At 47.1% G+C, this 72,089-nt stretch overlaps 1 protein-coding gene across 1 annotated transcript; it reads right to left on the reverse strand.

The window, feature by feature from the left end:
• Positions 1-4,178: 4,178 nt before the first annotated feature.
• LOC146206805 (uncharacterized) lies at positions 4,179-35,665 on the reverse strand. The gene is made up of 5 exons (XM_084575669.1): positions 34,378-35,665; positions 33,607-34,008; positions 32,570-32,710; positions 10,014-10,126; positions 4,179-4,229 (listed from the first exon to the last, which is right to left on the reverse strand). The coding sequence occupies exons 1-5, from the start codon at positions 35,570-35,572 to the stop codon at positions 4,179-4,181; spliced, it is 1,902 nt and encodes a 633-aa protein (XP_084431795.1). The 5' UTR covers positions 35,573-35,665.
• Between the last annotated feature and the right edge of the window lie 36,424 nt (positions 35,666-72,089).

Here is a 72,089-nt window from a genome sequence, read left to right on the forward strand (position 1 = left end):
CGTACTGACTTCCTCTCCTGGCTCCAATTGAACAGTTGCACATAATTCGGGACAGTCAGTGCAGCCAGCACTGCTATCGGTGCTTTCTAGATCAGCGCTATTAGTGAGTAAATCCTGTTGCTGCTCGCCACCGTGATCCTGCACTTGGCTTACAGTTTCATGCTTACCCTTTTCCTCTAGCTTCGTCTGCGCTGCGATTTCTCGCGCCTACGCACGTGTGAGAGCCTGGACAGCATTGTCTCCGAACCTCAGCCCCTTTTCCCTGAACAGCATGTTCGCTTGATTGGAAAATATGTAGAGATACTGCTTGGGTAGGTTTTGGGAGACGGCTGCCTCAGTGTGAAGCACCCCGAACGGTCCCTCGATCTCGACACGGGCAATCGGCAGACATACGCTATTCTCTATTTATTCTCTATTCTCCTCAACCACCTGTCGTATCCAGGCGCATTCACGCGTGAATTCTCCAGCCCTAACATATTCAGGATGGATGACGTCCATTGTAGCAGCGGAGTCGCGGAGAACATTGCATGGTTTGCTATTTACGGTCAGATCCCTAAGATAAGGCTGCAACAATCGCAAGTTGTCGTCCTCGCTATCCAGAAACGAAAACACCACTTTGGATTACGGCAGTCGGCCGCTACGTGCCCAGGCTGCTGGCAGCGGAAGCAGACGACCGGCTTCTTATATTCGAAAACCTTTTCTTTCCTCGCGTCTTCCTTCGAGCTGCTTACTGCACCTTTTTGTTGTGCAACAGGGATATTAGACGACGCAATTCCCACTTTTCCCTGTGTGTGAGAGTACGCCCGATTATTCCTACCGACTTTCGCACTGGATCTGATGCGTGCTTTCTCCGATTCTCGACGGGTCGCGAACTCATCAGCTAATTCTGCCGCGCGTTCCAAGGTCTTTTTGCAGGGCCTGTCCTGCACCCATTGGCGCATTTCATCTCCCAGGCTACCGTAAAATTGTTCAAGGCAGATTAGCTCAATGACTCTATCGCGACTCTCATAAGCCTCTTCACCTTTCAGCCATTCGATCAGATCTGCTTTCAATTTGTACGAAAAGTCCTGAAACGTCTCGCCTTGCTTCCGTGCTGCCTCTCGAAAGCGGCGCCGGAATACATCAGCTGATAGCCGGTACTTTTTAAGGAGAGCTGCCTTAACTTTATCGTACCTTTCGGCATTCTTTCGACAATCTGGCAATTGCTTCAGCCGCTTCACAAGGAATTACGTTTAATATTTTCAGGGGTCAGATGTCCCGCTGAATTCCCTCCTTTTCACAGATCCTTTCACAATTTACGAGGAACAGCCCATTGTCCTCGTTTGTCTTGTAGGGCTGCAGGAGATCTTTCATTTTTATTGTTGCGCCCGTCGGAATAGCCTGATTGTTAGAATTATTTCCGGCGCGCGTTGCGTCAGCAATTTGAAGATCTAACTGCATGAGTACAATTTTCCTCTCCTCTGCTTTCTCAAGTCTGATGGCCTCTTCTTTAGCCTCAAGTCTGATGGCCTCTTCTTTAGCCTCCCTGGACTTCTCCTGAATGGAATCCCAAGTCTCCGAAATTTCATTGCCATCTACCCCACACTCCTGAATAGCCTCAATAAGCTGTGGCCTTCTGTGGCTTTTCCCCACCTCAATACCAAGCTCGTCGCAAAGCAAAATCAACTCCTGTTTCTTTAACTTGCTGATGCCCATGGCCACTTTTGAACGATGACTTTCGTAAAACACTGCTGCTTCAAAAGCCCAAAATCAAATCTACTAGTTTTGATAAAGTCCCTGAGTTATCAAACCTGGCAAATTCTCAAAGAAAGTCAAGCGCTCACCATTTCCGATGCCAGGACCAAGCGTGGACGATTCCACCGCAGCCAACCAGTTGAAGTGTGTCGGGTTCAGGGGGCGAGCTTCACCGCAGCGGGCTCAGGAGGCGACGATGCATCGAGGAGGAAGACAGCCCAGGAGGAGAGGCAAAAAGTAACGTTTATATACACTTTCTACATACTGAAGAAAGTACAAGTCATGAGAGGAAAACGGAGCTATCTGTCCAAACAAAATCCGTCACTTAAATATGGTTTGTTATCCCCGGTTCCCTAGCTGGGGACACAAAGTTCATCGATACTATCCAATCAGTGGGGGCAAGGGATCACTCGAGGTGCCGCACTCTGCTGAGGGTGAACTTCTTTGCACATCTTCCGATGGCGAGGGCAAATCCTCTGATGTCGATGACAATTTTGTGCGGACAATGGATTTTGGGTACCTGGGCAAGATGATCCGAGAAGTCGCCTTTTCACGGTGGTCATTCACCCCGCGAAATTCCAAGGGGGTCACCTGCTTGCCTCGAGAATTCGGCGATCGGGGTCAATGATGCTCGGCGACTCGTCTCATGCCCATTAAGCACAAGAATAGGTGCCCTGTTGTTGCCGTCGTGGTGCCACGGGGATTAAGGCTCGAAGGGCAGCTGGTCTCTATCCTGAAGGAGGGGGGGGGGGGGGGGAAGGGTTGGTCGTCGCAGCCGAAAACACCTGCCGTCGCCGCCGCTTCGCTGCTTTTGTTCGCGGTCGCTCGCCAGCGTCCGCTAAGTACGCCTCCATTGTCAGCTGCTGGAGACTGCACATACCTCGGCCGGAACTCCGGTCACAATAGTATGCCTCTATTGTCAGCTGCTAGAGTCTGCGCATACCTCGGCCGAAACTCCGGTCACAACAGAACTAATAGAGCTAAGACCAGCCTGTCTGAGAAGTTCGGAGGGAGAAGAGTCAAGTCAACGATATCTGTTGTAGACAAAACTTATGGCCTTGCTTTGGATCTTTTCGAGTTTGGTAATTAAATAATTTGTGTGGGGGAACCAACATATTATGTTATACTCTGGATTGAGATTTAGCCAAAATTGCTGGATATACAACATTGCTTGCGACAGAAAGAGCGAACAAAGGTTGTTGGAGCCGTCTAAACTCAAGACAGGCTGAGCAAGAAAAGAACGACAAACTAAAGACAAACAAGAACAAATCTTCTCATGTATGGCTTTATGCATTGTAGCGTATACAGCCAGGAAAGAATTTAACGAAGCTGTCAATACCTTTTTAATCTTTGGGCTTGACTGTCCTTCCTGATGTGGGATGCAGTTCAAGGCTTTCATTGAGGTTCAGTTGTTGGGAAGGAGAGGGCTACTTCCTGTGTTGGATCGCATTGAGAGGAGCCACCTCGAATGCGCTTCAACGGAGCATGGCATTAGAGATCAGCGTCGATCCAGTTCTTGGGTGCTATCAGACTGGCAGCCCTGTGTGCCTTCTTTCACTATGCCAAACAGACGACACTGCTATCGCTGTAAATGAAGACTGTGGGGCTCTCACCATCTGCCTTTTTATCATGTTAACTACATCCAACTTATATACCTGCACCTTCTGTGATCACCTCAAACCTTCCAGTTACAACGTTCCACTTTACCTTTTAAACGTGGTACCGATATCTGCTAGGAAAGCCTTCCAAGTAGAATCCGCTGCCCTAAGGGTTACTCGGTTATGGTATCCTCGAGTCGTATGCCCAGCCAATGCAGATTTATCCTGGATATTGTCTAGACTATCAATGCAACTTATTTATATATTTTTTAAAGAACAAAAATTACAAATCCGGGTGACAAAAGCATTCGATCCCTTAGAAAGCTGCTAGTTTGGGCCCATGTAAAATATGCTCAAAATAACGTACCCAGGCGAACATAAGAAAAATAATGCACCATTACACCTATAAAGCTTTTTACCGCAAAAATAGCAAGCAGTCATTAACTCGTGTTTGTTCCCAGACACACGGTGCTTGTTTGCAGCCTCCCAACTTTTCACTTATCGTTTTTAATCTCGTAGCTCGCTTCGCCGTCCTCAACATGATTCCAAGCCATATCGTTAAATTCAATTTCTGCTCCTTCGCTTACTATATACTTTCTTCTTCAGGAATACTGATCAGGTGCTCGTCACGATCACAGAACCTAGCAAGTGCATCACACTGCATTCTCAGTCGTCTGGCTATTTCACTCTAGTGGTCCTGGTCAACAGGTAATTCCTGCCCTAAATATGTGTAATCCTGAGAATTTTGAATGTGTCGTTAGAGGGCCACGAAACCTTATTTTGGATTTCTTCATGTAAACGCTTGAAGCATCTCTTGGGCTTTGCCCGTCTAGGCCCTGCGATTCCTCACTGCAGTGTCGCAGATGGTTGCGTCTGCTCGATAGCGTCCGAACTCCTCTGCATGGGGAGGAACCGGGGAAGGAAAAAGCGCCTTATGTCTCCCACCTGCTTTCTGGGCATCTCTTTCCGGGCCCTCATCAAGGCCCAGTGGTGACCCGTTTAGGCGTTCTTGAGGTTAAGCCCTTCAAACCGCGTAACAATACTGGCAACAAAGATGGGATTAGGATGCGCCTACGATATTCTCGCTCAAAGGATCAGCGTATATGTCACTGGTGAATGCGATGCAGTTGTCAGAGACAATAATGTCTACAATTCCTTGTCTGAAAAATTTGTTTCGCAAGCATGGAATGCTGTGCTGGATGCGCGAATCCATTTGGAGTAGTAAGACGAAGAAATATGTCCTTGAAACGGACCACTAAAATCAACATGAAGTCTCTACCATGCATATATACCTCCGATTGTATGTTGTTCACTATAAGTGTAGGTATGCGCCGAGGAGTGAGACCGACACTGCACCTTCCCCAAAAGCGAAAACAACTAAATACATCACCATATTCTGTGTTAGCCTGTCAATGGCAAAGCTCTGCGAATGAACACGCGATGTTAAAGGTATACTGAATAAAAAAACTGCCGCCGAGATTTCCAGCGCAGATGGTAGCTATCGCATTGGGAGTGGCCAAAACAATCCACTTTATGAACAGAAATGAGCGGAAAGTAAGTACTCCCATCGCGGCCGGTCGCATCTTTTCATTTTTCCTTTCCCCCATGGCACTCACAAAGCGCAGGGACGGACATGCCTTTCATTTTTTTTTTTTTTTGCTGCTTGTGTTCCTGCGCACAATACATCATTCCCTCCCAACGCGCAATGGACCCCTTGCAAAAATCGTTAAGTAGGCTTTCCCACGCTGCTTCTTTCCCCAAACATGGCGTCACTGGCTGCCAGAAAAACGGCGATATAGACCTGAAATCGCATATTGCTTCTACAATGTTTCAATACATTGCAGTTCTGCCATTAGTGGGGAATGCAGCATAGAGGTGAAGCCGACTTAACATTTATGAAAGGGGTCTATTGTCTGCAATACGCGCCCTCCGTATGCGTCCCCCTCGACCTCCCTCGTGTGCAGCATTCCATCTTTCGCAGCATTGTGCACGGCGCGACGCGGTGGAACCGACACTGCGTGTAGCTGGTTAACCAAATTCAGGTGCGGGGGCAGGGGCGGCGGCGGCTGGATCGTGGGGCCATGACGTTGCTGAGAGTAGTTGTGGTGCCCCACCCGCCGGCTCACAGTGGGGAGCGTGCTGCTGCCTCTGACCCGGTGGCCGCTCAGAAAACGTCAAGAATACAGCCATCCGCTCAAAACTAACCCGAATTCTGTGTCTGTACTAGTGTAATTGTGTCTTAAGAATGCAATTGTGGTGCTTTCTCAATATCCTTGGACATTTGTTCAGTATACCTTTAAAGTCATGTGTACACGGGGAAAAGGAAAGACGCGTCTCACTTCTCGGTGGTTACCGGAAAAGAAACTAGCTGTGTCATCGGTTCGAATCCCTATCCCAAACTAGCCTCCCCCAACTTGACTAGAATATGGATGCTAAATGAGAAGTGAAATTGTACGACACCAACCTGAACGCTGCACAAAAGTACGGTTGCCTCACGGCTTTGACACGAAATCACGTGATAATTTTGGTATCGCTTGTAATGTAAATTCGTTTATAAAAAAAAGGCGTAATATCTGTCACAGATCTCGGTGGACACCTGAACCGAGCTGTCAAGAAGGGAAGACGGGGAGAAAGAAAGAGTGAGGAAGACTACGGAACAATTTCGAACGCCTGCAACGTGCACTCAGCGTCTTTCTTTTCTTATAAATCAATTTATATCCCACACAACACGGATGCATTTGCGTATCGCTTCTTGTCTGCACTTCCGGCTCACACCACTCGTGAGGCATAGAAGAGAGATCTAAAAACGGATCAGACCGCAAATTTAGCAGGTGTCTATCGTGAAGCGAAACACTCTGCGTTTCATTATCTTAAATCCAATTTTCAGTCCTCGTAATTTCCACTCCGACGTGCCTCCCTTCCATCTCGGTGCGCTTGAGGTGTCCACCGTGCAGTTAGGCAGACTTAATTGCTTATTCTAAAAAAAATAAAAATTCTACTTTTTTTTTTCGACTATGCTGACTGCAACTTGATATGGACCTTCGAAGCGTGCACTACTGCTTCTGGGTAAAATTCGAGGATAAACGTAAATGGAAATACTCAGTGCTCCAAACCGAGACTGAAATCGAACCAGTTAAGCCAAAAATGCATGGAACTAATGCTTGAACCTAAGAGCGCATTATCTTGGGGCAAAGCTCTGGGGCGATGCGCGTGGACAGTTTAAATGTAACCCTGTTATGAATAAACCATAGATGTCAGTGCGCGCTTGTTCTATGTACGTGTTTCCTGCTTTCTTGTGTGTCTGTGTATATATCCTAGCTCGCAAAACTCTTGAAATGTGCAACCAACTAGCCCTCATTGCTACTTTGCTTGAGAGCATTTGTTTGGATGCCGAAGCAGCAGCAGACTATTATTCTGCCGCAGCGATTAACACGCCCACAGCCTGTACTGTACGTGTCTTTGATGCCCGCCCAGCAGTATAGTGCACAAAGATTTCGCGCACCGCAAAAGTAGCAGATGGGGCATTCTCGGTCACGTGACCAAAAACGCACGAGAGACAGAGGTCGCTGCTGTTCCTGGCTGATGGTTTAAACAGCCTAAGGGTTCTCCGACGTTCTTACGCGCTCTTCTTCATACAAGGTCGTAATAATGTGTGTGCCATGACATTTTAATATCGGTAATTTTCCTCTATTTTTGCGCACCACACCTCGGAAGAGGAAAGCTGTTTCTCACAGTATCTCACGAATCACGAGGAAAAAGCATGCGCAACTGCCGCCCTCTCAGCCGCCTAGGGGATTTTTTAAGGAGCTCGTAGCGCCCAGCATCCAGCGGCTTCCGATGACCGGCGTCCACAATTCGAGAATGATTCGATGTTCTTAAACTGAAGTTAACAAATCAAATGGTTCTTACAATGAAGGTAGATGTTAACTCTTTCCCTATCGCGCCCATTCAGCATCGTCAGCCCGCTAACGATGACTTCGCGCACCGATTTTGAACCCTTCCGCGTCGCTCACGGACACGCTATAAAATCTAGTGCGTAGTCGGATAACTGAAGTTGCGATGTTGATGCCATTTACATTTTTCCCAAGAAGCGGTTATTTTTGAGCGCGCTCCGAACACGCGGCAGCGTCTCAGTCGCATGCGAAAATGGCGGCATCCGCGTCGACAACGCGCGCTTCGAAATGTCGCAAATCTGACGACTACGCACTATCTACGATCGATTTTATCGATGACCCAAGCAGAAGCCACTCTGAAGATGCTGCCAATTATCGTCAGAAGTCAGTTCTGACCCTGCTGACGACGGAAACCAGCCCGGAATACCGGCGGCCGCGCTCCGGCCCGCTAACGACGACTTCGCGAGCAAATATAGCACCTTTCCGCGTCGCTCACGAACACGCTTTGCCATCTATCGTGTAACCGAGTAACTGAAGCTTAGATTTTATTGCTGTTTACATTTGTTGCCGCGAGGTGGCTATTTTTGAACATGCTCCGCAAACGAGGCAGCATCGGAGTCGCATAGTCGCATGCGAGTATGGCGGCATCTACATCGACGACGCGCGTTTCGAAACGTCGCAAATCTCACAAACTGCACTGTGTACTTGCCTCCCACAAAACAGTGATTGGCGTCCTGCTCAAGAAAGGAACCGGGCAGCCGTTTCGGCATGGCGCTTTGCCGCGACCCTCGTTTATTGCTCATTATGCGTCAAAAGCACTATTAAATACTGCACTTAAATTTTTTTCACATTTTCACAGGGAGTGGCCAATATAATGCTCTGCATTTTGTATATCTTGAAAAAATTTTTTAATTCTTGTTTCATTTACAAATGCATTTCTTCAAGTTTTGTTCAATTTTGCTTTCTAAAATTTGGTTTTGGAGAAATTATATATATTGTGTTACAACCTACAACTTCGTATTCAAAGTTTTATGCCTAATAAAGCGAATCTAGTTAGCGTTCCTTTCGTGTATTGCATAACATTGTAGACAAGGTAGTTTTTAAAGAAAAAAAATCTACTAAAACCTACAGAAAACGGCCATTTTGCTGGGGATCGAGCCTAGCCAACCTGCGAGCCAAAATCGCGTTACATACTTGGGTGTGCTGCCAATTCGCGCGAAGACGCCACTCATTAGCACTTTTACTCACTCGTGTTCTATCCACAATATAGGCTAATGCGCCGCTTTGTGGTTTTTATCGGCAGTATGGCTGGCCAACCCAAAGGCTCTACCCGAGGGTTGCTGCCGCGCACGAATGCGAACGACGCTGTACGATGGGGTTAAGAAACCCCACGGAGGTTGGTAGCTCTCCTTCTCTTGTCGCTGGGTGTGCGCACCAGGTGAACCCCTTGACACGTGTCATGAACTGCACGTGGTTGACGGAAGTACACCAGTTAAACGTGATGATGTCGTATACTGCGCGTTCCATCGAAAAGCCGCCGTTGGCATAGCCGGTGGTCGGGAAAAATAGGGTGGACATTTAAGCCCTATTTTGTGTATCATAGAACAGTTATGATGGCTCGTGTTTTCCGGCTACACTAAATAGTTGCTGTCTTAGTGAAATCGTTAATAGCATATGATATGCGCATGTTTGCAGTGCACTTTGTGCGCTTTCTCATGGGTAAATCTTTACTGCTTTGTAGAAGGGGCGTGATTGCACTTAATGTAAAATAGCGTGCTTTGTTTACTTATGTCCACACCTTGACGTGACGCGCCAGCACACAAGGCAAAATTCTTCACGACATTCGTCCAGATGGTGCGGGCATTTCCTGTCGAGAGCCATAGCCGGACAGTTGGGCGTGCCGTGGTTCTTTTCCTCTTACAGAGAGAAATTCAAGGATATCTCAATGGCCACCGTAGTCAATCACCACTGCGATGTGCGTAGCTATGGAGTTGCCTTCTTTCACAAGAAAAAAGACACAAACGTCGCCGATTGATGAGCGATGGGCGTACAGTTACTGCTGTGATATTGAATGAAATAAATACATTAGAGTGCGGCCAGCGCTTTTTTTTAACTTCTGTGCACACTTTACTACAGGACACACGTTTCCTTCTTTGCCACCGATGTATTTGTGCGTGAGGGTGATCAGAGTTTGCTCCGCAGTCTTTGGCCTCCCTCGACAACTTCAAGTCTAGTTTCTTCAGCGCCTCCGAAGCTGCCGTTCTGTAGTGCATTGGAATCAGATTAAGATACACGCAATGCATCAGATAGCAGCTGCATTTCGGCCCGTCTAACGAGGCGGCAGAGGCAGCCTGCACTTCCAAGGCCTATAGCTATGCGATAGTTTCGCCTCGACGGCCAACTCGGTCGGTCACGGGACTCAGGTATTGCACTTCAACTGGGGAGGATCAGATCACAACAATGGTGAAATAGAACCTACTACAGTCGAGCCCACTTATAACAATACTCAAGTGCCAAGAAAATGTCATTGTTATAACCAATAATTGTTATAACCAGGTTTGCCAAAAATGCAGTCAACATAAGGTTCAAAAATTTTAATCAAGCAGAAAAAAAGTTGTCCACTACTTTATAAAAAAAGCATAGTCCGTGAGCTTCGCTTGCTTCACAGAAAGCTTATTAACATTGGTCTCGAGAGCAATTGTTCGACGTGCTCAAGTGGAAGGCCCCTTGAAAAAACGAAGTCCCGGAGGGAATAAATCATATGCAGGGCCTCCTGTGAGGACACTACTTGCAGAGGCTGATCTGCAGTGTCGTCGTCGTCGTCGCTGTCGTTGTCCGCCGCTCGCACATTTTCCACGATTGCCTCGTCAGTGAGGATTTCGGACGTTTCCACATCATCATCTGCATGCAGAAACTCATCCAGTCCCGATGCATCATTGCTGAGCGCAGACCACAGTTCTGGCACGGCCGCTCGATGGAAGCGCACTGGGTGCGGCCTGCTGCGTCGCTCCGCCGTCAATGGGCAAGCGCGTCCTTGGGGAGTTTACAGTTGCGCCCGCTATTTCTGCTGAGGGCGGCACTGTTCGGGGACACGTCGCCGCCGGGGTTGCCGGCTCTGAGCGCGCGGTTGGCTTCCTTTCTGGGCGCGTTCGCCTCGCGTCTGCGTGGTAAACGCAAATTTTTTTGTGTGCGCGTGTGCAAGCACGCTAACGTTGAGACAGGATGCGTTTTTTTAAGGCGAAACCCGTTCTAGGCTCATGGAGCGAAACTGTTCGCAAAAGCTGTGCCTGTAATCTGTGCGTCGCATCTGTGCATTGGTGTGTCAGTCGCAAAAGCGGACGTGCAAGGAGGGAGATTAAGAATGAAAATGATTTATGGTGATAGGTAATCAATAAAAGTTATAAATAGACATTGATAGAGGTAATGACTAATGCTAATGACTAATAATGGTTAATAATGACTAAAACGATTTCTAATGGCCAGTATATCAAACTACGACATGTAATGACCACAATTGATTAGAAATGAGTAAAAGTGCTTAGCGATGTGTGGTAATGACTATAATAGCTAGACATGGCTCATCATTACCGTTAATGACTACGAAGTGACCAATATGTGAAACGACGACATGTAATGACCACTGCTGATTCTAAATGAGTAACCTGCTTAGTTATGAGTGGTAAGGGCTACAATGACTACGCAGGCAGACTCATCATGACTGGGAAACGACCAATATATCAAACGACGACTTGAAATGACAAACAGTGGGAAACGATGAGAGGCAAATGATAGGAGAAAGGTAGGCTTTCGCCATCATCCGCTTAAGAGACATCTAAGAGACCCTCTAATTTTATCTGCTGAGCTCGCTTCAGGCAAAGGCAGCAGCGAGGAGTGGAAATGCACTCGCTTCCTGTGAAATGAAAGCGGCGCTGAGGTTAAAAAGTCCAGATGCTGAAACATAATACCTTATCAGCTGCCATTAAATTTGCTACAAGGGACAGCAGATTTGGACTTGTTGGTGATTAATTATAGGTTAACCGTGCAAACAACATGACGGGAACACAGAAGAAGACGGCACAACCGCGTTAGTTGTGTCGGCCTCTTTTCCTGTGTTCCCGTCACGTTTTTTAACCTTAATAGAGTCGAACGATGAGTTAATATAGTCAGTGCAGCGTTGTCCTTGTGTGCGTGTGGGTGCCTCTTGTGCTTTGCGTTGGTGTTACCTGCTCAGCTGCCTTCTTCCAAGAGTTGTTTAACCTGTTTAGTTACAAGGGAGCTGGCCAGTGAACTAGGATTTTTAACGATGTGTTGTGAAGCAGATGAACACGATGAGGTTGCACCAGAAGCTTTTCTCGCAGGTTATTTTGCGAGGACATATCAGAAAAAGCTACGAAGGGTATTTTTTATATAAGCATGCAATTTGTTCTAAATTTTGCCGCGCTAGTCTGAGTGGCCTTGCAAGTAAAGGAGCCTGTGCATACAACATTTGCTTATACTTTTGAGACTGCTTGAGCCGATGCGATAAAATGAAAAGCCATGTTCCACAAAAAAATTCGGCGCCCGCTATGTCGGCGGAAAATCGGAAAAAAAACCTCTCTGGTAAGAGGCACTTTAGTTGGTGATATGGCCAGACACCTTTGGCGCAATGAGAACACATGACATGTTCAATGTGGCAGGAGCTGCCAAACCAGAGAGAGTCAATAAGATGTAAGGATGAAATGGGAATTATTGAAAGCGGGACCCTTAGATCCCAAGTCAGGCACAGTATACTCCTATAGGGCACGTTCGTACGGCTTCGGTAAAGAGGGGCTTTATATAGCTATGTGTAGGGTGCTATTTCATATAATGCGGTGGCTTAAGGCTGCATCCTAATGATACGCGACAGAGGAAGCAATTACGGGATACGGTGAATAAGCAGGTAGCAAAGTGCGGGCACTCTAACGAGGCTCCTCAAGGAGACTTAAGAACCTTAAGTTTTGTTTATCACAACCAAATTGATGCTTAATTTATGCGATATTTGGTAATGGTTTTGAGGTGACATGTCAGTTGTGCAAGAGCCTGTTGCAGAAAATATGAGTCAACTGGACCAGTTACAGGTTAATGAAAACCAAGGACAATGGAGGCTTGATGTACCCCGCAAAGGAAGTAATCAAGCTTTGTCAGCTTAAGAGCACCTTCATTAACACGATGATGAAGTCTCAAGAGTTCCGGCGAAGTAGCAAGCTGTGTAAACTTTTGATTTCATCATTGTTTTCTCGTACACAGTACCTGCAGCTAATCTATAAAAACAATGATCGTGCCCATGTTAAGTCGCTATGCAAGATATCGTTAAGTTGCTGCCCCCACTGACAGCGAGCTAAGCTGGAAATGTCAACAGTGGAGCGACGTTTATGGCTATGGCATAAACCTCTCTCAAGAAAGACTTTCCTTCTGCGATTGGTTATCTTCTTCCTTTTTTTGCGTGGCCAATAAATAAGCGTACTCGGCTGCTCGCTGAATCTCGGCTGCAGTTGCGCTCTGAAGCGTGAACATTCTTGTGATCGCAGCTAAGAGTTTCACAACAGGAACACTCGATGCGCGTTCTTCCATTGAAAATTAGGAACCAGCAAAATTGTATGGGTTTGCGAGCAGCCAATAAAAATAGTAATAAAAACTTTCCACGCATATACGTAGCACCTTGAGGCAAACCGGCTCTATCAAGCGCGCTTACTTTGTCCGGCCATGCAAAATGCGGGAAGCCATGACGGATAGCGTTCTGGCGTACAAAGTTTAAGGTCTCCAACTGAGTCGAAGATCCTAGGTTATCATCTAGATTTAACCTAATAAACATCTTCATATTTCCACCGTAACATTTGTCAGAATGCGATTGAAAGGTTGGTTACATGTCGCATTTTCACAGAGGTTGCTCATAGTAGGACATTTTTTTATTTGATAGCGCTAGCAGCTTAGAACAGGTTGACATCAATTTTTGTATAAAAGCTGTATGCAGGAATGAGTAAATATGCATTAGGCTACCATAGCAGCTGAAAAGCTTCGAATTATTCACAGCCGCGTAACATATTCATGTGACAAACAACTGGATCCGAATGCAACATGACGATAATGCGAGCTCTCCAATCGAGTGGCCTTGAACCACCGTCACTAAGTTTTTCGGGGTACACTCCAGTGTACATCCTTGCCGAGCAAGCGCTAAGTGCTGACATGGTCACACTATACATGGCAGTATATACTAATTCGTGTTGCCAAATTGCGTGAATCGGAGCTCTTATATTCTTAAAATAAAAGGCTTCTACCACGCCGACGCCTCCCTCAAAGCGCCGCCAGGCGCAGCTCTCCGCGCGCGGCTGTCCCCGAACGGTGGCGCCGCGGCGGTGGCGACTGGAAGTAGACGCCTCCCGCCGGTTTCGGGCGACGTAGCAGGCCGCGCCTAGTGCGCTTCCATCGAGCGGCCGTGGTTCTGGCACCCCTTCGTTGGTCGGAGCTACGCAAGCATCAGCCGCGGCAGTCGTGCGATCCCGAACGAAGCCTGCTTCCCTGAAACAATTCTGCACCGTCGAAGTATTGAGTTCTGACCATGCACCGAAGATGAACTGAACTGCCATCAGTAGGCTAATCTTAAAATCAGGCTGCTAATCACTTCTCCGCGCAGCCATGTTCATGGCAAGCACTAACCTGTTCATTACGAGGCGGCGGTACAGGGCCTTAAAATTAGCGATAATGCCGGCATCCATAGGCTGCAAACCTGAAGTGGTGTTCGGCGGACGGAAGAAGATTTCCACGCTGGAAAGCTCTGGCATGGAATGATGCGCACTGCAATTATCCAATACCAATGCAACCTTCCTCTTTTGGCGTTCGATGCGGTCATTGAATTCCACGAGCCACTCAAGAAAAAGCGCTCGTGTCATCCACGCCTTACCATTGTGGCGGTAGCGTACGGGGATTCTGGCGGCACCTCGAAAGCTGCGGGATTCCTGGATTTTCCGATGACAAATGCTGGACATTTATCGTTTCCGTCCATACTTGCGCACAGAAATACGGTCACACGCACCTTACTGTTCTTTCCACCCTTGCATGGATCTCCTCGAAGCGCATGGGTTTTCGCGGGAAGCATTTGAAAAAAAAAAAGTCCAGTTTCATCACCGTTGTAGATATCGCTGTCGGCGTACTTCTCGAAGATACGTGGCAAGGTTTCTTCTTCCCAGCGGTGTCTCGCTTCCACGTCGAGTGAAGCTCCCTCGGCGGTGACTGCTTTATATACAATCCCGTGCCTATCCTTAAAGCGTTGCAGCCAACCATTTCCCGGACGAAAGTCCTTCTCGTGAAGAAGAAAGGCAAAATGACTCGCCTTCGCCGTTAGGATCGGCCCACTAATGGGCAGGTTCTGTGCACGGGCGCTAAGAAACCATTGGAACAAGGCTTCCTCCACTTCCTTGTAGGCGCCCTGCCGGACTCTTTTCCATTCGTTGTTCTTCGAACCAGAGCATTCTTCTTGAAGCAGCTTATCTGCGGAGCGGATGATTGTAGAAACTGTCGGTTGAGGCAGTCCGCACTTCAGCACCAGGGCCGACACCTTCTGTCCATTCTTGTGGTCCTCAACTATGCTGCGCTTCGTCTCCAATGAAATCGCTGTACGTTTTCTTTTTGCTGGCAATAGCGCCGTGCAGTCCGGTGAAGGGCGTACGGCAGACGGATCTGCCATTGTACGACGAGAAAGCAAAACGCCACAGGCGTTGCACACACACCACGTGCACCCCACACGTATAAGCACTACGACGCCCGCCCGCACACAACCGCCGCTATCGCCACACAGAGTAGGTCGGGACGGCGGCGGGGCGCGACCATGTGACGGAGCGAGGAGGTGGGGGGGGGAGGGGGCAAGGGTAGAGAAACAGAGTGCTCTCCTCTCTTCGTATCGTGGGCGCAGTCCACTCGTCTCGAGGGGTGGAAGGGTGACATGCGGAGCGAAATGCGCTCGCTTTGCGCGATTGCGGACGCTCGCGTTTTCGTCGGAATCACGCGTATTTTATTTTGAAGCTGGGTCACAGTGGCCGGTTTTAATCGTTATAACCGTTAGTGCGGCAACCCATCATTGTAGTAAATGGATTTTTTTACTATTGGATACATAGTAAATTTGACGGTGACATGGCTGTTCATTGTTATAGCCGATATATTGTAATAACTGGTATCGTTATAAGTGGGCTCGACTGTACACCCCTAAAATCCTGGTTCTCCTTGCCCTCTCAGAAGGTTTTTTTTTTAACTTAACCCCCTGCCTAACGACCTCGTGGTGTGAATGGAGAATTACGTGTACGCTTCCTTTCCCTCTCTGCACGCTTTTTGGTTCGAACTTTTTTTCCTTGTCTTCCTGCGGCCGCGTGAGGTGAATGGGGAAGTGGTCGCCTGGCGTACAGGAGGAAGCGCATGTTCGCTCATTGTTAACTTGTATTTTATACGGTCCCCTCGCCCCGATTTCGTTTTGTGCGCGTGCTTACCAGAAAAGAGGTTTCGGGGGCCCTGTGCGCTCGCCGCTGAAAAACTCACTCCCCGTTGTTTGTTGATTTCACATCCATACTTCGTTAGAAGCTGTGCTACTGTTCGAGGTCTCATATGCATATAGGGGGCCGCAGCTTCGCAGGGGGGCGCTGCAAGCGCCAGTGAAAAGCGCCCTCTTCGGCGGCGTCCCGATAATTGGCCGGGCAGGCCAGTTTCCCCTCCCATTGAACAGCTGCGCGAGTGGCTCTTGAAAAGGGCCAGTTCTGCACGTTCTGGGCTGATGCAGATCTGTTTGTGCCGTCCCATGCTTTCTCCTTAATGCTTGAACGTTTACTCATGCGCATTCTTCAGACAATTAGGAAAATTTTTTAGCGCAAACGCGAAAAAAAAAAAACTTGTGGATCATGTCCTCTCTTTGAGGCAAATTGACGAAAACGCCATTATGTTAACGGCGCTTTTAGTGCCGCAAGAAATAAGTGGCAAAACAGCTTACAACCTGGAAAGTAAATCTCTTTTTTACATAGTCATCTTCACAATGCAAAATTTTATTCAATGGCTCAGTGTGGTGCACGAAACTTCGCTGACTTAATAGATTGGATTTTGATACTTTCTGTGCTTATAATAATGAAAATTATCTTTATTTTAACGCAAATTAAGAGTCCTGAAGGCAATATGCGAGGCTGAAGAGAAAGACGAGACTATCCAACGAATATACTACCAACTGCTCACTTATGGTTAAAAGAAAAATGTCGTAAGCTTGGTTAATAAGTGCCATAAAGAAAATCGGTTGCTTATTTATTTCATGCTATCACAGCGCACGCGTACCCTCATGACAACCTATCTGCAGAGCCATCGATCATAAGCGAATGCTGACTGATGTGGATGACAAAAATTTTGACTTTTCAAAATTCTCTTTTTCGAAACTGCATTCGGTCGCATGAACACTCATCAGTAAATAACGATAATGGAGAAATGGTTAACTAAATGCTACGATTCCGTGCAAAAGTTTTGTAAATAAATGTTCCTTCAATAAAAAATGTCATACTTTTTGAATTGGATAGAAGTCTGGTCTAGTTAGAGGCCGTTCATGGCAGAAAATTATGGCCGCGTCTCCTCTTTTTCTTTACTCGTAAATTGTGCGACAAAGAAGTTTTATCGCGAACATCTTTTTTAGCATTCATGGCTATGCTCTCCAAAGCAGCAGCTTACAAGCAGTGGCAAATGCACTTTCACAGGTGGCATTGGAAGCTTTTTGTTGAAAAGGAGTCAACATGTGCTTGATATTTTGTGTAGACCATATTCATTGAATACATGGCTCACACCAACTGTGGCACTGCAAGCATGGTGCTGTTGTGTGCTTTTAATAAAAAGAAAGAAGAGGGCCCATTCCTCACCCTTGGACGCAATAACTTTTTTTCCCTCTCTGAACGCCATGGAACGCCAGCCAGACTCGCAGCGACCAGCAACATCTCTTGTGCACCTGCGAGTGAGACGGCGCGTGCATACAATGAAGGAGAGGGTGCCAACAGCGCGAGTAGCGCGCGTACCAGTCGGGACGTGGGTGGTTCAATGCGCTCCCCCGGCGACTTCCTCGACCAGTAGTTCAGAAATGACCGCCAGAGGTAGGAGGCGGCGCTGGTGTAGTGTGAGCAAACTTCAGGTGCGCTCCCCTATATCTGAAATTTGGCTAACCACGCCCTACCCCCATTTCCCTCGCCGTGCTACCCTACATTGAACGTCCTAGGTTTTAACGTGATTTCTATACATAGCTTGCACTGACGTAATTTCCGCAAACTCGGGACTGTTTTCCGCCATTTTGAAGCACCGCGGTCGAGCAGAGCGCCAATGCTCCCAATGCTCTCAGCATGGCTATTTGCAGTAAAGGCAATTCGAGGAACGTGTCGGAAAACACGAACCTTTATTTCCTGCTGAAGATCTGGAAGGGGAGCGAACGAGAATGCGAAGCGGCGCAGCCTGTGGCTTGCGCGTATCAAGCTTGTGGATCTAAGAGGCGAGCTTGCAAACATTCGAGTGTGCGGCGCTCACTTTGTAACAGGTAAGCCTTAATTCATAATTATTTCTTAAAACCTTCCTGTCCGCGAGAAAGTAAGGATTTTTGAGTGGTGTCATAATTTTTTTTTCGTTTTTACAAAACCTTGCTTGGTACAGGAGTGTATGGAAGCAAATTGTAGAGGAGGAAATTCTCTCCACAGTGGTATTAGTCACAATTCACATCTTTATGGCATAGGTGATGAAAAATATTTCGAAAAAAATTGCAGTTAAAATAAAAATTCATAAAAACAGCAAAATTTAATAACACAAATGAAACATTAAAAACATTTAGGATTTACATTTTTTAAAACAGGGACCGAGGTAACAATGCTTCAAATTCTAGCTTTCTAAGTACAGTATTGCTCAAGTTAGGAAAGAAACCATTAACCATATGACTATCGTGCCACCGCGCGAAACAGTTCCTTGTTGCCGTAAAAAAGAGGTTTGCTGCACATGTATCACAGAAAACATTTGTTTTTTGTTCCAGCTTGCTTTCTCCATAGCACAATTTGCAGTTCTTGTACTTCTCCATTTTTGGGGGGCTTGGGCTGCAGCCCCTGAGGTTGATCAGGAGGCGGAAACAGAGGGCGAACATCGGGGTCTCCAGGTTATGGCTCACCAAATCCAAGCAGTTGCTCAGCCAATTTTTTTTTCATCTCTTTTGGAGTGACATCTCGCAAAGATCCGTCTTTTTCGCCGTAGGATGGTTTTTCCAAAAAATGCATCCACGCATATTTGTTCGTGTTCCCGTATATCTCCTTGATGACCTCCGTGATGAAGAATAGCAGAAAGAAATAGATGGCTCTGGAGTAGCGCCTTGCTGTGCTGCGGCGCGCAATGCCGAAGTCGACCCCTGGCTGCCTCCTAGGAGAACACAGGACTTTCTGCGCTGCCGGCGGCAAGTAGTCCCGTCCGAATGACGTTGACACCCTGCAGATAACAGTTGTGACCTTCAGAACACTCCGATTTCTACCAATCAGCGCGCAGCAAAAGCGGATTTTTTCGAAAAAGAAAACGAAACTTACTGGGGCATGGCGTTGACGTTGCTTGTCGGTTTGAAGCAGTTTCGCTGTCGGTGCTGAAGTCTGAGAGCTGAATTCGTCTTCCGAGTCATCACTGTTGCTGTTAGCATCCACAGATGAGCCACTCAGATGCGTCAGTATTCGGGGAAACGGGCCACTTCCGAGCAGCAGCAGCGCGTGATGTCAACGCCATTTTGCAAGAAAGGAGCGCCAGTTACGGTACTCCGAAACTATAAGAACGGGCGCGACGTGGCGAAAAAATAAAACCGAAAGTGAAATTGAAAAAAAAGGTTGTTCTATTACCCACTGGATGCCGCCACTTATCAAGGAGCGCTTCGAAAGTGTGAAAAATTGGAATCGTGAAACCATCGATAGCCGGCTATCGATAGGAATAGGCGCGGACAGGAAAGTGCTGAGGCGCACTTTACATTGCATTATGACACCATTTGCCTGCTTTTTGCAGGGAGACCTTCCAAGCTCTAGGACGAAACGAACCGGGACTGGGCCCCAACTCTTTTACTCGGATGCAACACAAAGCACGGAGGCACTGCTCGCTACGAACGGGCTTCAATGCGCCGATTAAAACTGACAACACCTGAGCTTGACGAAGAGGCCACAGCACCTGTAGGAGCATCCGGAGTCGCCACCGCACCATCCGAGAACCGCTGCGACGGCGGTGACGACGACAGCAGCACGTATGCTGAAAACAACCAGGCACTACCGCGAGCTGAATCTGAAGTCAGCGCTACTGAAATGAATCAGGCCAGCATTTTTATTTCCCCTTTAGGTCTAAAATGTTGATCTCGCTCACTCGATATTTGTTTGTTCACATTGCCATTTAGAAATGTCTGCATGCTGCTGATCACCGCTGTTTTCAACCCTCAAGTTTGCATTGTTCATTTCAGGAGTGGCCGTACAGGAAGATTTGACCATGGGAGACATTTTGCAGCCCTGAAGCAACAGTGCCCTACACTTAATGACACCCTGTATACACTGCGCACTCAGGTTGACCTGCTACAGTGAACTGAAGCAGCGTTCAGCAAGAATAAAGATAAAGTTGTGTGCTACACTGGTATGTCAAACTGACATTCTCTATGGTATCTTTGAAACCATAGAGTGTCATGTTCAAAACGGTCCAAAAAACAGCTTAAGTTCCAGGAGTTTATTAGCTTTTTTTTTTTTTTTTACGAAGCTTAAACTCAATTTGCAGAACACTGACCTTGGCTTCAGGTTTGGAGTTTCAGAGGCCACTGTGTGCCGCATTTTCGATAAGTGGATATCTGTTGCTAACTGCCGCCTAAAGTCGTTCATTTCTTGGGCAGAAATAATTTCATTTCAGGAGACAATGCCACAGGCCTTTTGATTCATTTGGAACTAATGTGGCAGGCATAATTGACTGCTTTGAAATAAAAATAGAACAGCCGTCATCCTATGCAGCAAAAAACGATACATGGTCTGAGCACAAACACAGAAATACTGCTAAGTTTTTTGGTAGGAATTGCTCCTCAAGGCCCAGATGAAGATCAGTCCACTTGTCGAAATGTTGGCTCGACCTGCGAACTGAGGCGTACCTCCTTTCCCCTTCTTCAGCGCTCCTTCATACCTCAAAATGTCGTCACTTTTATATCGGAGGGTTGGGGCGGCAGTGCAGTGACAACCATATCACTGAACATAGTGGTGTTCTTGATAACCTGCGTCCTGATGATATCGTGCTTGCAGACCGAGGCTTCAACGTCTCTTGAGGTAAGAGCGCGGAACGTGGACGGGAGCACAAGATTAGAAGACGACACAACGAGCGCTGACTTTCAACAATGTTTATTTGGAAAACCCACAACTTCTTATACCCTTACACCACACATCACGTACAAGTGACTTGCACATCTCAGCATACTTATATTAAAAAAAATAAATGAATACACGTACCGCATAACCTTTTCTTGCACGCAGCGTGGTACACTCTCTGAACACTCACGGAAGGTTGCACATGTAGCAGCTCGATTTCTTTTTGTGTTAGCAGTAGGGACGGTTTGCTTATACATCGTTCCCGCAGTCTGGCTATCTCAGCGGCTTCAACTATCTCACGAACCAGCTGCTCATTATGTTTTGCTAGCACTTTACATTATGTGAATTGCACGGAGCAAGTTTTCGACGCGCAGTCTCTTACATGGATCCCCAAATGCCTGCTTTTTTGTTCGACGTTGTGTTTGTGTTCTTTCAGCCTGTCATTAGTGCACCTTCTAGTCTGTCAGCCGTATTCCTTCCCGCCCTTCAAGGGTATGGAATAAACAATGCTTTCCGCGCACTCCACAAATCGACTCTGGTGGTTTGTTGCGCACCCCCTCTGCTTTGGCGATCCATGAGCGTTTACACGTCGGCAGAGGCTTTTCAATTTTTCAGGAGCAGTAAGCACAACATTAACACCTGCTCTACGACCGAACTTTTTTAAGCGATTAGAAATGTGCACATGTGGTATGGCCACAATCCTGCGCTTGTTTGTTGTCTCCCTGTCCTCGTGACCTAGCTGGCCACCGACACGCTCGAGTCAACTTCTTATTCAAACGTTCTGCAACAGAAACAAGCAAATGTGATACGTACCCAGCTCCTGTAAGGCGGTCAACCATTGCAAACCTTTGTTTGTCAAATGCTCTAAAGAAGTCATGTACTCACACCTTGGAGGCCAGTTTTCATCGCCAGGTTAACCGCCTTACAGGAGCTGGGTACCCATCACATTTGCTTGTTTCTGTTGGGGAACGTTTGAATAAGAAGTTAAGACTCGAGCTGTCGATGCCCAACTAGGTCACGAGGACAGGGAGACAACAAACAAGCGCAGGACTATGGCCATACCATATGTGCACAACATTTCCCATCGCTTAAAAAAAATCGGTCGTAGAGCAGGCGTTAATGTTGTGCTTACTGCTCCTGAAAAATTTAAAAGCTTCTGCCGACGTGTAAACGCTGATGGATCGCAAAAGCAGAGGGGGTGCTCAACAAACCACCAGAGTCGATTTGTGGAGTGCACGGAAGACGTTGTTTATTCCATACCCTTGAAGTGCGGGAAGGAATACATAGGACAGACTGGAAGGTGCACTAATGACAGGCTGAAAGAACACAAAAAGAATGTCGAACAAAAAGCAGGCATTTGGGGATCATGTAAGAGAATGCGCGTCGAAAAATTGCTCCGTGCAATTCACACATTGTAAAGTGCTAGCAAATCATGATGAGCAGCTGGTTCGTGAGATAATTGAAGCAGCTGAGATAGCCAGACTGCGGAAACGATGTGTAAGCAAACCGTCCCTACTGCTAACACAAAAAGAAATCGAGCTGCTAAATGTGCAATATTTTCCGTGAGTGTTCAGAGAGTGTACCACGCTGTGTGGAAGAAAAAGTTATGCGGCACGTGTATTTATATTTTTTTATTATTATAACTAAGCTAAGATGTGCAAGTCACTTGTGCGTAATGTGTGGCGTAAGGGTATAAGAAGTTGTGGGTTTTCCCAAATAAACGTAGTTGAAAGTCAGCGCTCATTGTGTCGTCTTCTAATCTTGTGTTCCCGTCCACGGTCGGCGCTGTTACTTCAAGATGCATAACCAACATGCCCAAGCTACTATTCAAGTTCAACATCTCGGAGAGTGTCGGCTTTTTTTGTGCGCAGTTTCATGTACCTGCGTACGCGAAAGGAAAGGAGTAGCTGTCGGCTGAAGAAGTACTGAGCACCAGAAAGCTGGCCAACGTGCGAATTCATGTTCAACGTGTGATTAGACTCACAAGAAACAGGGTTACCATTCTTAAAGCACACTTTCCATGGATTATGTCCAGAGGGTGACGATGCGCCACTACTAGACCGAATTGTATGCTGTGTTTTGTCAAACTTGTGTCCGTCAATTTCAGTAGAGCTGAAGGAAGTCCACAATGAAAGGGTTTCATATACGACTTAGGTTTCATAGTGTTAACCTGGATGAATAAAAAATCTGTCTATATTATGTAGTGCTATAACCAAGCAACTGCCTTACTGTTTGTTCATCAGATTGAAAAATGGTTCTGTAAAGAAAATGTGTTGGTTGTATTTCTTTATTTACATGCAAAATGAACAGTTCAGCAGAATAAAACATTGATGCCAAGAAAGCTAGTTCTGTTTCTCTTGCTTGCATTGTGGACAGTGCCAGTTCTTTGACATTGGTGCGCGGGTAATTCCTACACACGAAATCAAACCACGAAACCACACGAAATGAAAATGAAACCATTCAAATTTGCATGATGGCTTGTCGCATGCAATCATCTTCCCTGTCTCAGGTCCTTGGCAGAAACAGTAACCCGATGCTGATGGCAATGCATTTTCTGGTGCTCTTTGCTGCCGTGCGTAAAACTTGGTGATAAGCTCGGGAAGGATAACTTTGATGCCAAAATCATTTGCTCTTGAAAACATCCCTCTACAAAATTCTTCATCTCTGATAATCCTTTGCTCACAGAAAAGGTTTGGAGCCAAACACAATAAATCAACCTTGCTTATAGTATCTGGGCTCGCACTTGATAATGGTACTCGTGCAGCAGCTGCAAAGTACCGTTGATGGTCATATAACAAGACTTCGCTTCAGCGAATGAGGTTGCATTCCGAAGCAAATTGGGGCATTTAACTTCGGCTACACCACAGCATGAACATGAGATTAATGCATCTGGCGTTGTTCCAGCAAGTGGGTAAGCAGCACTGAGATGAATACGAGTCCTAGAACACATGCAATGTTCGTGCTTCTTGTTGTACTGCTCTTCATTGGTCTTAAGTGCATCCCGTTAATGCTCTGAACCCCATTCAGTGGCAGTAACCTCAAATGATTTTTTTTCCAGATAACATATTGATTTGAGCAAGAAAAGGCTAGCATTCTCTAGAGCTTTTCGGCACACATTTTTCATTTGCGATGCAGTCCCTCTATCGGCTCGGTAAAGGTACCAGTCTGGTGAATTACTCTGTACTTTTGTTTTCGACTCAATGAGTTTAACTGTTCCATGAGTGATATGAAATGTGTTTATAAATTCTTTAGCCTTGTTAACGAGCATGTCAAGTCCTTCTGATAACGAATCCTCCATGTAGAAAGTTCGAAGGTGCGCTGGCCGTGTGGGCACTGGTTTTTTGAGAGCAGCAGAATGGCCAGGAAGCAGAGACAAAATTGCCGGTACAACACCACTTCTTTTAAATACACTGCACAAGCGTTCCATCTCGGTTGGCGAGGCTGTTGACACATTCACTCTCTGTTTGGTCACTTTGCTTGTAGTGCTCCTCTCAATCTGTTCTTCAAGCCATCGCTTTTTTCCCTCTGGCAGATGAAAAATTGATATCCTTCAATCTTTCAAACTGGATTTTTCAACGTAAGCAGGCAGCCAAATTTTGTCTCTCTGGGTGCAAGTAACAGCGTTTCTCATCCCAACATCCGTATCGACAGTAAACAAACAGGCACGGACATGTGAGCAAGCTTCTACCACACCGGCTATGCAGGCACAATGTGCAGTCAGCACGGCAGCATTGTCTTTACACAGAATCCACACTTTCAGTGGTTGCTCACCGAGCATTTGTGAGTGGTTCACCTGCAAAACAAATGAGGAAAAAATGGAGAGATAAAAGTACACATCCTGTACTGTGCATACCATGCACAAATATGCAAAAAATATATATAAATCACAGCAAAGATACACTGTGCATCCTTTTAGCCATAAAACACTTACGAAAATGGCTATATTGTTTTAATATTATGAAACTTGAGGCATGGCACATAACACCGCTAGCGAGATTATTTTAATTTTAGATTTATTTAGTTGACTTCTCTGCAGGGCGATTCGATATCGCGCGTCTTTTGTATGCATCGCCGACTAATCAGGAAATGCCTTAGAATATTTTACACGACGTACGAGACCAAAACAAGGGATCAAGCTCACCTCTCCCAGTAGCAGCACCTTTTCTCCTTACAGGCGCTTCGTCTACATAATTTTCACCTAGCCTCTTGTGAAATAGATGCGGGATTCAAGCGATTCGTACTCTTTCATCTCCGCTAGTGTCACGAAACTTGAGGAGAGCGTCAAGTAGTTTACAATGTCTCCGTGGGAAAGCTTAGGGAAAGCCTCGACATATTCATCGTCGTATCCGCACACGGTCGCCATATGTACCGGTCCACATCGTCGCAGAGCCTTATCTCATCTTGGTACCGCGTACGCGCCTCCGAATGGTGCATGTTTATGTGTGCAGGTTTGGGGCCTGTGCACCCCCATGTGACGTGGTAGGCGGTGGGCTGGTCGTTGCACCAAGGGCATAAATCTTTGTAGTGTTCAAGGAAAATTATGCTGTACTGATGTAGGTTGGGGTAAGTGTTGGTTTGGAGGTGTCTCCATTCCCGCGTCTCCTGTGCATTTAGTCCCTTGTGTGGAGGGGGATAAATCCTAAGTTGTTCTCGTAGGTACTTAAGTCCCGCGCCGTAAGCCGCGGGGACAGGAATACTAGTTGTGAGATCGCGATTGGTGGCCGCTCAGCTTGTGTGACCTCGAGCTAGCCTATCCTTGATCTCATTACCTTCCATCCGGAGTGCCCCGCAACCCAAGTGATCTGATGTTTGAGCAGTGAATTTGTAGCCAATGGGTTAGTTGTGAAGCGAGGTAATTTTGTAGGTATTCTGCCTGCAAGAAGAAGCCGACACGCCGCTTGTGAGTCAGTGATTACTTAAAGCTCTCGATTGGTCGCGTCTCCGTAGGTAATGGCCAGCACGATCGCCGCCACTTCCGCTTCTGTTATAGTACAGTGCGGGATGGACATGCTGGAAACTTCTGTGTAAGAAGAGCCCACCACCAAGGCTGCGGATGCGTTCGATGTATGCTCGCATAGAGCGGCATCCACATAGACAGTTTTCGGACTGCGTTCCACTGCACTCTTAAGATAATTCACTCGGGCGTGTCTTCTGCCTTCGTTGTGGAATGGAGGCATGTTCTTTCGAAGCGGGGCCACATATACTCTTGCCCGGTTGCCCGGTACGGAACAGGAATGTGTGTCGTTGACTGGATAGTTTGTAGGCCCGAAGGATAGCCAACGCGCTCGAGAATGAGCCGGCCTGTCTCAGTTGACAGAAGGCGTTCCCTCTGGGACAGGAGGACAGCCTCTTGAATCTCTTTAAATTTGTTGTGCAGTCCAAGAGCTTCCAATTTGACGTTGGAGGTGTATGGTGAGGGCCTAATGCGTTCTTGCAAGCTGCACGTATCATTGCATGTACTTTGTTGAGATCTCTTCGAAGCTTGGTGGAGGTAAGGTGACCCATAGGAGAGGCGACTGATGACCAGCGCCTGCACTAGACGGGTCGTGTCTTCTTCCCGCATGCCTTTTCTGTTTCTGGCCACCCGGAGGATCATTTTACAGATCTGCTGGGTTGTAGCCTTGAGAAGGTGGAGCACGTGGTCTACTTTTCTATCGCTTTGGAGCCAGAAACCCAGGATCCGTATGAGTGGCACTTCCCGGATTGAGGCCCCATGCAGGAGGATGCCAAGATTGCCTGGTGATGTATAGTGGTATCTATGTATGCGGATGACTTCAGATTTATCGAGGGAGCATTGGAGCCCGCATCGAAAGCCACTGTTTCCACGCAGGTTGCTGCTGTTTGAAGTATTTCTTCCTTGTGACCTAGAGAGCCGGTGGTTGTCCAGATCGTAATGTCATCCGCATACAAGGTGTATCCGATGTTCGGGACCTGTTGCAGAGCCCTTGCGACTCTAATCATGGCGATGTTGAAGAGAAGCGGGGAGATGACCGATCCCTGTGGCGTGCCCTAATTTGGCATGTCTTGAAGATCCGATCTCGTATCACTCATTCCTATCGTTGCCGTTCGATTGAATAAAACATTCTTGACGCATCGGAAGGTACGTTCGCCGCAGTTTAGGTTATTGAGTTCGGAGAGGATTGGCTCGTGAGACACGTTATCAAACGCGCCTTTTAGATCTAGCGCCATAATGAGGTGTTCGCCTCCTCTCGGAATGCTGGAAAGTACCTCCTCCTTGAGGAGAAGAAAAGCGCCATGAGTGGACAGTCCCAATCTGAAGCCGATCATGGAGGAATGGAAAAGGCCGTTATCTTCTATGTAGTGTTGAAGTCGCGTCTGAATGACTCGCTCGTAGAGCTTGCCCAGGCACGAGGTGGGTGATATGGGTAGTATCGTTTCGACAGCCGGCTTCTTGCCCGGTTTCGGAATTTCAATCAGAGGGAATTTCATTCTTCGCCCACAGCGAGTCGTTCAGATACTTGGTGAGCTCGCTGATTTGTGCCTTGCAGAAGTTGCGGATCATGGCGGTGCTGATCTTGTACATTCCCGCCGCCGTGTTGCGGGTGTATGATCGAACTGCAGCATACACCTCGGCTTCGGAAATGGGAGCATCGAGTGCCGAATTTTCTTCGCCCTGGTAGGTCAAAGAGCAAGGTGGAGATGGGCTGGTGCCGATGTATTTGTCCTTAAGAGCCTGAAGCAGCGTGACGTCGTCCCCCGGAAAAAGGTGAGCAATACGCTTCAGGGTCCGTGTCGATGCGGATTTTGATTTAGAGGGGTCAGGGAGGTTCCGCAGGTTTGCCGAAGTATGGGAGGTTTCCAGCGTTCCTCTCAATGACTCGCAGAGCTATTGCCAATTTTGTTGTGCTAGGTTAGTGCTGTATGTCTGGGCTTCCTCAAGAGCTGCGCATTCCGCAGTCGGAGAAGTTTATTTAGGCGCTGTCTTTTCCATCGCCTCACAAGGAGGCTGCGCTTCTGCCATAGCTTGAGAAGATGGCGATTTACCTCTGGGGCTTCCAGTGTGCGTTTTATTTTTCGATGGCTTTCTTGTGTGCTTGTCTGATGTCTTCGCTCCAGTCCTGTATGGACTGGATTGGGCCTGATAGGACGTATGCGTTGCGGAATTTGGGCTAATCGGTGATGTGGGCAGCGCCCAGATCCCTCCGGATTTTTGTGGATGATATGGATGTACTTAGTATGCTGTGGTCGCTTCCCAGGGTTTCTTCTAGGTTCGTCCATGTAGCCTCAGCAACGTTTTTATCAGGGTGAGGTCCGGGCAGGAGTCACGGGTTGCCTTCCCTTGTCGGATATAGAGGGTCGGTGAGGAATTCCAAGCCGAGGGCTTCTATTGCTCACGCAACTGTCAGTCCTCTTGCTGAGTTTGACTGGTACCCCCTGTTCCGATGGGGCGAGGTGAAGTCCCCGACTAATATAGGCTGATTTGCTTGCGCCAGGTGGGTGGCTTCCTAAAAAGAAGGTTGGTGAAGTCGGCCTCTGCGGGTCGTGGCGGCTTGTGCGCAATATCCGGTTCGGATCTAGAGACCCAGCGTAGGCTGGTAACTCAGGCAAGAGCGGCAGCCCAGGCCACTGGGGTCTTGAAATGAAGACAACACTAAGTGCCCCCCTCCCCCTTTTTTCTTCTTGTTGTTTTCTTTTTCTTTTAGAAATAAACGTTTCTCTCTCTCCACGTCGCCTTTGTTGTCACGTGAACATCTCCATTTGAAGTGCACTAATTGAGCCCTGCCGATCACGGATCCGGCGTGCAAATTTACGTTCTGGCCCGTGAATGGAAGTGGCAGTTGGCCGGAGAGCTCCATAGGACAGGTGGCGTAAAGTCACGTCTCCGCAGTTCACTGTTCGCAGGAACTTTGAATGTGGAAGGAGCGTTCATTAGCGATTTCCTCAGCAACACAGGCAACTTGCTACGAAGAAGAAACTTTCGGAGTGTTCTCGAGGAAATACGTCTTGCTTTGTTTGATAGTTACTTTTTGGGTGTAACATTAGCGGATACAGGGAAAGTATACTTAACGCGTACAAAGTTGTTTTTTTTTTCAATTACACTACTGGAAGAGAACAGTAGAATAAACGTACTTCATATGGACGAAACGGCGACATGATGGGGAATGCACTGTATATTTTGAGGTGGTGTGAAGTGCAGTACACAGTTACCGAACGGCCATGAATAGGCACGGTCTACGAAAAAAAAAGACGGGAAAAGCAGTAAGGAAAAACTAGGCCCTCAAAAAAGGAACACTGCAGTTAATGCCCTCTGAAAACGATAGCATTCTGTGTCTAAATATAGGGCAAGAAATCCTGAAACGACCACTACAAGCTACGGTAGTACTTTGGCGAGCTCTCCTTTGAAACAAAAGGTTTAATTAGGAAGGGCAAGGCGTGGAAGCCTCAAGATACAATTTAACAACAAAAAAAGAAAAAAAAATGCGGACAACAGGGCAGCTGGCAATGTCCGTCGAAGGGACAGGCGGAGCGAAACAAAGTTTTATAAAATGTAAAGCACGCTGTGCCGTGCTGAAGCTAAAGTTGAAATATTCGGTGCTACCTTAATAGAGTATCCCCAATATTGGCTTCCTTTGAAGTGATGATAGAACTATAGTTAATTTTAAAGAAACAACGGAGCGGCAATTACTTTAATACCATTAATATATTGTTTAGAATGAAGTTTCAAAACTCGATCGTCACTACACAATGATAGCTCAGCACGTGAAATTCAAAAAAAAAAAGGAAAGCGACAGGCCTCGTGTTTCAACAATGATAATAGTTCGACGGCTAAGTTCCAAGCGAACACTCTAACTGTGTGACTAAGTCGTGCACATTATAGGTGCATTGCTGCTTCGGCTGAGAAACTCTGATTCGAATTCGAAGATAATATACATTTGTAAGAACCACTCTAAAGCACTGGCCGGGCAAAACGGGAATGATGCACCATAGCATGTGGCCACATGCCAAGACACGCTGCACTAACTGGAATAGTTTCCATAACATTTTAGAAGAAAGTTGTGAATCGCTCACTACACCAGCGGATGTGGAGCAGTGCATGTTTATGGCACTGCGAGAGACATCACGCAGCATCTCTGCTCCATTATCCAGAACACCAGTAGATGTGCTTTATGCACAGCTACGTGCAGAAAGAAAATACCGCAGGACCAAAGACGTCTTGGACCTCCGGGCTTCTAGGCGTGCACAGAAGCAAGTACAGCGCTATTTGGAGAAACTCGCTAAACAACGGTGGCAGTCATTTGCAGCAATCTGAACACCAGGAAACCACTCTCAAGAATATGGCATGTTATCCGCGCAATGCCGTCTTTTCCCCAGCAGCTGTATCCTTTCGACGCGTTGGCACTTTCCCAACGACGGAAAGGTCTTAAAGTTGCCGAGGATTTCTGCTCGAGCATTGCTGGAAGAGCATCTGTAGTCCCGAAGCATCGGTGTGCCCCTCCTACTTTTGATTATCACCTGGACGTTCCATTCACGCTCCATGAACTCAAACCAGCGCTCTCCGCCTGTAAACGTTCTTTTTCCCAGGGTCGGATGGAATTATCTACAATGCGCTTCGTCATATGAGGCCGAAAGAAGAAGAAACGCTCTTAATTTGGTTAACCGTGATTGGTTCACAGCCAGTGCTCCACTACAATAAAAAAGAAGCCGCATGATGGCTTTCCTCACACCAGATAAATCGCCACAACAAATGACCTCCTATAAACCGTTAACTCTGGCAAGTTGCATCGGAAAAATAATACGCATGATACTGGCACGTCTTGAATGGTTTCTAGAAAGATGCAACCTATATTGAGACGCAGTGACAGGATTTCGCAAAGGCCGCTCTACTATTGGCAGTGTAATTGATTTGATATCGACAGTTGAACAAGAGAAACACCGCCGCAGGCTGACCGCAGCTCTCTTCCTCGACATCAAGGGTGCATTCGACAATGTCTACCATGATGCAATATTAGACGCTCTTGAGGAATGTGGGATTGGCGGACGTCTCCGTTAGTGGATAGCAAGTTACTTGAGGAAACGGACAATTTACTTGGCGACTGATGAAAGTGACACGGCAGATCATTCTGTGGGAGGCTGTCTCATATTATTTAATCTCGTGCTCGTCGGCCTATTCCAAGAACTACCAAGCACAGTTTCCACATCTGCGTACGCCGACGACGTCTGCATACGGGCATCAAGTGTCACGCCTGTCCAAGTACAAGCGAGATATCAGCGTTCAGTGTCAATTGTGTCTGCATACTTGCATCATCAGGGGCTTGATCTGTCGCTTACAAAAAGCGTCATCTTTGCTTTTACACGCAAGTTGATGATGTGGTACCATTTGACAATTGGTGGCTTTACGTGACACGCCATATATTTTTGGGTGTCATTATAGACCACGACCTGTCATGGTCGAAGCACATCTCTTTGCCCCGAAGAATACTAGACAGTTTTGCACACGATTTAAGCTTTAGAGCTGGCAGATCCTGGGGTCCGTCTTAGCCATCTTTGCTTCGCCTGTACCAGGTGCTTGTAGTTGGATATCTAAGATACAGTGCGCCGGTTCTTTTGGCACTAAATGCACTGCGAACATTGGAAAGCGCTCAGACACGTGCAATAAGGGTGTGCTTGAGTGTACCCTGCAAGACTTCAACGTGGGGTGCATTTTACGAGGCCCGCGTCTGCCCCGCCCACATTTATGCCCAACAGGAGCCACTGCGGGTGCATTTGCGACAGATAACTAGGCATAATCACCACTTCCTGGCCAACATTAGTAGCGTGCGTCGAGATGCATTTCATTCGAAAGCTATCAGGACGCACGAGGCCATCCGCTATATTGGTCAGCAGAACGCAAATAATTGTTATCGTGATTCACAGGCAGCTTGGTGTCGGAGTGGAAACAGCAATGACATGGACGATAGGAGACTGAGTTGGGAAGAACAAATGGAAAGAGGTTTTGGTAGCGTGATGTCGGAGTAGGAACAGCAATGACGCGGACGATAGGAGACGGAGTTCGGAAGAAAAATGAAAAGAGCTTTATACAGCTATCTACAACAAGAACGAAGAACTCGGAAAGCAGGACGGCAGCCTGCCCCCGTTGAGAGCCTCTTGTAAGGTTCCGTGAATGGTGAAGTGACAGGCAGACATCAGGAAGGCGAATGACCAGCCTTTATTCCGTGCTCTGTTATATAGGCCCCGGCCAGCCCGATTGGCGAGGGCAATGATAAGAGGCGCGCCTTGTGCCGAGCGGCACGAGTGACGCAGCTTAGGCTGGCCCACGTCTTATCGTAACGCGATACATTTTTTTTTTCTCTACAAAAAAACTAAACAAAAAACTCATTACTTCAGGTGACTTGATTAAGTTACTGTCGTACTGCAGGCGCTGGGGAGGTCGTCTCTGCCTACTGGATCGTCTCGGGGGAGGAGTGTGCGCTTGTGTTGTAGCCGAAAGAATGGTGCTCGAAGTTTCAGGAACTGTTGCAGGCGGTGCGGTCTGGTGATCAGCTTCTTCCACGAGATCTTAGTCAAGCGCCTCCGGATTGAAAGGCTCGCTTGTGGGAAGCAGATGTTGCAGGTTCCGCCTAAGGACCATTGTTTCTTTCGGTTAAGATCTTGTACGACCTTGGGTGCGTTGTGGCGATAACTTTCGCTTTGTGCGACCATATATATTTTTTTAATCTGACAGTTTGGCCCTTTTCCAGGGGTAGAAGTGGGCCTCGTGAATGATCCGTCTGAACATGCTTTTGTACTACCGTCTTGGTTTGGTCTTTGAAGTCTGGCAAAGTTGACCTCAGCCGTCTTCCTTGTAACAGCTCTCCCGGAGACCATCCATCATCTAGAGGAGTCGACCTGCAACTAAGGAGGCCAAGAGAAAAATTATCACCCGCTTCCTTTGTTTTCTTCAAAATCCGTTTGATTATCTGTACTCCCTTCTCCGCTAAGCCGTTGGAACGGGGAAAGTGCGGACTAGATGTCGCATGGCGGAATTTGTACTTGCTTGCGAAAAGGCGGAAATCTCGACTGGTGAACTGGGGCCCATTTTCGGTGCACACTTCCACCGGGATTCCATATCTTGCAAATATGGCCCCCAGTTTTGTTATGACTGACGCCGACGACGTGTCGTTGAGCTCCTCGACTTCTGGAAAATTTGAGAGAGCATCGTACACAGACAGATAAGATTTTCCCCCGTACTGGAATATGTCGACGCCAACCCTATACCACGGATAGTCTGGTACCGGCCTCATAAGCAGTGGTTCCGCAGGTTGGCTGTACGCGTGACGTCTGCACATCACGCATTTTTGAGTCATAGCAGTGATTTGTGCACTCAAGCCAGGCCAGAACACAAATCTTCGTGCCCTCGCTTTACATTTATTGATGCCCATGTAGCCTTCATGAATGCATTCCAGCATCTCTCTCCGCATGGTCGCTGGCACTATCACTTTGCTGCCTTTTAGTACGATACCTTTCACTAGAGAAAGTTCGCTGGCGAAAGGTTTCAGCTCTCCTTGTATGCGTGTTCCAGCATAAATACTTTCTTTTACTGCACAAAAGTACGGGTCATTATTAGTGGCGTCCACAAGCCGCTTTAGCGTGGAATCGCTCACGAAAGCATTCACCGTACTCACAGCATGGATTTCGATGTCACCTTCACCTGCTACGTCATCTTCTGTAGTGGCTGCTGCAGCTCGTGACAGCATGTCGGGCAGAAGGAGCCGTTTTCCTGGAACATATTGCATCGTGAAATCGTACTTCAGCAATCGCAGAAAGAACCTTTGAAACCTTGGTGGCATGTCCCCAATTGCTTTTTCAGCGATTGCAAGCAGCGGTCGGTAGTCGGTCTCTAAAATATGTCGGCCATAGATGAAGTAGTGAAATTTCCGATAGCCGAACGCCACTGCCAAGGATTCTTTTTCGATTTGCGAGTAACGTTGCTCAACTGAAGTGAGCGTTCGTGACGCGTACGCCACAGGCCGCCAGTTATCGTCATGAAACTGCAGTAGGGCCGAACCCAAACCATTCGGTGACGCGTCTGACGCCACTTTTGTTTCTTTGCTAGGGTTGAAGATTGCAAGCAGTGGCTCAGGCATTTGCAGATTTCTTGCCATGCTTGCGCGTGGTTGGGAGTCCATTCAAAAACGGCGTCATGCTTAATCAAACTGCGCAACTGCGGCGTCTTTAGTGCCAGAGAAGGAATATATTTCGAATAATAATTTTTCACGCCGAGTAGACGTTGCACTCCCTTCTTATCTGATGAAACAGGTATTTCAGTTATGGATTTGACGGGTGCTTGGTTAGGCGTTATACCTTTTTTCGAAATTATGTCGCCTAAAAATTCGATTTCCTCGACTCCAACCTTGCACTTCTCTGCATTTAGTGCGAGGCCGGCCCGCCTCGATGATTCAAATACAGATTTTAAGCGTTGATCGTGCTCCTCCCTTGATGTTCCCCATACCAAAATGTCATCCACGTAAACGTGCACACCCGGCAGAGACTCGAAGATTTCGCTCAATATCAACTGAAAGACTTCAGACGCGGAAGAGATGCCAAATGGTAGCCTTAAGAAACGGTACCTCCCAAATGGTGTTGCGAAAGTACAAATGAGCGAAGTCTTATGGTCAAGAGGTATATGAAACCAGCTTTTGCGTCTAGACGGCTGAAAACTTTCGCACCGGCCAACTCTGCTTCTATGTCTTCCCTCCGGGCATTTCGTAATGCTCTCTCTTTATGCACGCATTAACTTTCTCGGATCCATGCACAGCCTTAGCTTTCCGTCTTTCTTTTCAACAATGACTAAAGGGCTGATGCAGTCCGTTGGCTCATTGACCTTTGTTATGATGCCAGAATCTTCCATTCGTTGCAGCTCTGGGCGCAGGGGCTCCCGCAGTGCCAAGGGTACACGCCGAGCGGCTTGGACGTAAGGGACGGAACCTTCACAGAGCACCATCTGGTATTGGCGTTGGACGTACCCGGTGACTTGAAAAATGTCGCTGTACTCTTCAAGCAGTTTTTCGGAGCTGTTCTTTATCACCGAATCTACTTTTCGGGAAATCAACCCGAGCCGCTCCGCTGCCTGAAGACCAAGAAGCGCCTGACATCTTTTCTTGACCACGAAAAATTTCAAGCTGCAATTTTGTTCGCGAATAGCCACGCGTTGGTTGATAACGCCCAAGTGCTTGATTGTGCATCCACTGTAGGATCGCAGGGTGGAACTGCTGTGCTTGAGCGGTGGCGTAGGCTTGATGTTCTTGTAGACAGAGTAAGGCAATAGGTTCGCTTGCGATCCCGTGTCAACTTTCAACAAAACGCCGGCATTACCAACGTTTGCCTTAACCATCCAGTCCCGTCGACTTGCCACGCTATCCACGCAGACGCCTAAGATGTCGAAGTCTTCATCATTGTTATCTCTCAATTCACTTACTTGTGCTGGGTTTCGGCAGCGTACGGCGAAGTGATTCTTTCTCTGGCATTTTCTACATGTCTTCCCATAAGCAGGACAGTTGAGTGGCTTCTCTTCTCTGCCACACTTCGAGCACCTTACTTTGTTTTGCAACCTTGTTCCTCTTTGAGTCTCCTTCACAGGATCGACCTGTTTTTCTTTCCGTCCCCATGATTCGTTCTGAAGAGCTGCTGCTTTGAATGCTTTGCAGATTTGTTGCGCTTTGGGCAACGTCAGCTGATTGTCCTGAAGAAGTTTTGCCCTCAGGGTCTCATTATTGATTCCAATTACTATCTGGTCGCGGATCATGGAATCAGTTAACCCTTCAAAATTGCAGTGTCGTGCCTGTTTTTTCACGTCCCGTGAAAACTGCTCGAAGGTTTCTCCTGCATCCTGGAATCTTGTCGGGAACCAGTATCGTTCGTACACCTCATTCCTTTGTGCGCCCCAGTAGTTGTCAAATTTCTTTACGACGGTCTTATAGTCCTCTTTGCTTTCGACATCGTTGAATGAAAAATTATTAAAGACCTCGATAGCGTCGTCACCGGCTAAAGTCAACAGCATCGCAGTCTTTGCTGAATCGCTCAACGGACTGTCATGTGGCTTCACTACGGTAAAGTATAGTTCCAGCTTCTGTCTAAAGAGCTGCCAATTCTTGGAAACTTCACCTGTGATGCGAAGTGGGTCTGGGGGTTTCAAAAGCTCCATTCTTGCAGCCTGGCGTCGAAGTCTTCTGTCTGTTCGGGACGCTGTCGAGGAAGGGGGACCACTTCTGACACAATGTAGGGTTCCGTGAACAGGGAAGTGACAGGCAAACATCAGGAAGGCGAATGACCAGCCTTTATTCCGTGCTCTGTTATATAGGCCCCGGCCAGCCCGATTGGCAAGGGCAATGATAGGAGGCGCGCCTTGTGCCGAGTGGCACGAGTGATGCAGATTAGGCTGGCCCACGTCTTATCGTAACGCGATACACCTCTCGAGCAATCTCTCTCTCGCTTCACCACACATTCGTGTCCGGAAACGCTCTCGCGTCTTCCTCTCGTCCGGCCCCGCGCACACAGTCACAAGCCACTGTCAGGCAGCAGGCAATCGAGATGCAGCTGCATTTCCCAAGGTCGCAGGAACGGGGCCACAGGTCCCGGGACCCATTTCGAAGCCGATGACAAGAGTCCGATGGTCGGCCGCGCATCCCGGCCAGCGAATACTGGAGCGGAATGCTGGTTCTTTCTCTCCCGCTTGCCCAGGTTGCGTTCCTCTCGAAACCGTAAACACAGGGGAGTAGAGCAACGTCCATCCCGCGGCACGGCGGCGGCACACAACCCGGTGACGCTGTGAAGCTCGGCCGGCCTGGCACAACAGCGCCCCCGCCGCCAAACAGTGCACCGGAAGATGATCTGCTCACACGTAGCTCAGCTGGCTAGGCGCACCGAAAAATCTCCATTGCAGTGTTCCGCGCCCGTAACGACGAAGAAGCCCAGCCACTGGTCACCAACGGGAGACGTTCGTTCTCCGATCTCTCCTTGACGCTAGCTTGACGGGACAACAAGCCAGTAATGTTTTCTTCTGTGTTTGGGTGTTCGCTCGTGGATGAGAGCGGCTTCCAAGAAGGTACTCAGCAGACGGTGCAGTTCAAGATAGCACAACAGGCGTGTATTTGGTTGCCTTCGACACAATACAACACACACACAAAGCACTGTTTCGCCGTACGCAGCAACGTACTAGTGGTACCGCGCACGGTACACTCACGGCTCGCAAGCCGTTAAAAATCGGGCCAGACGCGCACGCCTGCCCGTAAATACGCGGAGCCCTTGGGCGGCCGCGAGAGCCTCAAACCACGCGACTACTCACAGTTGCGGCTCCGTTAAAACTTGAATTCCCTCCCCGCCGGAGCGTGGCCCCCCGACGCGCAGCGCGCCCTCTCTCTTTTTTACGACCCGTGTCACTCGTGTACGTTTTACTTTCACGCGGCAGACAGCCGATATCATCGCCTCTCCTCGCGGGGGCATTGCACGTCGTTAGCAATGTTTAGTCTGGTGGGTTCTGAAGTTCCGCTCTTTGCTGACACATGCGAAGCCCGAGAGCGATGCATTCCTACCATCCCGGTGCCCTGTCTCCGGAGAAACACGGCTGTTGTATATGGGCTTCGAGTGCGCGCATCAGGGCCCGCCCGGCGGGGGAGAATCTCCCATTGCCAAGGCGCCGATAACACTACAGCCCCCACCAAAAGTCCTTTGAGGGCTTCGTGACCTCATTACGAGCCTTAAAATGAAGTGATAAAGGTTACCGAGCACGTAAAACAACGAAAAGCGAAAGATGGCACGTGGCTATATGAAAAAAATTAAAAAGCGCGTAAGCAGTATGCCATGCTGAACTCTTAAAAACAAAACATGACTGCGACAAAGGTACATCGCTAAATTACATCAGGTGTAAAAAGGTTCACTTCGCTGTGTCCTTTTGTGTGGACCGCTGCAGGTCAGGCGCTGCTTCATGCACTGCATGCACACAAAGTCGGATAACACACGCGAGCACGGCCCTGAGCACCGGGGTGGTCAGTGGTCCAGTCCTGCTCCCGTTTCAGGAATCCTCAACGCCAGAGTGACCGCCACCAGAAAAACAGCGTGATTAACCTTTCTTGCTGCGTGGCAACTACGGAGGCTGTCTCAATGCTCTTGTACTCATTGCAGCTTGCAGATGCTACACTTTATTTATCGCCTGCACTTCCGCTGTGATTTACTTCACGGCTTGGGAAAAGCACACGCTCCCAAGCAAAGCCTGAGGTTGATGCGAGTCCAGAATGGTTCTCGCCATCAAGACATTTCTTGTTGCACTGTTTACACGGCTCTAGGAAAAAGCTAGGCCTTTCTGCCCCCGGTCTTCGTACATCCGAGACTACTTTGTAGTGGAGGCCATCGGTTGATGCAGGATGGTTTCCTGTATCTGGCAGAAAACAACAGGAAAGTGTCCAATTTTCGCCGCCCAGAATGCTCCCTGTTCGGGTTAGCCGTCAAATTCAATTCCAGCAACTTTGATCTAGTTCCTTCGGAAACGGTGGGCGCCTTAGTCAAGAGACTTTCCGAGTTAGGTGCAATGGGCACACTGTTTTCTTCTATGACTGTCATGTCATCGCCCGATTGTACTGCCGTTTCTGCTATGTCCCTGCTACACGAGGTTTTCACGTTACTTATTTCAGAGCGCGGTTGCTCTGATTGGTTACCTGTAACTAGCGCAAGTTGCAGACCGTAGCATCCTTGGCTAGAGGCGATTATACGCTGCGCGTTAGCCTCGCAGTTCAGGTTCACGTGCAGTATTTTCCATCCCTAAAAATGGAGTGGGGACGGTTCTTCTGCAGGGTTGTTTGGTTTTCTGACCTTGAATTTGTCATCCGTTTTTCGCAACACCGATTCGGGCAAAATTTGCGTAGGGTCTTTTTCACCCCGCTTCGCAAACAATTGTCTTTCCATCGTACCTCTCTGCGGCCTCAATCTCTGCAAGTCTCACAAGAAGCTCGAGCTGCCGCGTTTTTTCACGCGCGATTGCTAGTGCTACCGACACATTCTCTCCAGCACACGTGCTGTTTTGAGGGGCAATCTGCTGCTCGATCGCCCTCGCCGGCTTCTGCTCTCAACAAAGTGCTGCCGATCGTTCCAACTGCACCGTACGATGCTAGCCGTTGTACACCTTAATCTGCTTGGCCTCTTCTCCTAGTCGCCGCCGTCATTTGTTCCGCAGAACGCAAGATGACGTCCACGATCCTGTCTGGGCTGTGCCAGTAATGTTCTCTTCTGTTTTAGGGTGTCCGCTCGTGGATGAGAGCGGCTTCCAAGAAGGTACTCAGCAAACGGTGCAGTTCAAGATAGCACAACAGGCGTGTATTTGGTTACCTCCGACACAATACAACAGGCACACAAAACACTAGCTGTTACGCAGTACGCCGCGACGTGCTAGTAGTACCGCGCACGGTACACTCACGGCTCGCAAGCCGTTTAAAATCGGGCCAGACCCGCACGCCTGCCCGTAAATACGCGGAGCCCTCGTGCGACCGCGGGAGCCTCAAACCACGCGACTGCTCACAGTCGCGGCTCTGTTCTAACTCGAGTTCCGTAGCCCCCCGACGCGCAGCGCGCCCTCTCTCTGTTTTACGAGGCATGTCACTCGTGTACGTTTTACTTTCACGCGGCAGACAGCCGAGACCATCGCCTCTCCCCGCGGGGGCATTGCCCGCCGTTAGCAATGTTTAGTCTGGCGGTTTCTTCCGAGAAGTTCCTCTCTTTGCAGACACATGCGAAACCCGAGAGCGATGCATTCCTACCGTCCCGGTGCTCTGTCTCCGGAGAAACAGGGCTGTTGTATATGGGCTTCGAGTGCGCGCATCGGGGCCCGCCCGGCGGGGGAGAATCTCCCATTGCCGAGGCGCCGACATCGCTACAAGGCCCCAAGCCACACTCAGCAAGAACAAGTGCCATTCGAAAACTACTCACCCCGCCAGACCAAGATGTGCAAAATTGCCAGTGTATAAAAAACCAGCGTACATCGGATATGAAAATAAAATTTTCCAAGTAAGCACAATGGGCACACTAAGTAAGAAGTTCTAGTTTGGACCCTTCCAGGGCGTTTGGCCACTCTCGTAGTTCACTAACAGCTAAGAATGCGGTGCTCTTTGCGTTTCGGAAGGTATCGGGTAAGAGAGGGAAGACTGATCTTGCCCAAGCAGGCTTTTAATTTGGCCCCAATTATAACCCGAATGATCCAATATACCGTCAAGACGTGCCATTCTGTCTCCTTGACCAAAATGAAATACACTGGGGAAATACACAAAAGGCACTCAAAAGAATAAAGCGCATAAAGATTACCTCAACATTGAGGAAAGGACTAACATTCACGCTCTAAAGCAACGCAAAAGAAAATAAATAAGCCTTTCAATGAAGCTCTTTCTAGTCAAAAAACAAAGTTTAAACTCGTTCCCATTCATCCGATTTCTTAAAAAGGGCTAATACAGTGTCAACAAAATACAAGTCCATTGTTTTTTCTTTCCTCTTTTGTAAGCTGCAAATATAACTGCGGCATAAGATAGAACTTAATTTAAACTGACCTCCTCGCAGAGAAAACCTTACAACTTCAGTGGACTTAGAACTGCACTTCGCTCAGCTTTCCTTCAGTCGCGCCCGATTGGGTCGCGCTCCGAATGCTTCTACTAAATTCCTGAGGAGGCAACAGACAGTGGAGCTAATCCTGCCTTCGCCCTTCGGAGATTCTCGGATCTTTGCTGATACGCCGCGACAGCCTAGGTTGAACAGGTGCGTGCAGTATCAGCCACATGAAAACGAGCCTTGAATTAAGTGACAAGCCGTTGTTTGCTCTCGTCGCAATTTAGTTGCTTCTACACCCCTCCTCAACGACCGCAGGGCGTATACCTTCTTTTCCACAGTCGGCGAGCAATTTGCCCACATGACTGGCCTTTACTAATGGATCCCCGCGCACTCATACGTATAACGTAGCCTGATCTTGCGCTTCCTCATCTCTGACCCTGCCCTCTTTCTTCTGGACATTGTGCCAAGACGGGGATCACTGCCTTTCTCTGCCGGATGGTCCTAGTTTAAGAGTTTTGTGCCTCCTCTGCTTACAAATTTTCCTTTTTTTTGCCCATTGCGGTCAATAGCTCAGCCATCCGCGTAAGTCATCTGAGCGGAAACTGCGCCCTCGTGTTTTCGAAGCTCTTCGCGTTAAGGCTTTTTCTTTGGCACGGTATTCACCACTTTGTTATCTTCGAAAAACGACCGTTCCTCATCTCCAATGTACCCGACTCAGTTACCTCAACCGCTGGACACCTGCCCTGGAACGTTCCCATTAGGTCACCTTCCTTCACAATGCGTTGCTCTAGCCTGCGCTTTCTGACGATCTTTGGCTTCACGCCCTCCGCGTCTTCGCTGCTCAGCAGCGACACACTGCTACTCTCTACATATCCGGCAGTATCAGATTGACGATGTTTAACCTCTCATTGCCTTGTATGCCATTTGCATTGTTCCCGAAGCCGACTGTCAACTTTTCCGAATCGAGCGAGGGAATCTCTGGCGGCTCATTGTGCACATCATGCTGCTACTCATTCTCATCAGTTGGCGTTCGGTCTCCTACCTCCACAACAAATTGCTCTAGCACTGGAAGCGTCCCTTTGCGTAACAGTGCTCCAAGCAAGATGAAATAGGAGTTAGCTTTGAGCTGTCGACTGCATTAATCTGCGGCTCCCTCTTTTCCTCGTTAACAGATTTTGGCTGTGGTTCGGAAGTCGCAGCTAGTTCACTGTTTTGGGGGTACGGCGGTACGGGTCTGCAGGATGTCCCTGATTGATCGAACGGATGGCTCGATGTCTGCTCATTCGAATGAACACATTCAACTTCTTTTTAGAGCTCTCGTACTTGGGAGGGCATAAGTGCCGTACCATCCGCCCACCTAACATTCTGCCGCCCCCTGCTACGCTTTCCTTCCCTTGGAATCCAGTTTGTTACCCTCAGCGACCATCGGTTATCCTCTCTTCGCACTACATGTCCTGCCCATGTCCATTTCTTCTTCTTAATTTCTACTAGAATGTCGGTAACTTGAGTTATTTCTCTGACCCACTCTGCACGCTTTCTATCTCTTAATGTTACCCCTACCATTTTTCGTTCTATAGCCCTCTGGGTTGTTCTCAACTTAAGTAGAACTCTCTTGGTTAGCCTCCACGTTTCAGCCCCATAGGTGAGTACAGGCAAGATGCAACTGTTGTATACTTTCCTCTTGAGCGATACCGGTAAGCTGCTAGTCATAATCTGCGAAAGCTTGCCAAATGCGCTCCATCCCAATCTTATTCTTCTTGTTATTTCCTTTTCATGGTCCGGATCTGCGGTTACTACCTGTCCTAAGTAGACATATTCGTCCACTACTTCCAGTATTTCGCTACCTAATGCAAACTGCTGTTCCTTCCCGAGGCTGTTGAACATTACCTTAGCCTTCTGCATATTGATTTTCAAGCCTACCGTTCTACTTTTCCTGTCTAGGTCATCAATCATTATTTGCAGTTCATCCCCCGAGTTGCTTAGTAAGGCAATGTCATCAGCAAATCGCAGATTACTGAGGTATTCTCCATCTACCCTTATCCCTAACTGCTCCCATTCCAAGTCTCTGAATACTTCCTCTAAACAAGCCGTGAATAGTACTGGAGAGATTGTGTCCCCTTGCCTAACACCTTTCTTTATAGGAATTTTGTTACTTTCTTTATGCAGAACTATGGTTGCTGTGCATCCACTATATATATCTTCCAGCACTTTCACGTACGGCTCGTCTACCCCCTGATTTCGCAATGCCTGCATCACCGCTGAGGTTTCAACTGAGTCAAATGCTTTTTCGTAATCAATGAATGCTATGTATAAGGGCTGGTTATATTCCGAGCATTTTTCTATCACCTGATTGATGGTATGGATATGATCGATAGTAGAGTACCGTTTCCGAAACCCTGCTTGATCCTTTGCTTGATTGCAGTCTAAGGTTGTCCTGATTCTATTAGCGATTACCTTAGTAAATAGCTTATACGTAACAGACAGTAGGCTGATTGGTCTGTAATTTTTAAGGTCCTTAGTGTCCCCTTTCTTGTGAATGAGGATAATGTTTGCATTCTTCCATGGTTCCGGTACCGTCGATGACACCAGGCACTGCGTATACAGGGTGGCCAGTTTTTCTAGCACGATATCCCCCCGTCCTTCAGCAAATCTGTAGTTATCTGATCCTCTCCAGCTGATTTCCCCCTTTTCATAGTTTCTAGTGCTTTCTTGACCTCGTCCTTCGTCACTGGTGGAACGTCTGACTGTTTTTCCCTACCGCCAATCTCACTACGGTCCTGACTACTTTGGCTACTGTAGAGATCTGTATAGAACTCCTCGGCTACTTTGACTATCTTTTCCATATTAGTGATGACGTTGCCCGCTTTGCCCCTTATCGCATACATCTGGTTTTTGCCTATGCCCAATTTCTTCTTTACCGCTTTAAGGCTTCCCCCGTTCTTTGCAGCATGCTCAATTTTCTCCATGTTATACTTCCTTATATCGGCCACCTTGCGCTTATTGATTAGCTTTGATATCTCGGCCAATTCGATCTGGTCTGTTGGATTGGAAGCTTTCATACTCTGGCGTTTCTTAATCAAATCTTTCGTCTCCTTAGACAGCTTACCGGTATCCTCTCTAACTATCCTACCGCCTACTTCTACCGCGCACTCAGTAATGATATCTCTGAAATTATTGTTCCTTGCCTCTAGGGTAATGTCGCCATCCTCAGTTAGAGCTGAATACCTATTCTGTAGCGAGATCCTGAACTCTTCTGCCCTCCTCCTCACCGCTAATTCGTTTATGGGGTTCTTTCTTACTAATCTGTTGCGTTCCTTCTTCAGATTTAGGCTAATTCGGGACCTCACCATCCTGTGGTCACTGCATCGCACTTTCCCGATTACCTCTACATCTTGCATAATGGCGGGGGTTGAACACATTATGAAGTCGATTTCATTTTTAGTCTCTCCGTTAGGACTTTTCCAGGTCCATTTCCGGTTCTTCCGTTTGCTGAAGAAGGTATTCATGATTCGTAAGTTATTGCGCTCTGCAAACTCAACTAGTAACTCCCCCCTGCTATTCCTAGAACCAATGCCATAATCACCTACTGCCTTGTCTCCTGCCTGTTTTTTCCCTACCTTGGCATTGAAGTCGCCCATTAGTACAGTATACTGCGTCTTTACTTTTCCCATTGCCGATTCTACATCTTCATAGAAGCTTTCAACTGTCTGGTCATCATAACTACATGTAGGTGCATAGGCCTGTACAACCTTCAGTTTATACCGCTTATTAAGCCTAATTACGATGCCTGCAACCCTGTCATTAATACTATAGAATTCATCTATATTACCCGCTATATACTTATTGACAAGGAAACCTACTCCTAGTTGTCGCCTCCCTGGTAAACCTCGATAACACAGTACATGCCCATCCTTCAGTACAGTATATGCCTTATTCGGCCTCCTAACCTCACTAAGCCCTATGACATCCCATTTCATGCCCTCTAGTTCCTCTAACAGCACTGCTAAACTAGCTTCACTAGCTAGGGTTCTAGCATTAAACGTTGCCAGGGTCAGTTTCCAATGGCGGCCTGTCCAGCGGAGCCAGGCTTTCTTAGCACCCCCTGCTGCGTCACAGGTCTGACCGCCGCCGTGGTCAGTTGTTCCGCAGCCGCTGGTGACTGAGGGCCGGGGTTTTATGGAGCTTATCATAGGAGGTTGCGGCCAATTACTGCACCAGGGTGGCCAACTCCTGTTCTGGTGAGGGAGTGCGTTGCCGGAGGTGTTCACCGGCATCAGGTCGCACCCCAAACCTGTCTATGCAATTCCATCGACACGCGGATTTTTTTTTTTTTTTTTCATCCGGTGGAGAATTGCGGGGCACCGGGATATGAACCCCGGTCCTCTTGCATGCGAGGCGGATGTTCTACCGCTACGCCACCGCTGCTTTCTCTGTCAGAAAGCAGCGATATAGAATTATGTCATTTCTATATCGAGAGACCTGTTGGCGTGTGGGGATGTTGAGGCAAATCCGGGCCCTACTGAAAAAGAAATGCTTTTAGAATTACTGGACGGCCAGGGAAAGTTGACCGCTGCTATGGAAGCCTTACGTAGTTCTCAAACCGATACTGAGCGGAACATTTCAGCTCTGACCGAACGCATAGCAGGTTTGGAAAAACAGCTGACAGAATTGAACGCTTTGAACAACCGTGTGAGTCTAATAGAGGACACTGTCGAGAAAGTTGATAAACAGTTATCGGCACTACTCTCCAAAGTCGATGACTTGGAAAATAGGAGTCGCAGAAACAATTTAGTTATATACGGATTAGTTGAGGAAGACGAAGAAACAGCAGCTGAACTTGAAAGTAAACTGATTACTTAGGTGTTTCAAGTCAAATTAGGGTTAACTGTCTCTGGCATTGATAGGTGTCATCGACTTGGTCGAAAAAATAGAGATAAGGAACGTCCTGTGATAGTGAAGTTTATAGATTACCGAGAAAAAGCATCAGCATTAAAGTCCGCCTACAAGCTAAAGGGATCCTCAATTTCAATTTCTGAAGACTTTTCTTCCAGAATGCGGGAAATCCGAAAGCACCTGTGGAAGAGTGCCGCCCAGGAAAAGAAAAATGGAGCCAAGGTGAAATTGGTGTATAATAAATTGTCCGTTGACAGTATATTGTATGGCTGGGATGAAGAGAAACATGCCCGTTTCAAGCTAAACAGCAAAAGCAACTGACAGCAAAAGCCCGTTCCCAAATCGCTAAAAATATTGAATGTAAACTGCAGAAGCATATTAAATAAAGTTAGTGAGTTAGAAGGAATTTTACTTTGCGAAGATCCAGATATCGCGGTTTTAACTGAGACATGGTTAAACGAAACCATTTACGATAGTGAATTCGCACCAGCTGACTACAGTGTACTTAGAAAAGACCGTGGTAGCAAAGGAGGAGGTGTCGCCATAATCTTCAAAAATTATTTAAATATAGTGAGCATGCCTGGAGTGCCTAATATCGAATGCATTTTCTGTAAGGCTTACCACAACAATGTCCGGTACATTGTTGGAGCTTTGTATAGGCCCCCTGGATCACCTTTCAGTGTTTTAAATAATCTAGCAGATTATATGAGAACATTTATTAAGCCAAATGATCGAATTATTTTAGCAGGCGATTTCAACTTACCGGACATTGACTGGCCAAATTTCGCAATCAAAACCTATAGCGATGAATCAAGTGAGGCCATGCTTAATATAGCGTTCTCGTATGACTTGACACAAACTGTAGAGCAGCCAACCCAAATACAAGGGAGTTCAAAATCCACACTAGACCTTTTTTTTGTTTCTGGCACAATTTTAGATACAGCTAAATGTGCAGTCATACCCGGTATCTCTAATCACCAAGCCGTTCTACTTACTCTTTCCGGCTTAACTGTTGATAAAAATTGCTCAGAAATGCATTTTAGAAACTTCTCTCGAGCTGATGGTGTTTCCATTGTCGATGTTCTTTCCTTCAACTTTGATACATTTTGTAATAGCACTGACAGTGTTCACGAACTTTGGGACCGGTTTAAAGCTTTGATACATGAATGCATTGAATGCCACGTGCCGGTTATTGTTAAAAAGATAACAAAAAACCCATGGATTTCTCGGGCGACACTGCAGTTAAAAAGAAAACTGAAACGGATGAAAAAGAAAAAAGCAACTAGTAATTCTCCGGAATTAGAACAAAAGATCAGTTTGCTTAGCTCCCAGCTCAAACAAAACACTATCGCTGACAAACAGCGTTACTTTGAAGAATCGTTACCCAAATTTATCTCGGAGTCTCCCGGGAAATTCTGGCGTTTGGTCTCCCTAACATCAAAGGTTAATAATGAGTTTGAAATCAAAGGTGTTTTGGTCAGTGATGCAAAAACAGTATCTAATGAATTCAATAAACATTTTAAGTCCGTGTTTAATGATGACAATAACATTTTTCCGAAATTTGAAGCTTCTCTCCCGCCTCTGGATGACGTTGTAGTTAGTGAGCATGGCATTTTAAATGTGTTACTTAACCTTGACATAAAGAAATCACCTGGACCAGAGAACATACCTAACGCCTTTTTGAAAAGATATGCACAATGGACATCCAAGTACTTATTTGTTATATTTACAAGGTCCTTACATGAGGGTCACGTGCCGAGAGACTGGGGGACTGCTAGAGTGAAACCGCTTCATAAAAGTGGAGACAAGCGATTAATCAAGAACTACCGCCCTATTTCACTCACATCAACTGCTTGTAAACTACTTGAACACATAATTCACAACCACATATCAAACTTTCTTGAAACTAATAATTTTTTTACTAAATATCAGCATGGATTCAGGAGGGGTTACTCAACTTGTACACAGTTAGCAGAAACTATACATGGTTTCGCCTTGTCAATTAATAATGGAACGCAGATTGATGCCGTATTTATGGACTTCTCGAAAGCTTTTGATAAGGTTACTCACGAAAAGTTAATTTATAAACTGGATACAATACTTCATAACAAACAATTAGTAAAATGGATATCAGCCTACCTTTCAAATAGAGAACAATTCGTTGTCTTTAACCATCATTCTTCTGACAGGCTTACAGTTCACTCTGGCGTCCCTCAGGGCTCTGTTCTTGGTCCTCTGCTATTTTTAATATATATTAATGATATTGTTGTTAACATTCCTGTAAAAATTAGACTTTACGCTGATGACTGTGTTATTTATACAGAAGTGAGAAATGTGTCTGATCAACAACTACTTAATAGTGCGTTACAAACAGTTTTCGCATGGTGTGAAGCATAGCAAATGTCCATTAACTTTGAAAAACTGTACTAATGAGAATCACTCACAAAAAGAAAGTCTTATCCTTCGATTATTGTATTAACGGCATGACACTAACTGAAGTGGCAGAATATAAATATCTAGGGCTCTGGGTCAGTAACAATCTTAGTTGGAAGAAACATGTTGATCTCATAACGTGTAACGCTTTCCGTAAACTCTTTTTCTTGAGACGGGCATTGCGGTTGTCTACCCCATCTGTACGCCTGCTTGCTTACAAATCTATTGTTCTGCCTACCTTAGATTATGCTTCAATCATTTGGGATCCATTCACACCAACTAATATGAATAAATTAGAGAAAGTTCAAAAGAGGGCGGCACGATACATATATAATAATTACCGGCGTACATCAGTAACACACCTTTTAATTCAAGCTGGCCTTCCGACAATAACTGAGCGAAATCGTTGTGCACGACTTAAATTTCTGTACCAATTAATTAAAGGACACTACAGATCAGAACTCACCGATTTGCTTGTTTTTTTCGTCCGGATACGCAACCCGACAACGACACCAGCTAACTTTAACTCCTTTTCGCGTTCGAAATAACTGCTTTAAATACTCATTCCTTCCACGAACTATTTCCGATTGGAATAACCTCACTAACAATGAAGTGCTGCAGCCATCACTGACGTTGTTCTCGCAACATATAACCTAGTTTCTTTTTATTGCTTTTATTATTTCACTGCTGTGTTGTATATGTTTGGTTTTATTATTAATTGTTCAGAAGAGCTTCAACTTGCACTGTAATTATTGTTTATTTTTTGCCTGTTTTGTTAACTACATAGTTTGTATTCCCACCCTGCTAAAATCCCAACACTGGGATTGCAGTATCAATAAATAAATCAATAATTAAATAAACTTGGCTAGAAATCTCTAATTGCAAGCAGCTGCTAACTGTATTAGCAAAGTGGTTGTTTGGGCGTGTTGTTGAGACATGATATAAATTCCGCCTCTCGTCTCTTTCCCTGTCTTCGTCTGGCTGTGCGCTTCAAATTTACAACTGTATTAGTTAAAGATGATTATTAGAAATTAGATAAGTGGCTTAGTAGTGCCATAACTGCCATTTTTTTTCTGCTGTCCGCCAACACTGATACTATGGCGTTGTAAAAGCTGGCTACACACCTTAAAAAAGCCAAAATCGAAACATGTGCTACCAGCTTCCCTGCAACGCCTGATATAGCGTATACGCGTATACAGGAACACCTGCTACTTGACGAAGTACGATTCTTTCCTGAGCGCGAGGACTTGCATCTAGATGACACACGCCGTTAAGTTAAGGCCTTTAGATTCTTAATAAGAACGCAAAACGGTTTGAAGGATCTTTTAGACTACATGGTAGTGCTCTACGAGCAATCGAAAATGCGTGGAACATACCCCAACATTTTTCCATAAGAGGTACTTCTTAAAAGCCGGTAATATGTGTGCGTCCAAGTTAATGGCCTAAAAAAGAGAAACGCAGGGAAAGTTTTATATATATTTGAATTGTGGGAACTTACAAAATGAAGGAGCATTTAAACGAAATGTCCTCAACGATCATAATATGTTGGGTGATATTGCGGTATAGAGCGCATAACACATCAAAACGAGAGTGCTATGAGAGACAGAAAAGGAGCGTTCAACGCCATAGTGCAGAGCTCTGGATTATCACGTGTGCTTCACGAGGGTGCTGTTGGTGTCTAGTTGGTGTAACATTGCTTCAAAGGAGAACACAGGAGAAGGAAAAGAATGAACAACACAGAACAAAAGTTTATTTGAAAGAAGCACACACATTAAGAGTCAAGCTATCAGCTTAGACGACATCAGGGGTGGCTTGAGGGCCGGATAAAAGTGATAAAATTAAAAATATTAAAAGCCATAAAAATTTCAACAAGGGACCATGGCTGTGGAAAGAGTAGCATGTGAAAATAAAAACCAAGAGGTAGGTGAAAAATAGATCATGACATGTGGCCAAAACAAGTATATAAGTCAGCACCTGTGTTGTTCCTCTCTTTGCCCTCTGTTCCCGTTTTGAGCACTTTCGCTTCTTCAATGTGAAGTGACGTCGCACAGCACAAAAGAGCACGGTACTTGCATCTTGAACCTTTATCGAAGACCGGGGCGGAGTCACGCAGGCTGCGGTTTGCGCACTATTTCCCCGCAGACTATAACCTTCTAAGGCGTGGTAGCGTCTGAAAATACGAGTCTCAGCGGTGTTATTCACAATGAACGATTGCCTTTTCGATGCCCTTAAGATTTGGCTTTTATTTAGTGCAACGAACCTACTATAAGTTATATATGTGCATTCAAAAACTTTATCTGCGTTGTATTCGTACGCAGAAATTGTCATTTTGTATTTTATAACGTATCCCTCTATTTTCGAGCTTTAATTCTTTCTGCTTTGTATAGTACTGAGATATAGACTGTTAATGCTTCCGCCTCGGGGACTTGCTGCTTATATGACAAAGCTTATCCCTATCTTTTCTCTGAAACAAGAAGAAATAATTCTGACCCCTGGCTTACTGAACACGCAAATAATAAGCTACGTTGGCGCGTCAAGCAGGAGCTACAAAAGCCCCTGACGAAGAGCCGATGAGGCTGCAGCAGCGCGAAGAGTGAAGCCGGTTGTCAGTCTCCGAAACTCGACAAGGCATCGGTAAGGCTAGCAGGCGGTGACGTAGTTAGAATTTCACTTAGTTATAATGGGAAAGCTAAATGCTGTGGGCTTTTACAGGTTACAACACAGCCTAAAATTTGTTTTTTTCATCGAATGGACATTCAGTGTTGCTTTCCTAACAGTCTAACACGGACATCATTGTTCCCGAACAAAATTGCCGATAAAGCGATAACGAAACACGAAGAAATCGTTTCTAAAACAAAAAAAAAACAAAAAAATGAACGTTACGATTAAGGTATGCTGTTCGGCATGAAGTGGAAATTAGACAATTTCTTGGGTGGTGCAGTGGTTAAGATGCATGCCCGGCTACTGTGCCGGAGTACCCTGGTTCGAACCCGACGGCCGGCGGTTACGTTTCGATGGAGGCGAAACGAAGAGGCGTCCGTGTGCTTTGCGATCGATGCCAGTGCACGTTAAAGTTCCCCACGTGGTTGAAATTACTCCGTAGCCCTCCACTACGGCTCCTCTTTCTCTCTATCCACTTTCACTCCCACCTTCATCCCTTACGGAGAAGTGTGACGGGGGGCTCATTCCTGTAAACCTGCTTTACTGCGTCTGCTTCTGTGTGCTATGTGGTGCGGTGTTCGAGGAAGCGCCAAATCAGAAGCGCCGCACGGACGTCTTGATCGGGCGCTCGGCGGGGTCAGCTATGATTATGCGTGAATCACCTGGTGAAATCGTCGGGCATGACCGGGCGTGACATGACCGGATGTGCCGTCATGATGACGTCAGTTCCTATGATTAAACATGACCGATCGTAACGTCATAATGACGGTATTCGTTCATGGCGCGCCGTCCGGTCATGGCCGATAATCAGAAATCATCACTGCCGCTATCACTATACTACCAGTAACTATTATTATCGGTCACCACATGACCCTTCTACATGCCGAGCCAGCAGAGAGCGTGATGATCTGTAACTACCTCGAAGGAGTGGCCGTATAAGTAAGGGCGGAACTTCGTTACAGCCCACACGATTGCTAAGCACTCCTTTTCGGTAACGGAGTAGTTGGACTCGGCTTTGGTGAGAGCACGGCTTGCGTAGGCGACAACGTATTTGGAGAAGCCAGGCTTGTGCTGGGCGAGGACGGCGCCGAGGCCGACACCACTGGCATCGGTGTGAAGTTCTGTAGGTGCAGTAGGGTCGTAATGGCGAAGGATTGGTGGTGACGTCAGAACATTGCGCAGTGTCGCGAATGCATCATCGCAGGCTGGCGACCAAGAGGAGAGGTTAGGGGTGCCTTTCAAGAGCTGTGTAAGGGGGGCTATGATGGTTGCGAAATTCCGAACAAAACGACGAAAGTACGAGCAGAGGCCCACGAAGCTTGCAGTTGTTTCAAAGTGGTCGGTTTCGGAAAGTCAGCGACGGTGCGAAGCTTCTCAGGATCAGGGAGAACTCCATCTTTACACACAACATGTCCGAGTATTGTAAGCTGGTGGGCACCAAAGCGGCACTTTTTGAGGTTCAGTTGAAGACCGGCGCGGGTTAGGCAGGTGAAGAACTGGCGAAGTCGAGTCAGGTGGGTCGGGAAGTCGGTTGAAAAGACGATATCATCGAGGTAGCATAAACAGATGTTCCATTTCAGGCCGCGCAGTACAGTGTCCATCATTCTTTCAAATGTAGTTGGGGCGTTACAGAGTCCGAATGGCATAACATTAAATTCGTATAGTCCGTCTGGAGTAATAAAGGCGGTCTTCGGACGATCCGCCTCTGCCATGGGCACCTGCCAATACCCGGAGCGTAAATCGAGTGAGGAAAAGAATTCTGCGCCTTGCAAACAGTCTAGGGCATCGTCGATTCGTGGGAGGGGCTACACATCACGACGAGTGATTTTGTTGAGGCGGCGATAATCAACACAAAATCGTATGGAGCCATCCTTCTTTTTAACTAGGACCACAGAAGACGACCATGGCCTACAGGATTCTCTAATTACTCCGCGTTGCAGCATGTCATCGACTTGTTGGGCAATAACACGGCGCTCAGTCGGGGACACCCGATACGGCCGCTGATGGAGAGGTGGGTGAACGCCAGTGTCAATGAGGTCAGTAACGGTCGTCGTGCGGCCCAAGGAAGATTGCGGGATGTCGAAGGAGAAGCGGAATTGGTGTAGAAGGTCAAGAAGGTGTTCTTGTTGGCGCGGCTCTAGAGCGCTGTCCACAGAATGGTCAAAAAGATCCCGCTGTAGCTGATCTGAAGCCACACGAGTTGGAGTCAAGGCGTCAACTTGGCAAACAGGGAATGACAAATCATCAAAGGCGAACAGAAGGTCCACGGGCTCGATGCGGCCGAGGCACTCCCCTTCGATCAACATAGCGGGAGACGCAAGAGGATTGGCTACCAGAAGTGTGCTAGCGCCGTTGTTCATGTCAAGGACGGCAAACGGCAGCGGTAAGTGGCGGCGGCGGCACACAACGTTAGAGGGCACAAAGAGGACTGTCGCGGCGGTGGTAAAAGAGGCAGTGAGGGGAACCAGAACAGCGCTAACGGGTGGGATGGTTGTGTCGTGAGCTACGAGGAGTTTGGTCGCAAAACGAGGACATGGCTCGTGGAGCAGGGCATCAGATGGCGCATCACTCGATTCAATGAGCTCTACTTGAGGACTGGCGCAGTCAATGATAGCATGATGCTGGGACAGGAAATCCCAGCCGAGAATGACGTCATGAGAACATGTGGGGAGAACGACGAATTCGATGATGTACAAGGCTGCAGCAATGACGACGCGAGCAGTGCAGATAGCTGTCGGCTGTATACTGTGAGCGGATGCGGTACGAAGCGATAGTCCCTCGAGAGGCGTAGTCACCTTTCGGATGGAGCGGCAGAGGTTTTGGCTGATAACTGATACAGCGGCACCGGTGTCGACGAGCGCAAGAGTATGAACACCTTCAACGATGACAGGAATAAGATTCGCGGGATTAAGACGAGGACTTTGAATTTCTGTCGAATACGCAGTTCGTGCCTCGCGAACTGCGGCGTTTAGTTTTCCGGCTGTGTAACGGGTCGTCGGCGCATTGGCGAAATGGAGCGGCGACGTGGTGATGGCGAACGACGAGAGAGGAAGTCCGGAGGATCAGGGGGTGCTGTTGGAGGACCCGATGGGACTGGGAACTGGGGGGCCAAATAAGGTGGCGCAGGCCGTGCAGCAAAGGCTATATTTATTCGGCGCCGGCAGTAGCGTGTAGTGTGTCCAGGGATGCCGCAGTGGTAGCAAATAGGCCTGTTGTCGGCAGTGCCCCATGGAGATGGTGTCTGACGCAAGGGGGGAGCGAAAGCTGTTGGTGCGGACCGCATGGGGGGCGAAGCATAGGCATATGCTGGCTCAGGCGGTGGACTTGAAGTGACTTCGGCATACGTGCGACGCAATACTTGAGGAGGAGCCGGCGCGAATGCTGGAGCGTGGCTCAGTGGCGCAACGCCGGACGATGAAACTGTGGGCGTGAGTAACGGCATTGAGGGTGCGACCGGAGCTGATTGAGGCACAGGATTAGGGAGGACTTCAGATACATGCTGCCGGATTGCATGGCGAAGCTCCGGAACAAGGCCAGTTGTTGACGACTCCTTAACATATGGCTGTAAGGACAGTTGTCGCGCGACCTCCTGACGTACAAAAGCCTTGATGTCTTCAGAGAGGCTAGATGACTCCCTCTCCGTGGCTAATCCAGCGAGTGATGCATGAGGCTGGCGAATCAAAGCACGCTTCTTGCGGAGTTCGTCGTAGCTTTGACAGAGGTCGTAGATTTCCTTGACCGTATTGGGGCCTTTGGCGATACGCATGTTGAAAGCCCCGGCATCAATTCCTGTGAGGACATGACGTATCTTAACGGCTTCGGTCATGGTCGGGTCAACGCGGCGACACAAATCAACAATGTCCTCAATATAACTGGTGAAAGTTTCACCGGGCAGCTGTAGTCGCGATCGAAGACGCTGTTCCGCGCGGAGTTTTCGGACGGCGGGGCGGCCAAAGACATCAGAAAATTTCGTCTTGAAATTCGCCCAGGTGGCAAAGTCCGACTCGTGGTTTCGAAACCACAGATTAGCGACGTCGCTCAAGTAAAAGATGACGTTGTTGAGCTTACGGTTGTCGTCCCAGTTATTGTGACGGCTGACCCGTTCGTAAGTGGTCAGCCAATCGTCGACGTCGTCATCGCTGCTTCCACTGAAGGTAGCCGGGTCCCGTTGACGAAGCGCACCTGTGCAGGTGACGGGCGGAGGCAGGTGCAATGAAGTCGGCTCCGTCATTGGGGTAGTCAATGTTCTGCTGCGAAGTTCCAGGGCGAGATGGGTACAGGGAACCTCAGATTGACCTCCACCAAGTGAAATGTGGATTTAATGGTTGGTTGGAACGTCTAACGCTGGCAGTACTTTGGGCACAGCCGGATCGAATTACCAGCCGCAGGGCACAGCTTCAGCGCGAGCGAGATGGGCGCCGGAGACCAGCGATGGTGATGGCGATGCCGCGGCGTTTTCTGTTCTTTGTCTTCTTTACACTATAAACTTTGCGCTATCTAATGAAACATCCGATATATTACAGAAAGGTAACCGATTACAATACCTTCATGTGAAATTGAACTGATTTCGGTGATCAAATATAGCACACCAAATGTAACAAGTAAGTATTTAACAACTGCGCTGTTCTCTTTCGAGCTTATATCCCCATAGCACAAATATACTGAATATACTGACATACATAAAAGTTCAGAATAAAGCCGGTTGGCGTGCCAACACAATTTCTTAGGAACCCAGAACCACCTCAAGGTTTAATGATAACTACATATTAACACCTCCTCAGGAACAGTCTCTCCTGCGTGGACTGGTCTCTTCCGACAATATACTAAATTACTTGGAAGAAGAATCATCGCAGACTGGGGCGATCTTTTCAAGACACTCATAATGCACTTAAAAAAAAGAAAAAAACTGAAAAAAAAAACCCACTGGAATGTGGAATAAAAACTGTGATCTAGTACAATTCGCATGTGTACCTCATGGTTAGAAACAAGCCCCTCCTTTACAAGACCTTCTTCGGGAATGCCTGCCCCTTCTTTAGCGCGGCAGCTAGCTCGTTACGTGCTCTACATCGCAGCCAACACTCAACTCCCGAGTCAAGCGGGGCGAAAACAATGAAGGCCTCACTTCCTTCACGGAACGGATGCATGACCGTGGTGCTTAATGCGTGTTAAGGACATTCCGTCATTATTACCATTAGTTCCGCATAGTCGCTAATGTGGAACAGATGTAGACCGAATTTTTGTCCGTTGCAACCTGATATTGCAGTGCACACCGATTCTGTGATAAGCTTGTGTAGCGGGTTCCATGCTCCTATAATTGTGGCTTCATTTTTCTACACTTTTACAGCAGAACAGCAGATTCAACTAGCACACTTTAGTTGAATCTAACTTGCAACAAAATTAGCACGGCTCGAGAGGCTTTCTGGCGATAAAAGCTTTCCATGTGGCATCTTCTCTTTCACACAAAACATCACATCACTTTATTACCTTAAACACCCCCAGCTCGGGGGTATTACACAAGGGGTGGGTACACGTAGAAAGAATATATGCAAAATAAACATATTATTGGTTGAATATGGCAGTTATACGATTACAAAATGTGGATGGGCAGGTGATTCCAGCAAACACTCTCTGCACATACAGTATAGTGCAACAGAATTCTAACTTTACGAGTTGGGTTCAAGTCGCGGCATCTGAAAGGACGGGGAGTCCCCTACAGAGCAGCGTTTCTCGGGGTGCTCGTTGCCGGCATGACCGTCCGCGATTCTTCCCCGTAAATGGTTCATAGTTGCTTTGTCACGAAGGGAACATCAACGCTAGCAACCGTGTTTGCGGCCATGTTCGGGCTCCTGAGGCTGCATCTTTCTTTCAAAATCGTCTTTTGGTAAAAACTACTGATCAACCGTGATCTATCATAGAAAAAGAATTGCTGTGAAAAAAAAAATCAATAACACAAACAAAAGTTAAAAAAGTGTTATTTATTACAACTAACGCTGATACTCGCAGCTGTGCTGGCCTTGAGGTATTCCAACACTCGATCACCCCTGATGCGGCCTTCCATTTGCTCGGCGCCAAAAAAGCAAAGAGGGTGTCTGTTGAATCGGATTCTTTAGGCCATTATTTGAGCTCACATGACTTCATGGAGCTTATTCGCAGCCAAATATACGCTGCATATGTTTTCAGTTGCAATGGACCTATTAAATATCGGCATAGAAACATACCCAATGGCGCTGCGCAGATTTATACATCCGCGTTTAGTGGCCCCAGAGTCTAAATATCCTCATTCTAACTACAGTCATGTGTTGCTGTCTAATCGTCTTTACTAACATGCAGTTCAGTAAACAAAAATCTGATACTCTTTCTTCTCCTAGTAAACGTTATTAACGCTGCCACCGCTACTCTCTGTCCAGACTTTTATGTTCTCGCGTTCTATAACTAGATTTTCTGATTTAGAAGTGATTCGTTCTATTCACACTGCAAATATGGCCGCGAACTTTCGAAATCTTTGTTTTATGGTTTTCAACAACCACCGTCTTGCGACCTTAACACTGTGCCTGTAGCGCACGGAATGCTCTTGTGCTCTTCGTCTGCTAATGCTCGATGTAGCGAAGCGCGCCTTTATACTTTTTTTGCAGCCTGATACGCAGCGCGATTAGTCCGGAAGGGTTGCAGGCAAGAATGACTGCTTCTGTATTATTCCTGACTTTTCCAGTACCTCTTAACTGGTTTATATCAATGTTTCTGTGCCGCATTTAAATTGAGAACTGCTGAATGCAATGGGCAATCTCTGTTCGGCGACCAGCGAGCAAGTATGCTGCCATCACCGTCGCCTAGTTGCTCAGTTTTTTTTTTGCGGGCTGAAGTCGGCCTAATAAAGAGTTGATTCCAGTGCTACACCTGCCTGTTCGTTCGTTTGTCACATCTGGTGGAAATGCTGAATTTCGTCAAAGTGGAAAACCCCCGAAGATGCCCAACAGATAGAACCTCCCCCCCCCCCCCCTTCTGGTCTTCGTGCAGCCCGGGGAGCCCCCCATCGTCCAAGCTCTGCCTAATAATGATGCAGAAGACTTGATGGACATCTTCGACCGCTTAGCCGGGTTCAATGCTTGGAACGACTCAGCAAAGCACGGGCAAGTTTATTCGCTCTTCAGAGACCTGCGCTAAACTGATTTGAATACCATGAGGCTTTTTTAAAGAACCGGGACACATTTAAGCAGGAACTTTTGAAGACCTTTGCTAGTGCCGTCAAGAAGGAAGAATCGCAGTCCCTCCTACAATCAAGGGTTTAACTCTCCACTGAACCGTGTCGTCACCCAGGTTGCGTATTGTAGGCCCGGTTGGTGGTCGGAGCAGGAACAAGGACGAGGCGGCTGGAAACAGACTTTGAAGCCTGGAAAACTTTTTATACACAGTATTTACATGGTAGCATTTGGTTAGTGGGAGACTGACTAGAAAAACAGTGTCCTTTTTACGACCCTGGACACACACTTGTCTCCAGTTTTTATTGGGTTGATTCCCGAGGTTCCCCAGATGAAAGGCAGGCCAGATTATAAGGGAGTGTCTCTGTTACCTCCCTCTTCTGCACTCTCACACAGGCACACCAACACTGCTCATACTTGACGGGACCGGAAATTGGTCATTTCCTCTCCTTTGCCCGGTCGTCGACTTGTTGATGTTGCTCGGGGCAGTCAACGAGGCACCTTAGCCGAAAGCTGTCCCCGTGGCCCATCACTGAAAGAAAGGGAAGAATGCACGCCCGCTCTGGATATCAATGCTCCACACTTGAAGGGACCGGAAATTAGTCGTTTCCTCTCCTTTGTCCGGCCGTCGACTTGTTGGCGGGACTCCTGGTATGCTCGACACTTGAAGGGACCGGAAATTGGTCTTTCCCTCTCCTTTGTCTGGTCATCCACTTGTTGGCGGGACCCCTGGTATGCTCAACACTTGAAGGGATCGGAATTGGTCGTTTCCTCTCCTTTGTCCGGCCGTCGCCGTTCTTAAGATCCGGCGCGGCGGTCTCCGCAGCTCGTCCCATCACAATAGCTGTCTCCGTAGCTCGGCCGATCACAACAGCTCGTCCGCTGCCAGGCAGAGGCTTCGAAGGGGGCTACACCTGATCGGTGTCCTCCGAAGAGACCGCATCAGCTGGGCTGGTCTCCGGTTCTCTCTTTTATCCAGAAGTGAGATGCCTGCAGGCCAAAAGCCTCAAGTAGGGCATTAGTGATGCTATCTGCCCAATACCCCCACCCCAGCAATGTAAGAGCACCGCCACCTCCTGAGCTGTGCCAGGTAACCAAAGAACAAGCCTTAAACTATAGGCTGCAAGAATTCCCTCCCCTTTCAGGTCAATCTGCGGCCGTCCGGCGGAGAAAGCTGCTGACCAAACCCACGCGGGGGATTTATTCACACACTCTTTGCAATTTTGGATCACATTTTGATGACAAATAAAGGCCGCAGCCGCCGTTGCGATATCCCGACAATGGCTGTTAACATGAATATCGAGAGACAAACCTACATCATGAAACTACACTAGGCATATACGAACTTCAAATATTCAAGGGCTGTTAAACAAAAACATTCGGAAAGTGATATGGCCAAGAAAATTAGGCCCCTTTGAACATAAAAGGGTACACTCAAAGGAGAGCCTGGAGGCTATCACTTTGCATTGCAGAAAAAGCCTCGGCTGAGACCGTCAGCATTCCAATTTCTTGTTATCTTTTTCGTTCCACCTCCTCCCTGCATTCCATAATATCCTGGTCTTCATAACCGTTGCTTTCGATCGCGCTGACAATCTGCTGTTTTTTTTTTCGATTTACCACAATCAATCCCCAATTTCTCCTTTCACAGTTAGCTCCGGTATCCCCAGCTTCCTTCAGTTTATGACTTCCCGTATTTGTGACCACAAATCTCTCAGGAGTACGTTGGTACAAGCAAGGTTAAAATGCGAACAGGCTTCTGCAACCAACATTTCTACCAAGACGAACCCCTTACATTAAGCCTGGCCGGTGTGAGGCACTACATGCAAGAGTGCGTAAATTGGCGTACTTACCCTGCGAGCTTTCGTGGTCCTACAGCAGTGTTCACGCGACGCGATTTTGGGCATGGACTTTCTGAGTGAACACCGGGGCGATCACTGGCCTCCACTCAAAGCTCATCAAGCTTTCCACAGATCTTTAAAGCTCGACGCATCACATTGCTCTCTCTCAACATCATTGACGTAGAATTGAATCTATCGCTCCGATCAAGCGTCGTAGTCTCCGTGAATAACAAAGACACTGAAATCACCGAAGGTGTCTTCGAAGGAAACACTTAGCTGTTACTAGATCAACGGCTATGAATCGCATAGGCATCACCCATTTCCAGAATGGACAGGCTCGAGTGCTCTAACGGCCTTCACAGGGGAAAGCCGACATCTCAACAAGGAGGCAACAGCCACCTTCCTCGACGAATTATCAGACACCCGAGTCGTCTTAGCCTTCCAACCAATAAAGAAACCCTCCCCAAAGCAATCAGCTTATATTCTATATCAATCCAGCACTACCTCGAAGAATGCAGACAAGAACAGATACAGACAATTCTTGAAAGCTATAGTGAGTGTTTTTCGTCAGCATCGAAAGTGCGATAAGCTTCGCTTGCGAAGCAGCGCAATATCACTGACGAACGCACCAGACCTTTACGCCAAAGGATCTACCGTGTACCGCCGCGAGAACGCCAAGCCATCCGCGAGCAAGTCGACGAAATGCTTTATGACGAGGTGACCCAGCCTTCGTAGAGCCTCTGGGCGGCCTTAGCCGTCCTTGTGAAGACAAAGACGGCCCACTTCGCTTCTGCGTCGATTACTGCCGCTTAAGCAGCATAATGAAGACGTCTAGCCCCTCCCCCGCATCGAAGACACACTGGACCGGTTATGTAGCGCTAAACACTGCATATCAATGGACCTGAAGACCGGCCGTTGGCAACTGAGGTCGACGAAAGAGGTCGCGAGAAGACCACATTCATCACACCGGACGGCTTAGGTCGAGATCAAGGCGATGCCATTCGGCTTCTGCTCCGCCCCAGTGACGTTTCAGCGAGCAATGGACAGGGTTCTCGCGGGCTTCAAATAGCAGGCTTGTCTGTGTCGTCTTCTCCACAAGCTGTGAAGACCATCTTAAAAGGCTTCGGACAGTGCTGGAAGCAATCAAGTCATCAGGGCTAACACTGAAACCAGAGCAATGCCATTTCGCATACAAGGAGCTGCTGTTCCTTGTATCGTATCGTTAGCAGTACAAGTATCGTTAGCAAAGATGATGTTCGCCCAGATCCAGAGAAAACAGTTGCGCTTGCACAGTTTTCATCGCCTGCCAAAACAAAAAAAGCTTTGCGGCCATTATTTGGACTGTGCGCATATCATCGGCTATTTGTCGAGAACTTCTTGCGCATACAGCTGACGCAACCTTCTAAATGGGAAGCGTCGCAAGCTGAGCCTTCGACGAACTTAAGCGCCGCCCATAGCCCCTCCTGGCCTAGGCCACTTCGATGAAAGCACTGATACTGGAGTTCACGCCGAAGCAAGCAGTTCCGGCCTAGTCGCTGCTCTCGTTCAGGAAAGTGCTGCACAGGAGAAAGTTATCACGTACGCTAGCAGGTCCCTCTAAAAAGCCGAAGCCATTTACTCGACGACCGAGAAAAAATTCCTCGCAATCATCGCGGCCACTTGAAAGTTCAGTTCTGCCCATATCTATACACTCGACCATTCCTTGGGTGGTAAGTGTAAGGCAGTAAGGTGGTAAGCCATGCGCTCTGCTGGCTGGCCAATTTGAAAGAGCCCTCCTACCTGCCTTGCCCGATGGAGCCTATTTCTTCGAGAATTTGGCCTTTCTGTGGTCCACAAGTCTGGTCTCAAGCAATCCGACGCAGTCTTCTTATCCCAAGCCCCCGTTAACTATCCCCCAAACGAAGACGACGACGTCTTCTTGCTACCAGTAAGCGCAGAAGTCGGACCTTGATTTGAAAAACATATAGCCGATTACCTGGAAGGAAAGATCGCTTCCCTTCCAGCTGTGTTCAGGCGTCATTTGTCGTCGTTTGCCTAAAGCAATGGCACCCTCGTAAAGAAATTCGCTTCCAACAGGACCATGCAGCAAGAAATTCTTCACACGTTGTGCGATTAGCCGACAGCAGGGCATCTCGTGTTTGTGCATACGTTGCAGCGAATCCAGAAGTACTACTGGCCGCGATTGCCTGTCGACGTTGCCCATTACGTGAAAACGTGCTGTGAGCGTCAGTGACATAAGACACCTTCGATCAGACAAGCTGAGCTATAATAAACCCTGTAGTGCCTCCAGCCATGCCCTTATAACAAATTGGGATTGATCTCCTCAGCCCCTTTCCATCCTCATGTGCGGGTAACAAGTGGAACATCGTGGCCACTGAAACCTTACCCGCTACGCCGAAGCGAAAGCTCTGCCTAATGGTACCGCGGAAGAAGTCGCCTATTTTTTGTTGAACGCATTCTCTTGCGCCACGGCGCGCCAGAAGTGCTTGTCCACGGACAGGGAACAGCATTTACGGTGGAGCTGACGCAATCAATCCTGGACTACATTCATACAAGCCACCGACGAACAACAGCCTACCATCCGCAGACCAATGGACTCACAGAGCTTCTCAACAAAACTATCGCCGACATGCTTGCCATGTACCTACGTGGATGACGATCCGTGGTCTTCGTCTGTAGCACCGCCGTCCTGGAGAAAACAAGAATGACATTGTTTCAGCTGGGGCATGGCGTCCACAACGTTCGATGCGATGCGATGCTACCGCACATGACGGAAGAGAGCCAAATCAACGTGGCCGCCTAACTTCGCCGTGCATTGGAGGAGGCCCGGCGAATCGGCCGGCTGCGCAATTAAGATCAGCAATGAACTGCTGCCGACAATTTAAGACGGCGCGACGCTGAGTAGAAGCCGGGAGACCAAATCTGGGTTTGCACACCGATTCACCGTCGCGGACTAAGCGCGACGCTCTTCCGTGGTACTTCGGCTAGTACAAAATCATTTAATGTCTTGGGCAAATGGACCACGAAGTTATCTCAAACGGCATGACCACATTCCAGCAGAACATTTCCGAATGAAGGCCTAGTCGAACAGACTAGGGCCACTGCACCGGAGCACTATGCCACAGCTCCATTCCGAATAGCCGACAATTGGCCGTTCTTTCTATTATATTCATTATCATCAAGCAGCAAAAAGAATAAAATTTGCCTACCAGCGTCCCACTTGCCAAGCTTTCTATTCTGTTGAGACATAACTCTGTTCGTTGAAGCCTATTCACCCCTCCTTCAGTGCGGCACCGTATCTACGCTGCTATGTCATCTTGCTGTTTGCTGCTTTGTCACCAGGCTCGTTTTCCTCCAGGCTGCTTTTTCATTCTTCGTGTGCTGTTTAGACGCATGTTCTCTAATCATGTGATGTTCCTTCGGGTCCGCGGAGGTTCCTCAACAAATTTCACACTAAATCTCTCTCTGCTAGCTCGTAGGTTCCAAGAAATTTTTTTTTCATCTTGTTATTTGTCGTGTGTGCAATGTAGTGAAACCCATTTAATGTATATTTATTCATTTTAAGGACGCCATATTTAGAATGCACTCTAAAGACCACTAAAAATTGCTCCGGTGTACAACTTTTGGTGACTGAACCTGATTACGAATATTACAGCATAATTTTCATGACTGTGCTTCACAATACGCAAAACTAACGCAAGTTAAACTGCTACATTGATCTTGTCTCACCGAGAAGTCATTTCAGCCGTATGATGCTTCATGTATAGAGCAATAATCAGGAAAACGAATTTCCACCGAATAGGGTTCCGCTGTTGAAACAATGTGTGCTCTTGCCGTCCTTCTAGTTGCGTTTTCTGGCGAGTTAGCTGGAACAGCTGACAACTATAAGGTTTATGTTAGTCCATTCATGTACACCGCGGGTAGAGAATATTATTCAAGGAAAGAAATGCTTCAGTGGGATTAAGTAGCGTGACCGGCTCACGAATGGAGGGATAACGGTTCGGTTCCCCGAAATATCAATGTTTTTTAGGAAATTGTTTTCCTTCATTCACAGTGGGTATGTAATGGTGGTGAAACAACGTCACGCTCCTGCATCAGTTCAGTCGTTCAGTCGTGTCCGACTCTTCGTGACCCTATGGACCATGTCACGCCATGCTTTCCGGTCTCTATCTTCCTAACATCACATAACTTCATCTGCAGTGCCTCGAAGATGCCATCTAACCATCGCGTTCGCTGCCTACCCCTTCTCCGGCGACCCTCAACCTTTCCCAACATCAAATCTTTCTCCAGCGACTCCTCTCTTCTCATCAGATGACCAAAGTAGCTGAGCTTTAAATTTGGAATTTGACCCTCCGATGAGCAGTCAGGGTTTATGGTCGACAATATCGACTGATTTGATCTTCTGGAAGTCCAAGGAACTCTCAAGAGTCTTCGCCAACACCACAATTCAAACGCGTCAATTCTTCGGCGGTCAGCCTTTTTCACAGTCCAACTCTCGCATCCATACATCACAACTGGAAAGACCATAGCACGAGTTATATGGATCTTGGTTGGCAGGCTAATGTCTCTGCTCTTTACTAGGCGCTCAAGGCTAACCATTGCTCTCTTTCCCAGAAGCAGGCGTCTCCTAATTTCATGGCTGCAGTCTCCTTCCGAGGTAATCTTGGAGCCCAAGAAGAGAAAATCTGTCACAGCTTCCCCTTCTTTTCCATTGATGCTCCAGGACTTGATAGGGCAAGAATCCGTGATCTTTGTCTTTTTAATGTTTAGTTTAAGCCCAAACGTTTCACTCTCTTCTTGTACGCGCATCAGAAGTCTCTTGAGTTCCACTTCACTTTCTGCCATTAAAGTGGTATCACCCACATATCTAAGGTTGTTGATACGTTTTCCAGCAATCTTCACTCCAGCTGAAGGCTCGTCCAGACCGGCCTTCCTCATGATGCACTCTGCATATAGGTTAAATACGCAGGGCGACAGTATGCAGCCTTGCCTCACTCCTTTCTTAATCGGAAACCAATCAGTAAGACCATGCCCAGTTCTGACTGTTGCCTCTTGTCCTTCATACAGGTTCCTGAGGAGACAGCTGAGGTGAATTGGAACTCCCATCTCTTTGAGAGCTTGCCACAATCTGCTGTGATCTACGCAGTCAAACGCTTTCGCGTAATCAATAAAGCAGAAGTAGATGGGTTTCTGGTACTCTCTTGCTTTTTCATGATCCAGCGAAAGTTGGAAATTTGGTCTCTAGTTCCTCTGCCCTTGCGAAACCCAGCTTGCACGTCCGGAAGCTCCCGATCCACATACTGCTGCAGCCTTCCTTGGAGGATTTTCAACATTACCTTGCTAGCAAGCGAAATAAGCGCGATCGTGCGGTAGTTGGAACAATCTTTGGCACTGCCTTTCTTTGGAATGGGGATGTAAACTGACCTCCCCAATCCTGTGGCCACTGCAGGGTTGTCCAAATCTTCTGACATAATGTATGCAGAATGTTAACAGCGTCATGGTTGAGGTTTTGAAGCAACTCAGCTGGAATGCCATCAATTCCGCTAGCTTTGTTCTTAGCAAGGCTGGCTAAGGCCCACTCAACTTCACTCTTCAGGATGCCCGGCTCGAGATCAGTAATCACAACAGTCTTATGATGGGTTTGCACATTCGGGTCCTTCTTGTACAGCTCTTCTGTGTATTCCTGCCACCTCTGCTTTATCTCTGAGGCTTCAGTGAGGTCCTTGCCTCGTTTATCCTTTATCACGCCCAGCTTAGCACAGAAGCTTCCTTTGATATATTTGATTGCCTTATCAGACCTCTTGTGTTCCTTAATTGGCTGTTGTCCTAAACTGCTTGGCACTGTTTGTTCAGGAAGGCATTCTTATCTCTCGTTGCTATTTTCTGAAAATCCGCATTGAGAGGCTTGTATCTTTCTCTTTCCCCCATAACTTTTGCCATCCTCCTTTCCTCAGCTATTTGCAAAGCCTCTTCAGATAACCAGTTTGCTTTCTTGCATTTCTTTTGCTTTGGAACTACCTTAGTAGCAACTTCTTGTATTATATCACGAACATCAGTCCACATCTCTTCGGGCTCTCTGTCTTCTAGATCTAATTCTTGAAATCGATTCCTCACTTCTACAGCATATTCTAATGGAATTTGATCCAGATCATACCTGAAAGGCCTTCTAGGTTTCTATGCTTGCCTCAATCGAAGCTTAATTTTGGCAACAAGAAGCTGATGATCAGTGCCGCAATCGGCCCCAGGCCTTGTTTTTACTGCTTGTATAGCGCTTCTCCATCTCTGCCGGCAAAGAATATAATCGATCTGATTCCTGTACAGACCGTCCGGTGAAGTCCATGTGTACAGGCGCCTCTTGTCCTGTTGAAAATGAGTATTCGCTATGGTCAAGTTGTTTTCTTGACAAAACTCCACTAGCCTCTGCCCAGCTTCTTTTGGCTCGCCAAGACCGAACTTGCCTATAATTCCAGATATTTCTTCACTCCCGACCTTAGCATTCTAGTCTCCTGTGAGAAAAACTACGTCTGATGATGGGGTGCGGTCTAAAAGGCATTGTAGGTCCGCATAAAACCTCTCATCGTCAGCTTCTTCAGCAGTAGTGGTCGGTGCATAGACTTGGATAACTGTTATGTTGAAAGGGTTACCTTGGATCCGAAGTCAAATCATTCGGTCGTTTTTGGGGTTGTCCCCTTGCACTGCTTTGCCCATTCTTCTGTTTACTATGAGAGCGACCCGACCCCATTCCTTCTCTTGGATTCGTGCCCACAATAAAAGACATAATGGTCGCTGGAGTTAAATTCTCCCATTCCGGTCCACTTGAGCTCGCTGATACCCAAGATATCAATGTTCAATCTGTCCATTTCTCGCTTGACGACATCGAGTTTACCTTGCGACATAGATCTTACATTCCATGTTGCTATGTGATATATCTCCTTGCAACATCGGACTTTCCGGTAGCTTCCCGACACATCCACGACTGAGCGTCCTTTTGGCTTTAGCCCAGCCGCTTCATTCGTCCTGGAGCTACTAGGAATCGCCCTTTGTTCATCCCCAGTAACATGTGGGACGCCTTCCAACCTGGGGGGCTCATCTTTCGGCGCCATATTATTAATGGTATTGTGACTGGCCATAGGGTTTTCTTGGCAGGAAATACTGGAGTGGGTTGCCATTACCTTCTCCAGTGAATCACATTTTGTCAGAACTCTCTGCCGTGACCTGTCTATCTTGGGTGGCCCTACACAGCAGAGCTCACGACTTCATCGAGTTTCGCAAGCCCCTCTGCCACGACCAGGCAGTGATCCATGAAGGGGCACGCTCCTTCATACCAATTAGGAATTGTAATAAAGTCATTATTGTTTTACTATGTGATCGTCGAGGGAATATTTGAACTACGCGCGTAAGTTCATGAGGCCGTAATGGGCTCACACCATTGACCAAACAAGGCTATTCCCCGATGCACAACGCGAGATTTGCTCTTTTGACGACAGCCTGGCTGTTATCGCATTACTAAATGTAGGATACTATACAAGTTCGTGGAATTACAGCCTTTGTCAAAAGTGTAGAGCCCAGGGGTCTGCTTCTGAGCTGTGTACTGGCTCTAATTTAGCCTTAGTAGAGGCCTTTTCATTAGAGAGGGCAAGACAAAAAATCTTCTTACTATCAAGAAATTCGAAACACTAGAAATGCATTACGAGCCGCGAGAAGTGGCTCAGCAGCAGACCCCCTGGGATCTATACTTTTCATAAAGAATGTACAAGACCTCAGGTTTTCTGTAACGTAAAAAAAAATCAGAACAAACGTAGGCCGCCATAGCAGTGGCCTAGTGTTCAGGGCATCCAGCCCGCAGGCAGGTAGAGGATTCAAACCCCAGTGCAGTAGGGCTCGGCTTTTTCTGGTGTGAGTGGTCGAGCACGCGAAGGAGCACGTCGGTACATACTTGTGGTTTGCTTCTAGTGCACCTAAATCGCTTAGAGGAGACCTGCATTGAGAGGGTTATTGCATCACAGCACCCAGGTATGTCGGCCAAGGCGAAATCTCCACAATGGTGCCGGGGAGGAACGATTTTTGGCAACCATACTCAGAGCCCCGACACCACGCTCTTGGGAAAAGCGAATGGTTCCCGGTGGCATCAGAGATCCAACCATGCTCTACCACAAGACAACCGCTTTGGTAAAAGTTGCTTGCATGTACAAGTGCCGCTGTTTTCCACAAGTCGCTGCTTCGTCCAAATGATTTTTTGGAAAAGGTTTGACAGCATATTGTAAAAGAAGGCTGGGTCGAGATGGCGAGGTCGTGACGGCAAGGACAGCGAAGCCTTGTCTAGTGTTTTAATCCGATCACGAACCCAGGCGCGTGCCGAAGCCGGCGCCGCGGGACGATGATGATGGTATGTACAAATGAAAGAAGATCATGGCATATACAAATGAAAGAAGGTCCACAGAAGACTCACACAATCTGCCCGGGGGGTCGGAAGGGACCAGCCTGGCCGCTCCTAACTAACCGATGTACCGCGGCAAACAAACGGTTTCAAGCGAGAAACATGAACAATTTCAGTTCCACGCTGGCGTCGATCGGCTGGGGGATCACAAGGCGTGACTTAGTAGTTAACTGGAGAGGTTTGGCTGATGATCTCGTAGGGACCAAGGTAGCGGTGGTGGAATTTGTCACTAAGGCCATGGGTGCGCAGTGGTGTATAAAGCCATATACTTCGTCACCGGGACGATAAGAGACCACGCGATGCATAGAATCGTAGCGACTCTTGCGGTCTTCCTGGCACGCTGCTGTGTCGAGGCGGGCAAGATGACGGCATCTGGCCACACGAGATAAGAACTGGGTAGGTACTGATGTGGAGTAGTCGGGCGTAGAGAAGAAGGAAGCGTCGAGAATTGTAGTGGGAGGACGGCCATAAACGAGGAAAAATGGAGAGTAACCGGTAGTCCGTTGTACTGCTGTGTTAATGGCGAAAGTGACGAATGGTAGTATAGTGTCCCAATTTGGATGATCCGGTGTGATGTACATGGAGATCATATCCGATAAGGTGCGGTGAAATCGCACCTTATCGGAAAAGCATCAATGACAAATTCCAAAGGCTTCAGGTGCCGGTTTCCCGGTTACGATTATTTGTGGGGCAGCTGAGACTGCTTCAGAAAATGAAAGGGAAAAGAAGGAATGCAGATAAGTAGAGAAATAAACGCCCACAAGTAATACCTTATATTCAAAGAGTGGCGCAATGCCTGAAAAAGGTGGCAGGTAGGTATGAGGTGCCAGTTGTGTTTTCTGCGCCAAAAAAACTGGGTGGTTTGTGTGCATTAATAGGGAGGAGAAAGAAAGCACAATGCGATAAGAAGCATGTAAATAGTTTTGTTGAATGTGTGGTGGGAGTGATTTACGAGATTCCACTGACATGCGGTAAAGTATATATAGGGCAGACTGGAAGACGTATCAATGATAGAATAAGGGAATATGAGAAGTCGATAGAAAATGGGAAGGGGTCAAGTGTACCCCTGCACTGTCAGAAGTGCAAGTGTGAGCCATTGTTTAGCAGGCTTAATATTTTAGGGAAGAATCGGGACAAGATGGCCAGCGAAATTTTAGACGCGTTCTGGATACAAAGAAAGAAGACATATGTGTTAGTGAAGCCTCGCTGTGTTTACGCAGGAAAGAATTTACTTTTATTGAGGGATCTTCTTGAGTAATGGAAAGAATTGAGTTTATTGTCGGCCCTAAAGCTGTTATTCTTAGACACCTCGTGTATTGTGGCCATGTTTGGATATTGATCCAATTCTTTCCCTCAAGTGCATGTACTTCTCATTCTCATGTACTTCATTGCTTCGTAGACATGCTGGGCAGGTTACAGTTTTTTCTTTACATAGGGACTTCACAAGTGAAGTGTTTTGGATGGACATGTCTTACTGCACATGTGTGGTGGTTGTTTGCTAGTGTGTGACTATGTGGCGGACTTGGCGACTGTCCTGCTTGGATGATGGTTGTGTTACACTGGGGCGATTGTGGTATTAGCTGCTGGGCAAAGAAGAGGTGTGTGGAGATGTACATGAGTGTAGAATTGGTGACTGTCATGCTTGAAAGATGTTTATGTTCTGCGGGGAAAAAAGTGCTACTATCTCCTTGGCAAAGAAGAGGTGTTTGAAGACGTGCTTTGGTGTAGAAGATGAGTGGTAAAGGTGAAGTGTGTGTTCAGATCCATATCATAGTTGCTAGTGTGCGCCTATGTTGTGTTTCTGGGTACTATGCGGCGAAAAAATTTGTATCATGCATATTCGTGGTGCCAGAGATTGGCGATTGATTGGTATGTCGGAGGCGATGACGAGTTAATTAGGTCACTGTAAATAATTGATAATTGTATACATTAAAGAAATAAACAAACTGGGAGAAGGGGGTTAAAGGTCTGAAAATGCTCAGAACGAAAAGCCAATGCTTGGTGATGTTACATGTAAGTAAATTTAGTTTGAATTGATGAAATCAATAATTAAACAATTGAAAAAAATGAAAACTTGTGAAAAGGAAGCCTCAAAGGTGCCCAAGTGCTCAGAATTAAAAGTAAGTGCTTCTGATTCTAATTAAAGAAATTTGGAGTCTGTAATCGATGAATTACTGAGACTGCAATAATTGAAAAGATGAAAAATGTTCAAAAAAGGGCTTCAAAAGTGTCAAAATGCGCAGAATGAAAATTCAATGCTTGATGCTGATTAGGTAATTTAGGCTTCTAATTAATCAAGTAATTGAAATATTTGAACAATATAACAAGTGCGTTCTAAGGTGTCAAGCAGCTGATGTTAAGTATCGATGAGAAAAAATAAAAACTTCGAACAAAAAAATATTAATTTAAAAATTATAAACTGAAAAAACTCGGTCCGCTTATGTGAAACGCGTCATACTCTTAACGGCGGAGCTCAAGTGTCCTCTTAATTAGTTTCAGGTCCCCAATTATACTGCTCAGGAAGAATTCCAGGCACACCATGGGAAGGCACATCGTCTCATCAAGCAGGAGCAATTATCAAATGTTGCTCTACATCTTTACACTTCACACCTCTCACGCGTATACTTCTGCTTGCTCTGTTCTAGGAGCTGTGTCCTGTGCCTTTTTCTAGAGACCCTGAAATACGTTTTCACGAAGAAAAGTTAGCAATGATGATTTCGAAGAAATTGTGATCAATTTCAGCAATTTGAAAGAACGGATATGCTCTTTCCGACCGCAAAACGTGCGGTACCAAAGCAAGAACGTCACCAGAGTGCATTGTCAACACTTGGCGCATGATCACCACACTGAAGACACGGTCCGACTAGGCTGATCTCGGCCGGCAGACTGTCGGCAATCGCATATCTTGCCGTTTGGGTTCGTCGCACAACGCCGATATTGGTGACGCGCAGATGGTCACCGTACGACATCGTCAGTGGCACCACGTGGACGAGATTGGAGAAGTGGTGTGTGGAGAGAGTGCAGAGATAGCGAACATGTTCTTAGACGGTTGTGTGTGCTGGCACAGGTGCTGGTGGCATTGAGGATGCGATTGGAGGCGATAGGCGAAGACTGGGGAAAAACACTTCAAGAGAACGACATGACCAAAAACCGAGCGAAATCATTTAAAAGCCCTATAGCGAGAGCGACACCACCAAAAAAGGGAGAAGAACGACAGAGAAAGACCAAGTAATAGAAGAATAGAAAGGCCATGTAATAGAAGATAAAATCCTGAACAAAAAGAAAAAAAAAGAGTAGAGAGAGAGAAATAATACCGCGAATGGGGAAAGTGGGAGTCGATGGCTCTTGAGAAATGACTACATTAAGTGCGGAGAAAGTAAAGTGTTTAAGAAAGCAAGATATTAAAAGAGGTAAAAGAGAACAAATGATAAGAAAACATATTAAGTAAAGTGATAGTAGAAATTGGAGAGAGAACCGCACCTTGTTTTTATGTTATGATTTTGCTTCAGTTCTGATTTAGACAGACTTTTTTTAATGATTGCGTCAGCGATGGAATATCCCAAATGAATTTCAAATTTCATTGAAGATGTTTATCTGAGCTGCTTCTGAGTCTTTTTTTAACTTTTGGATTAGAAATGCCTTTCTCTATTTTATAAATGTAAGTGATTTTAAGCCTGTCTCTAAAGTGAATGGCTTAAATGCGCACACGTTATGAAGAAGTTGCTTAATACATCGACCGGCTTTCATTGCGCCAACTTCTGCGGCGGCGCGTGTCCTCGGAAATATCGCGTAACTCATCACGGGGAACGGCGTCCTTCAACAGATGGCGTCCCAATTTACCTCCACATCGACATCGCCTCAATACGAGTTCTAGAACACTGTAATCGAAGGTTGAGAATCATAGTTACTAGACTAGAAAAAGAAGTTGAGAAGCACGCGGAACAACTCATTAGAGTGGTAACAAACGTGTGAAAAACAGCTCGGTAACAGCTCGGCAACAAAAATACTTGGAACTTGCTAAGACAGCCCTTGGATCTATCTCAAACCAAAACCAAGGGGCGATCAACAAAATCATCCATTCACTGAAGGGGAGCATGAGTTGCTTGTCCTTTCTTTGTCGCGCTACATGCATTTCGAATGAACAGAAATACATTAATACCGACCACCCTCGACACTCGACACTAGGAACCTGTCGCTTCCCTAACCGACTCATTAAAGAAGTGCTGGAAAAGTGGAGAAATTCCGAATGATTGGAAACATGCGATTTTCATTCCCGAGCCAAAATAAGAAGATTCACCTGGACAAGTCTCGTGCGTGGGGACACTAATGGAGAACTTAGTACTGGCAGAACTGAACCTGGAAAGGAGAGGTTTTTGTTACATCCACAGCTTTCTGAAGAAAGGGCAGCTTTAAGCAGTCCCACTACAATCCAGTCCATTGAAACTCGGAAACAAGGAAGCGGTCCACAGGAAGTGGTCCTATATATCTTTCTCTTCAACTTCTCTTTAACTCTTGAAGCTTCCAAATAAACTGAAC

This window comes from Amblyomma maculatum, chromosome 1 (assembly GCF_055883805.1).
Source record: "Amblyomma maculatum isolate TAMU_Amacu chromosome 1, ASM5588380v1, whole genome shotgun sequence".
Classification (NCBI taxonomy): Eukaryota; Metazoa; Arthropoda; class Arachnida; order Ixodida; family Ixodidae; genus Amblyomma; species Amblyomma maculatum.

Coding starts and splice junctions, on each gene's coding strand:
- LOC146206805 (XM_084575669.1), bottom strand. CDS start 35,572: ATGCTGTTGACTTTAGCCGGTGACGACGCTATCGAGGTCTTTAATAAT. Junction 10,127..32,569: donor AGATTTCCGCCTTTTCGCAA/GCAAGTACAAAT, acceptor TTCTGCATGCAG/ATGATGATGTGGAAACGTCC. Junction 4,230..10,013: donor CTGCAGATCAGCCTCTGCAA/GTAGTGTCCTCA, acceptor CTCCCCATGCAG/AGGAGTTCGGACGCTATCGA.